At 44.8% G+C, this 72,089-nt stretch overlaps 3 protein-coding genes across 3 annotated transcripts; all 3 read left to right on the forward strand.

The window, feature by feature from the left end:
* Positions 1-1,467: 1,467 nt before the first annotated feature.
* Positions 1,468-11,476, forward strand: LOC311226782 (dynein regulatory complex protein 1-like; the record flags this gene model as incomplete). Its single annotated transcript, XM_084312188.1, is given in 5 exon segments — positions 1,468-1,575; positions 1,579-1,784; positions 1,786-2,365; positions 8,355-8,678; positions 11,252-11,476. Coding segments are annotated over 5 exon segments (1,443 nt in total).
* A 17,719-nt stretch (positions 11,477-29,195) lies between these two features.
* On the forward strand, positions 29,196-30,962 carry LOC311226783 (intraflagellar transport protein 74 homolog; the record flags this gene model as incomplete). The annotated part of the gene is made up of 1 exon (XM_084312189.1): positions 29,196-30,962. One exon carries the CDS (start codon positions 29,196-29,198, stop codon positions 30,960-30,962), a length of 1,767 nt encoding a protein of 588 aa, XP_084168315.1.
* A 1,772-nt stretch (positions 30,963-32,734) lies between these two features.
* On the forward strand, positions 32,735-35,380 carry LOC311226784 (centriole and centriolar satellite protein ofd1-like; the record flags this gene model as incomplete). The annotated part of the gene is made up of 1 exon (XM_084312190.1): positions 32,735-35,380. One exon carries the CDS (start codon positions 32,735-32,737, stop codon positions 35,378-35,380), a length of 2,646 nt encoding a protein of 881 aa, XP_084168316.1.
* Between the last annotated feature and the right edge of the window lie 36,709 nt (positions 35,381-72,089).

Below are 72,089 nucleotides of genomic sequence, written 5' to 3' on the forward strand. Positions count from 1 at the left end.
CATCTAACCTAGTTCACTACAGTCAGGAAATATACTCCAAATACAATCAAAATACAACTCCCAAACGTTCTCCTAAACATGTTGTGACCTGTGTATTTACCACACAAGCCCAAGTCTCCAAGTCACACAAGTCACACAAGTATCCAAGTCACACAAGCCCAAGTCTCCAAGTCACACGAGTCACACAAGTCTCCAAGTCACACAAGTCTCCCAGTCACACAAGTCTCCAAGTCACATGAGTCACACAAGTCTCCAAGTCACACAAGTCTCCAAGTCACACAAGTCACACAAGTCCAAGTCTCCAAGTCACACGAGTAACACAAGTCTCCAAGTCACACAAGTCACACAAGTCCATGTCACACGAGTCACACGAGTCACACAAGTCTCCAAGTCACACAAGTCTCCCAGTCACACAAGTCTCCAAGTCACATGAGTCACACAAGTCTCCAAGTCACACAAGTCTCCAAGTCACACAAGTCACACAAGTCCAAGTCTCCAAGTCACATGAGTCACACAAGTCTCCAAGTCACACAAGTCTCCCAGTCACACAAGTCTCCAAGTCACATGAGTCACACAAGTCTCCAAGTCACACAAGTCTCCAAGTCACACAAGTCACACAAGTCCAAGTCTCCAAGTCACACGAGTCACACAAGTCTCCAAGTCACACAAGTCACACAAGTCCAAGTCACACAAGTCACACAAGTCACACAAGTCTCCAAGTCACACAAGTCACACAAGTCTCCAAGTCACACAAGTCTCCAAGTCACACAAGTCACACAAGTCACACAAGTCCAAGTCACACAAGTCACACAAGTCACACAAGTCTCCAAGTCACACAAGTCACACAAGTCTCCAAGTCACACAAGTCTCCCAGTCACACGAGACTCATGTGACTGGGAGACTCGTGTGACTTGTGTGACTGGGAGACGGGGTAAACACACAGGTCACAACATGTTTACAGGAACGTTTGGGAGTTGTATTTGGAGTATATTTCCTGACTGTAGTGAACTAGGCTAGATGTCTGCCCCACTTCCAGTGATGAAGTTAAGCTAGGCTAACGGTCCAGGCGTTCCCTAAGCCCAAAGCATGCAGAGAGACGAAAAAGGTATGCATCTTCTTGTCCAACGCCAGGGAAGATGTCAAATAAGCTAATTTCACAAAATGTTCCCAGCTCTTTTAATGACAGCGGTCTAGGCACAAGGGCTTTGATGTAGCATTGCTCAATCCCCTCTAGTCCAATCTCATTTTATACATTGAAATTAGTTATTTATTTTCATATATGTTTTAATCCATTTGATTCTTACTGAATGAACAAGTGTCTTTCTGTATCTTTTTATTCTATTTTTATTTTATATTATCTACAAAATCAAAATGGATTTTTTTTGTTTTGTGGTTTTGTATGTGAAACCTGAATGTTGTATTTGGTTTAGTTTTACTTTCCAGACCATCTTTCTGTTTTCACCAAACATGAGTCAAGGTGGCGACTCTAATGAGGATCCAGAAGAAGCGGCTGAACCCTCTCTGGACTCTGAAAGTTCACAGGAGAGAATTGCTGCTTGTCGCCTCAAACATGCATGAAATGAAGCCAAGCAAAGACAAGAACGGGGAGATGACGCTGGTGAGAAGAAGGAGACCAAAGAGAAGGTGAGGAAAAGCCAGCAACAAGTGGAACAAAGTGAAAGGAGAATGATCGACTTGCATAGTGGTGGGACAGTGTTGGTAAGCAACATCCAGATAGCAGCTGATGCCAAAGCGTCCCAGAGAAGGGCAGAGATGCAGGAGGCTCGAGAAGCTAGAGAACGAGGCAGAGTCCAGCCTGGAGCAGTTTGAGGAGGTTACCAGGAAGTGGGCCGTGGCTCAGCAGAAGGTGCTTCTTCAGGAGCGGTGGGAGGCTCTGAACAGCCAGCAGCAGCTGTGTGCTCAGATTCTCGAGAACAAGAACAAACTCATCAATGACCTCCAGCAGGAGCTGAAGATTAGTGATGGCCACTATGTGAAGGACCTGAGGAAACAGTCGGACGAGGTGAACCTGATGCTTGAGAGGATGGAGGAGCAGATCAATACCCTGATGAAGACCTACAGGGAGGAGCTGGACCAGATTGAGAATGGCTATGAGCAAGAACGCAAGATGCTCCTGACTGGGAACAGGTCGAAATGGGAGCAGCACATGACCAAGCACCGGGACAAGGAGCTGTACAACCTGAAAGATAGGATGAAGAAGGTGGAGGGATATGAGGTTCTGCTTCAAGAGCTGAGAGCAACGTATACAGATAAGTACAATGAGGACAAGCTGGAACTGGACACTGAAGTTCAGGAAATTCAGCAAGACCTGCAGCAGACAAAGGCCTTCCATCAGCTGAGCTTAGTGCCCTCTCTAAACTGGTTGGCGCGGCTAAACCCTCAACCTGTCTGTTTGACCCTCTTCCAGCAACTCTCATTAAAAAACTCTTCCCAACTCTAGGCCCTGCCCTACTCATTATCTTCAACACCTCCTTGTCTACTGGCGTGGTGCCTCTGGCCTTTAAATAAGCCGTCATTAAACCACTACTTAAAAAACCGAACCTCGACCCTCTAATCTTGAAAAATTACAGACCTATCTCCAATTTTCCGTTCCTATCCAAAGTGTTAGAACGGATCGTCGCAACGCAACCTACTGACCATTTATCAAACAATAATCTTAATTAGGGATGTCCGATATTATCGGCCGACCGATATTATCGGCCGATATCGGCAGTAAAATGTGATATCGGAAAATATCGGTATCGGATTTTTTTTTTTTTTTTTTTTTTTTTTTACATTTATTTAACCTTTATTTACCCAGGCAAGCAAGTAAGAACCAATTCTTATTTTATTTATTGTCAAAAGTATGCATGTTGGTTTAATTCAACAACAAGAGATATGTAATGTTAATTTTAACTTTTTTAATTATCATATTTTGCACAGATAATGCTTACATTTAGAAAGCCTTTTGAATGCATCCAGTGAAATTATTAATTACCTGAAACTATTCAGTTTTTTTGGGGGGAAACCCTGCATATATCGGTATCGGTTGATATCGGTATCGGTATCGGTATCGAAATTAAGAGTTGGACTATATCGTAATATCGGTATCGGTAAAAAAGCCAATATCGAGCATCCCTAATCTTAATGAATCATTTCAATCTGGCTTTAGAGCCTTACACTCCACCGAAACGGCGGTTACCAAAGTCACAAATGACTTACTGCTCTCTCTTGACTCAAACCTCACTTCTGTGCTCTTATTGCTTGATCTCAGTGCAGCCTTTGACACTATCGATCACTCGATTCTTCTAGGTCGGCTTGAGAATCATGTTGGCATTCAGGGTCTCGCACTAGCTTGGTTTAAATCCTATTTAACTGATAGAACACAATGCGTGGTCTATAATGATTTAACATCTGAGACCCTCCCAGTGCAATGTGGTGTCCCACAAGGCTCTGTCCTGGGCCCTTTGCTATTTTCGATTTACATGCTACCCCTCGGCGATATCATACGCAAATTTGGCATAAACTTTCATTTTTACGCTGATGACACCCAACTATATATACCTATTAAGCCAAATGATTCCTCCCAACTACAAAACCTTGAGGCCTGCTTGCTTGCCGTCAAAAAATGGATGTCGCAAAACTTTCTACTCCTTAATGCAGATAAAACTGAGATGTTAATTGTTGGCCCACCAAACCACAGAGGCCTGTTTCAGGACATCTCCCTCAACTTTGATACCTGTCATGTATCCCAGAGCTCCACCATAAAAAACCTCTGAGTCATTTTTTATTCCTCCCTCTCATTTAATGCACATATAAAAAATGTCATCAAAATTGCATTCTTCCATCTTCGTAATATCGCAAAAATTCGCCCCATTTTAACTCTGGCTGATGTTGAAACCCTGATTCATGCTTTTGTCTCATCACGTCTGGACTACTGTAATGCACTTTTTTCAGGCCTACCTAATTCAAGCATCAAAAATCTTCAACTCGTTCAAAATGCGGCTGCACGGATACTAACTAGAACTAGAAAATTTGATCACATCACACCAGTTTTGTCCGTCCTACACTGGCTTCCTATCCAAGCCCGATCTGTCTTTAAAGTGCTACTCCTCACCTACAAAATTTTAAATGGGCTTGCACCGCTCTATCTATCCGATCTCATCTCCCGATACTCGCCCGCTCGTGCTCTGCGCTCTCAAAATGAGGGGCTTCTATCGATCCCTAGGGTTAAAAAGAAATCGGCCGGCCACAGAGCCTTTGTCTACCGCGCTCCCTACCTGTGGAACAAATTACCTGCCGTCATCAGGGGCGCCTGCTCTGTCGAAGCTTTTAAATCCCTGCTTAAGACTCATCTTTTCTCTCTCTCCTTCAACCTACCCTGATCTCATCTGGTCGGGGACTGACCTTTAGATTAATCTATCTAGTTTAGTTAGGGTACAGGGTACTACATGGCACTACAGGGTACTACATGGTACTACATGGCACTACAGGGTACTACATGGTACTACATGGCACTACATGGCACTACAGGGTACTACATGGTACTACATGGTACTACATGGCACTACAGGGTACTACATGGCACTACATGGTACTACAGGGTACTACATGGTACTACATGGCACTAAAGGGTACTACATGGCACTACAGGGTACTACATGGTACTACATGGCACTACAAGGTACTACATGGCACTACAGGGTACTACATGGTACTACATGGCACTACAGGGTACTACATGTTTACTCTTTTGCAGCACCACAAACATGGGAACTCTCTAACTCCTCCCCCCCCCTTTCCCCCCCCTCCCTCCCCCATTCCCCCCCCTCACCCCCTTCCCTCCCCCATCTCTCTGAGTGCCCGTCTCCTAGCGCTGACTAAGGTGATGGATGCCTCGGGGTCTTGGCCAAGATTGCAGTGACTGCTCTACATGCACCACCGAGGCCTTGGATCAGTTATTTACCGTCGTCTGTCCGTGGTCCTGTCAACTGATTAACAGTATTAACAGACTGTTAACAGATTAACAGTCAACGCGGTTTCATTGCTGGGTTAAGTACTTCTATTCTATTCACATAATATGCTTACTTCATATATCTACTCCATTCACATATGTGACCAGGTATGGACTTCAGGGTCATGTTGAGGGATCTTCATTTTTTTTTTTACATATTGTGAAAGTACAGATTCATACCTTAAAAATAAGCCATCACTTGAACATTTTGGTGGGATATTTTTCAAGCTACATCCTATGAATCATGGAGATATCAGTAAACGCATTCAGAGATGAATGGTCTTCGAACTTGTGGAGAGGTTCACACCTGTGATTTAATCAACTACAACCCTACCCAGAATGCATTGTATTCCATGGCCCCCCTCTCTCTGGGGACATTAACACCTTGCATCAGGCTCTTTTGTTATGGCAATGACTCTGTCTTGTGGCAAGTTGTTGTGGCAGTTGAAGTATTTGCCTTGTAAGTCTAAAAGCTAAATTACTAAATGTAAATGTATTATAAGGAAAGGTTAACCTTCTGTAGTGTGGTAGTGAAAGGGTTAACCGTCTGTAGTGTGGTAGTGAAAGGTTTGTTGGAAGCCTCACATAAGCCATGTAATGTTGGGGGTCAAGGTATTGGCTGAAGGAAAGGCTACATCAATAAGCATTTAGATGTTTAGATTTAAAGGTTAACCTTCTGTAGTGTGGCAGTGAAAGGGTTAACCTTCTGTAGCTGTGAGATAATTGTTGAATAGATACACAAATGTTCTAGAATGTTTGATTATGACATCATACTGTGACATCACAAATGTTTTCGGGCATTCATAACATTATTTTCTATGATGAATTGAAAATGGGGGATCCTGATGTAAACAAGATGAAAGTCTTTCTCTGGTCTGCATCCCCTTAACAATTGTGTGTATTGAGCTGTACTGTATTGTACCCATTCTGCAATCTGTTAATAAAGTTTTCAATCAATCAATCAAGTTAACCTTCTGTAGTGTGGCAGTGAAAGGGTTAACCTTCTGTAGTGTGGTAGTGAAAGGTTTGTTGGAAGCCTCACATAAGCCATGTAATGTTGGGGGTCAAGGTATTGGCTGAAGGAAAGGCTACATCAATAAGCATTTAGATGTTTAGATTTAAAGGTTAACCTTCTGTAGTGTGGCAGTGAACGGGTTAACCTTCTGTAGCTGTGAGAGAATTGTTGAATAGATACACAAATGTTCTAGAATGTTTGATTATGACATCATACTGTGACATCACAAATGTTTTCGGGCATTCATAACATTATTTTCTATGATGAATTGAAAATGGGGGATCCTGATGTAAACAAGATGAAAGTCTTTCTCTGGTCTGCATCCCCTTAACAATTGTGTGTATTGAGCTGTACTGTATTGTACCCATTCTGCAATCTGTTAATAAAGTTTTCAATCAATCAATCAAGTTAACCTTCTGTAGTGTGGCAGTGAAAGGGTTAACCTTCTGTAGTGTGGTAGTGAAAGGTTTCTGCCACTCTTCACAAGCAAAGAGACTTTCCATTCCGTGAAAACCCGCCCTACTCTGCTCTGATTCGCAGACTGTGGGTGGGGGGGAGAAACGCTGAATGTGATTGGATCAGAGTAGCCAGACAGACAGGCAGAGCAGCCAGCCGGACAGTGGAGCACTGAGAGAGAGGAAACGGCGGAGGATTTAACGAGGCGCGTTAATACAATTTTGTTTATCTGGCTTATTGCTGCGGATTCAAGCCAAGTTGCAATAATACAGTACAGCTCAATACACACAATTGTTAAGGGGATGCAGACCCAGAAAGACGTTTGTCTTGTCATCAAATGAATTGCCAGCGCGCGTTCGTCTACAACAACAACCAACGCGTCCTATAATAATAATAACTTGTTTGTTATTTTCTTTGAGTTTCCCTATTGAATGAATTTACTTCTTATACCATTAGGTTGCAATAAATTCACTCGAAGTAAATTCGTTCGCTCATCAAATTCGTGACATTCTAAATGTGTTTTAATGTTGTTTAATTTAATGACAATACACCCGCGGACTCGCGTTTTTTTTTAATCTTTTTTATATGGACAGGACACTGCGTTTGTTGCGTTGCTATAACTTATAACATTAAGATAAAGTGTATAAACATTGTTCTTCTCCCTGCTAAGAAAGGAGAGCGTTTGGCTGTGTGTGTTTCAACACCTCTTAAGTACCTGTTAAGCTGACAGACCCACACGTAAATCCCCTCACCTGTAGTTTTTCCACAGTATTGAGAGACAATACTGTCGAACTATATAACAATAATTACCTCATTTACAAGTTGTATTTAAGTTTGAAAATAAGAGCAAATAAGAGAACACATTATTGACATTTCAAAGATGTAAAAAAAAACAGATTTCGATTTTTTTCGATTTTCTGAAGAGCAAGACAATTGTTCCTTTTCTGGCACTTGTTTCTCACCGGATCAAATCGGGTTTGGTCACGTCGAGTCACATATATGCTTACCACTTGTATCTATTGCTATGTCTGCCCACTACAATAACATGAGCTGTCTAATGCCTGTCCCGTCTCCCTGTCCCCCTGTGAGTTGCTGTCCTGGAGTGCTGACCGGAGTGTCGGACGTCCCGTGATGAAGGCCGGGAGGTTGCGACCCCCTCTGCGTGCCCCCCTCTCTCCGGAGGTCTCGTAGTGGTGACCGGAGTGCCGGACGTCCCGCGATGATGTCGGGGAGTTCGCGACACTCTCTGCGCCGCCCCCTATCTCCCTGTCTCCGGCTGTCCCTGAGCAATGACCGGAGTGTTGAATGTCCCGTGACTAAGACGGGGAGGACGTGACCCTCTTTGCGCCGCCCCTGTGCCTCAAATAGATCCGCTATCAGCTCTATCTTCAATCTTTCAAAATGTTCAGTTGCTATCGCTATTAGCTCTATCTTTAATCTTTCAAAATGTTCAGTTGCTATTGCATGCACTCATCTGTGTTTCACTACACACTTGAGTGCATGCTTACCAACTGTTAGTCTGCAACACTACTATCACCGACATCTAAGAAGGGAGATCCCCCCTTGAATGGCCCTTCTAAGGTTTCTCTCCTCCACACTGCCTGTGGAGCATTTTTCCCTATTGTTAGGTTTTAGTGAGTTTTTCCTTACCTTCGCGTGGGGTATGTCTGGGAGTGCTTGCATTCTTTCATTTATTTGCATTTATCTTACATTTTTTGGACCTTATGGTGTTCTTGTTCTGTTCTTGACTTATTGTTATGTTTTCTTCTTGACTTGTTTAAAGAAGACCTGTACGGCCCATGGGGATATTAACGTGTGTTGTCGGGCCTTATAAATAAATTTGATTTGATTTGATTTGATCTGACCCAGGAGCAGTTGGAGTACAACAAATATGTACTGCAGAAGAGAGAGGAGGAGAACTCCATCATCAGTTCCAAACAGAAGAGGAGGATCAACAGATTGCAAGATGTGCTGGACAACCTGAAGAAGGATTCCAGCCAGAAGAAGCATTCTAAAGAGGAAGTCCATGACATGTCTGAGGACTACAAGCGTGCCAATCAGCAATACAAACACACCCAGAAGAAGACCAGACACTTTGCGGTCATCTACGCCAAGAGCTTCGAGGAGGTGTGGCTCATGAGCAAGGAAGAGGTGAAGCAGCTGCAGAGGAAGGCCCAGCTCATCTATGAGCCAGTGGCGGCTCGCCACTAGGGGCGCTCGGGTGCCGCCCCCCCTCAGGAACTACCCTGGTTATATGAGAGAACAAGAAAAATAAGTTTTTAGTTTTTAGTTTTATAGCCCTATAAATAATATAAACATGTTTAAAGGGGAACTCCACTTTTTTTGGAAATTAGCTTATTTAACATCTTCCCTGGAGTTAGACAAGAAGATGCATACCTTTTTTGTCTCTGTGCGTGCATTTTAGCTTTGGGAATAGACGCTCCGTTAGCATAGCTTAGCTTCATCACTGGAAGTGAGGCAGGACAGTAGCCTTACAGTGCCTTACAGTGTATTGCAAGGTCTGACATTGACCAAACTTGATATGCATGACCTTGGTGGGCTCTAGGTCAACTCCTGAAAAGGGGGTCAATGTCAGACTTTGCAATCAAAAGTTAGGGGGCTAATAACCCTTGCCATAATTTCAGTGCGCCCCCTAACTTTTGATTGCAAGGTCTGACATTGACCCCCTTTTCAGGAGTTGACCTAGAGCCCACCAAGGTCATGCATATCAAGTTTGGTCAATGTCAGACCTTGCAATACACTGTAAGGCACTGTAAGGCTACTGTCCTGCCTCACTTCCAGTGATGAAGCTAAGCTATGCTAACGGAGCGTCTATTCCCAAAGCTAAAATGCACGCACAGAGACAAAAAAGGTATGCATCTTCTTGTCTAACTCCAGGGAAGATGTTAAATAAGCTAATTTCCAAAAAAAGTGGAGTTCCCCTTTAAAATGAATAATATTTACTCATTTTAAGTATGTTTGTATTTCCAATGCACAATATAACGTTATTATCGCAATTAAAAAACACTCGTTTTCCAGAGCAGGAAGTGACATCACGTTTTTTTTATTTTTTCGTATTTCTCGGCCCGGGCTATACGCGATAGCGCTCTGAGTGCGCGTCACAGTTTGATCGCTGTATCCGTCACAGCCAATCAATCCATAACGCGTTGTGCGTTGAAATATGACTATTATGTTGGAATCCGGGCGCGATTTGAAGCGGTCTAGCCAGTAGCGTCAAGAATATCTGTAGCCGCATTTCGCGGAGACGCTCTCTGATTGGCCGACGCCAGTATTTTTTTCCGTAGCAGAATTTCACAGAGACGATCTCTGATTGGCCGAATCCAATTTCTAATGTTCCAATTCTAGGTTATTCCTAGGTTGGTCGGTGGAGATAGTTGTGTTGTTGTGAGAATGATGCAGGCAGCTGTTTGTCTTAGACGAGCGTGCCGTGACTGCAAGTTCTTTAGACTGTTAAGCTTAGGCACTCTTTCAAAGTTGGTTAAGGTTAGAGTTTGTCTTAGAGCATGGCGATAGAACGCCAGGTAGTTTGCAGTCTGTTCGAGCGGAAATGGACAAAGGAATGTACTTGTGTTGTGCTAACGAGCTAACACTTGGCTAACAAGCTATATGGCGGATGCAGTCTGGAGACAGACTACAGTGGACAGTGGTCTGGAATACATCATCAGTGGATTATACACGTTTACCAAGCTCTCCTGCCCTGGACGTTTCAACTAAACAGTGAGTCTCTCTCTCTCTCTCTCTCTCTCTCTCTCTCTCTCTCTCTCTCTCTCTCTCTCTCTCTCTCTCTCTCTCTCTCTCTCTGTGGTTAACGTTAACGTTTGTAAATAGTTTTTTTTAGGAGCAGCAGTACTGTTAGGCTACTGCTGGCCATTCATGAAGCAAGACATTGCTGATTGTTTATTTATTTTATAACACAAGACTATGACTACCAACTGCCTAGCCAGCCGTGTATCAATCTTGGATGCAATAATAACGTTACCACCACACTGACTATGTCGATGGCTCATTGATTTAACTACTGCAGCTCTCTCGGATTGAAAATACGTGGATTATGGCTTGTTCAATATCGTCTATGTTTGAATGAATGAATGAATGAGAACTTTATTAACAGATTGCAGAATGGGTACAATACAGTACGGCTCAATACACACAATTGTTAAGGGGATGCAGACCAGAGAAAGACGTTTGTCTTGTTTACATCAGGGTCCCAGATTTTCAATTCATATCGATAGTTTAATAGCTAGCCTTGGCTCGTTTAACAATATGCAAAATATGTGTACAGCCCTGTACTCATACTGAAGTTATTCTTGGTATATAATAGGTCTGATTGTGTAACGAATCGATTCCACGTCGCGCTGTGTGTGAGAGAGAGAAGGAGAGAGGGAGAGATCTGCCTGTGTTTGGAGACGGGCGAGTTTTGTTTCTAACTTTTCTATTTATATATTGTGTTTCAAGTTGTGAATTAGAGTCTAGACTATACTTTATTTGACTGGTTGTGTGTTGTTGTAGTAACAGCTGAGCGACTCGTTCATAAGAGCCGATTCATTGCCGTGAGCGTGAGTCGAATCGCTCACGTCTTGCCATGAGTCTGTTGCGTGGTACTGTACTGTACATGTTTGCAAAATGTTTGGTATAGCGCCCCTAGTGGCGAAGTACCCACCGGCCGCCACTGCTATGAGCAGCAGCTAGGTTTGGTCTGGGAGCGTCCTTGCATGGCCTTCATGGAGCGCTCTGGCCCCATCCAGCCTCAGAAACAGGCCCCGGTTCAGAAACTGCTGGAGTTGCTCTGTGACGAGGCGGGCTTCCTGATAGAGAGTAAACTCCTGAAGCTGCTGTCTCCCCTCGAGAAGGACAAGCAGTCCCTCATGAAGTTGGACTCCATCTTCCCTGCCATGGGAGTTAAGAGCGAGGAGGATGTGTACAAGCTGGCCAAGTTTTTGATGAAATACAAACACCAGTGGAGGCCATAGACTCAGCTTCTTCCCCTCAGCAGCTCGCCTGGTAAATGAGTCAGGTGTCCCCCTGCCCCCCCCCCCCCCCCTCTATGGCGAGCTGCTAGGGCTGGACCTCTGGACTTGAACTGTGCTGCACTGTTTCCATGTCCCCTACCACTGCACTTTACTGTCTTATTTTTGTCTCACTGTTCTGTCCTGTTTTGCACTTACTTATTTATTTATCATTATTATTATTATTATTATTATTAATATTATTATTATTATTATTATTATTATTATTATTATTATTATTATTATTATTATTATTATTATTATTATTATTATTATTATTATTATTATTATTATTATGTTGTTCCTATTTGTGAAAAAATCAATCATGCACTGTAATGTCAAATCACGTTCCATTTTGTACCTGTACAAAATGCTGAATAAAGAAATCTGAATCTGAATCTGAACAGTCTAGGCCTCTTTTCTTTTGGAAAGAATGATAAAAAAAATGTATAATAATAATAATATATATATATATATTTTTTTGCATTCGACTAAGAGGTTGGCAGTCGACTACGGCTCCTTTCGATCGATTAGTCGATTATTCGACTAATAGGGGTCAGCCCTTTTTAAATAATTGTATTTGTTCTTTTTGAATGTCTTATTTTAGTGTTATTACATTTTTTCTTATTGTTTATTATAAAATGTAGCTATTTTATTATTTTAACTATACATTTTTTTTGTTCTTTATTATTATTTTATTTGTAATTGTATTGACTTATGTTATTGTCTGACTATTTGTCTTATTTAGCTATTTTTACTATATTATCTAGTTGTTTTATTATCGTTTTTATAATTTTCAATTTTATCCTTTTGTTTCGTTTTTTGTGTGAAGCACTTTGAGCTGCAATCTGTATGAATGGTGCTATATAAATAACATTATTATTTTACTTTAATAATTTTATTATTTATTTTCATTTAAATTTAAAAATATATATTTGAAGACTTCTAAAGAATGTCATCTTTTTAGACATAATATATATATTTGTTATGACGGCAGTGGCGGCCAGCCCATAGGGGGCGCTGGGGCGCCGCTCCCCCTGGTAAAGAGAGCAGGAGAAGAAACATTTTTATTTTTATTTTAGACCCCTAAAAATAAAATAAACATGTTTAAAATGAATAATATTTACTCATTTTAAGTATGTTTGTGTTTCAAATGCACAATAATGTTAATATATCAAATATAAATCATTGTTTTGTGATTCACATGACGTCACTGTCTGATATGATATAGAGAGTACCTCTAAAGCTGGGTGAGACGTACAGTAGCGTGCAAACAGTGGGCGTGCACTGTATCATCGCAGCCAATTAAATAGGTCAAGCAAATACATTTCGCCTATCAGTGCGTTCAAATATGATGTAATATGATGTATTCGGAGCGCGTTTTTCTAGCGCTCCAATGCATTGCCGTAAACCTGGAACTAATCACGCACTCGAAAAACAGAGGCGGCTGGTTTGACCACGCAAAAGTGAAAGACAGCTCACTTGACCGCAGTGGATCACTGGAGGCTCAGGCAGAACATTATTTCCAACCTCGAATGCAGGTAAATCCCTCAAAACAATACCTTTTGAGAGATGAACACTGGAGTGAAAGAGTTTCGACCTCATCAGCCTGATATCTCTCAATTCAGAAACAATCAACAGACAGAGCAAGACGATATACTCTGTCGTTTTCTAGATGGTGGTAGGAAGTGTTTGCTACTTTGGCTAACAAGAAGCTATATGGCTAGCTGGATGCAGTCATGAATGCCGTAGCTATAGTTGTGAAACGGAACTTGAATATTAAATTGTTGGACGTATGGTCTGATACAGACGGCCGAATAACTATTGCTAAAATAGAATACAGTAACAGGAAAATCGTGTTGGTAGTGGCTTATGCCCCTAATCTTCACAACGCCAACTTCTACGCAACACTCACTAATGCAATGTTGGACATCCCCGAGTACTCATTTATAATTGGTGCAGATTTTAATGTCATCTGGGATCCTTTGATTGATAATGATCAGAAACATGCATCTAATGCACTAAAGGATTGGGCCAAGAATACAGGTGTAAATGATCTATGGCGATTACTCAACCCAACGGCCAGAGAGTATTCTTTTTTCTCAGCAAGACACAAGTCATTCTCCAGAATAGATTATGTTTTTGCATCCCCTAGACTATTTGATAGATTTGACGTGGAATTGGAACCTAGTGCATTATCAGATCACAATTATTTACTCCTGAAGGGCTCATTTGGTAGACTGACATCCCGAGCCCCAAGATGGCGCTTCAATTCGACACTGCTGAAAAACACTGAATACCTTTTACAACTCAAAGATAAACTAGATAAATTCCTGGAGACTAATGCGGGTTTGGTAAAGGACCCCAGAATGTTATGGATTTCGGTAAAGAGTTTTATCAAAGACAATGTGGTATATTCTGAATCAGAAAATCAGAAAATCAGAAAATCTCCAGCGATGAGTCCCAAAAAGCGGTGTGTAAGTTTTGTAATAGGAGATAACAGTTAAATTCAGTAATACTCTGATATATTTCAATACATTTCTGGCCAAATTCTGCTGTTATTCAATATATTATTTTAGGAGAATACCAATTTGATGTCTAAACTAACAACAACTAAAGATAGGTTGCAATCATCCTCTGTTTTCACATAGCTTTTAGAAGAAGCCAGCAGGCTATTTAGAATGATCAGGCCTTGAGGTTAGATAGCAGAACAGTTAAACAGGCCACCGTTGTAAATACCTTCCCCCCGCCACACATTCTAAAGGGAACGGTCACTAGGGTCATTTATTATCTTTAAAACAGATGGCTGTTGAAACCAAACCCTTCCCCCAATGGATCATTGGGCCTGGAGGCCAGCTAAGTTAGTATTTCAACCGTTCTTTATTTACGTATGGCAGGACCCTAAGGGTCATGCAGGAAGCCTACTAGAGGTAATAAACCAGATGCATGCAGTAAAAGATACTGGCAGGAGGAGAGCTGTCTTTAGAAGACAGGAATTTGAGAACTGGGTTAAAACCAATCTAATAGTTATAAATGAAATACAGGCAAATATAGTAAATAAATACACTAAAAAGGTAATAAGATATAGAATATTATCAGGAATATTCTGCCCATAGAAAATCAATCTTAAGACTAATCAACTCGGTATAAAGATACAGATTGATCCTTTAAAAGCTGAGTTATGCTATAATATATTATAAACCAAAGATTAGAAGTCAGATCAAACTGTTTAGTGTTCTATAAAGCTAAAACAAAGTTAAGGATTACTTTAGAGAATAGAAATACAACCAGTATGATTAAAAAACAACAAAAGGTTTAATTACATAGTTACATGGGGACAAAACTCAAGGAAAAACTTTTAGCAAACTGTCTAGTCAAAATAAAGAATACTCTCATTATTGTAAAAACAATCAAAGCATGGCAAAGTATTTGTAGCTGTTGAACTAGGAAACGACTCATGCTCTATTTCTGTTCAAGGAGAGAGGGCCGAACTGGAAAACTTCATATAAGGAGACGAAATGATTAAAATAGTCCCTAGATGTAAATAGTACCATGTCCCTTTAAGAAACCAAAATGGCCAATATCCAGCTAAGCCAATAGAAAAACGTGACGCCCCTAGCTATCATCACTAGGACGACGCGGGAAAAAGGGGCGGAGATTTGTCTTTATCTACAGAAGCTGACAGAGAAATAGGAGCGCGAAGAGAAGAAAAACGAGCACTCCCAGCTTGAGCCAGGGAATCGCTGAAGACCAGAGTTGCCGGGGGCAACCAGCAACAACAAAGGATCAGCCTTGTGTTGCCAAGGACGACCTGCAACAACAAAACGGGAGAGTGCTGGCACCAGACGATTCGAGAACAGAGACTATAGAAAACGAGACATGAACCAACAGCCAAACCGAAGACGATGATTTTAGACATAGAAAGTAACTTCAGTACTTGTTTGACTCATTTAGTTTGTGTTTATTGGAATGAATAAACACAGCTGTTTTATTCAAAACATCTCGTCCGTGCCTACTTCCTGCAACCAAACCAAATTGAATCCAACAAACGCAGAAAGAAGGGTAATTCCACTATACGATCAAAGATACGGTATACGTTATGATAGACACTTCAATTGTCTCCGCGACCCGTGCTGAATTCGAACAAAGCCGATTGAAGACGACGAGAGCGCTACTTCTCGAAGGACTGAGAGGTTCTCTCCCTGTCTTCGACGCCTCTACGACTGTTTTCTTCACCTCATCAGCCGGGACAACGGATTTGTAGGTGAGTAAGGAAGATGTGGCGTCTATATTGGTGTAGGACGAGCAGTCTCCGAAAGGGGTTTGCTGTAGGTATTGCCGTGCTACCTAGTACGATGTTTGTGTCGGCAGACACCAGGGACCAATATTCACAACCTTGGCTCTGGTCTCGACCGCGCGAATACTGTGGAGCACGGATATAGGTTAGGGAATTAAGGTGTGTTCGGTTAGAAAACCTAGGATTAGTGAAATGGGTAGACGTGAATCTGCATCGCTAGCCGTCCTGCGTGGATCAAGGCAGGTAGCGTGTGGGTAGGGTACAACCAATCAGAACTGCTACCAATCAAGGTAGAACAGAGGGATTGGTACATGACTGATTAAGATGGTATTGTTTAAGTGTGAGGGGGCTAGTATGAAAACTCGGCCCACTCCACGGGAAGCGTGCCCACGCTCTGAGTTCGTCCTGTGGGGTGGGAAGAGGGTCATACAGTGTGATGAATTGCAAACCCTCTATTAAACAATAGGATGCTAGTCAGTAAGGACGGTAAAGTTAAGACTATTCTAGGTGGGATTGTGCGCCCGCCAGGCCTAAGGTAACTCGCACGAGTCCATCAAAAGGGGAAATTGCTTTAAATCGATGCGCGTGACATTTTATTTTTGTGAGACGTTGCAAATACTTCAAAATTGTACGACACATCGACACATTTCGGCTCTGATTTGCGATTTTATTCAAATCAGAGAAGGGAGGACTGTAGATGAAGAATAACACTGGGATATCGAGGTGTGTAGAAGCATTGGGAGCACAATGTGAATACGGATTCCGATTCAAGCCAAAAAGGCGCCTGGGTTAACTGTCTTCGTGCAGGCTTTGCGGAAATGGAGCGACGTATCTGAAAGGGTGGGGCGAATGTTTCAAACGCCTGGTTAGTATAGGGATAATAAGAAGTACTTATTTAATTGATCAGCTAACTGCGCTTTATGGTTAGGACATTGGGAAGAGTTGTATAATACGGGCGATGTTTAGGTTAAGAAATGCACTAAGCAAGCACTGAGGAAGGCTGTTGCCGAATGAATGGAATGTTTATAACTAGGACAATGTGTTTTGCTAAATATATATGATTGATGAATGACTGTTAGTGGTTATGAATGAGTGCCAATGTGTGTGGGTTGTTGTTGTATCGTTATGAAACTCTAGTGACCAACAGCTGCGGAGAAACAATATAGGATTGTCCGTTGTATGGAGTGTGTTAATTTTTTGGAGGGCCGTGGGAACGCAGCAGGGTTAGCTTCTAGTTAGCCACGAGGGCGAGCGGGTGTAAATGTGGACGTTGCGTCGTGATATCGAGTATATTGAAGGAATCAGGAGTGAGATGGAGCCACTGGGATGTGTAGTGTATGTTGGGATTAGTGATTTCGGTGGGATTAAGGTCGTTGTTTAATGTAATAGAAATCAAATGAAGCGATGTTTTAGAAATGGAAGTGGTCACTGGAAGCGTCCGGTCGAGGGGACTTTGGGGCGCGTTGGATTTAATATACTGTATATTTCGGCCAGGCGGAGACAACGGACGAGCGGGGTAATGTAAAGATGATTATATATATGATCTGTAAACTAGCGCTTAATGAGATTAAAGTTCTGTTGCGGGCTAGAACTGTGTTGTGCTAATGTCGCGGTGTGTTGTGCCACTCGAAACAACGGGACAATAGGCCGTTTAGGGGATGTGGCGTGGTTGATGCTAAGCTAAGCTAACTAGCTACGCTAGGCTAACGGGCAATGATATGGTTGGGCTAAGCTAATTGAGCTAGCGATGCTAAGCTAGCAATGCTAAGCTAACGGTGCTAATAATGCTAAGCTAACGAAGCAAATAAGCTAAGCTACCTGTGCTAACGATGTAGCATTGTGGAACTCTCGGTAATCTCGCGATGTGCTACTAGAGCAACTTCCTATGTAAACAGGAAGCGCCGTGGCGACCATTTTGAACAGGAAGCGCTGTGGCGACCATTTAATTTTTTTTAGTTTTTATCGTTTTTTCCCGTTTTGCATGATGGCGGATGAAGAATGGATATATGTACATATCTGGTTGTCAATCTATGTCTATTGTTAGCCCAGTATGATGGCAGTAGTGGGGAAAACGGGATGGGTGAGTGTGTGTTTGTTTGTGGCTTTACAAAATGTTTTAAACCAATAGTGTGCAGTGTATGGGGTGGCTGTTATGGTTAGAACGTGTAGACGGTATGTGTCGGTCTGCGCATGTAGCATCTGGGAGGTTGTGTCACGTTTTGGATGGTAAGTGTTGGGGAAACGAGGTTCTCTGTACATGGGTAGGCTCTGTAGATTTTGGTCGCCATTGGCCAAATAGTTTTCATGTAGGGTGCGGACATGTGTGATTGATAATTGGCTTATGGGGGACTCTGCACCGGCTTGTTGAAGGCTGGCGGAGTGTGTGGAAGGTGTGTGTTTAAGGAGACTGTGGTTTGTTACCATGCATATAGGATCTGTTGGTGAATAGGACCCGTCAGAGCTGGCTGTCCGGCCCGAGGAAACTGTCTGGAAATAAAGTATGATTGTATAATAATGGATATTTCACTCTCAAGGGTGGAGTAGTGTTGTGTTGAACTTGAGACATTTGATCTAGTAATATAGTACAGCACAAAAATGAATGCGAGAAAAGTGATTTAATTGAATAATAATATAATTCATGGAATATATGGATAAATAAATTGGGAAAAAATGTATTGTCAATGCAGAACAGTAGAATAATGTATCTGAGGGAAAAAGTGTGATCTTCCAATCAATTGTGTGTTTTAAATAACAAATCCAAAAAGCAATAAAAGGACAGAGGGAAAATAATTTCCTTCTGTGGAGGTCGGGGCAGTACCAAGGCTGCACACGACCAAGGAGATAGCGATTAGCGCAAATCCAACGAGGAGCAATGGTCAAAACAATAGCAATAAACCTAAGGAGTTTTGAAAAGGGATAACTGACAGGGCTGGAAGCTAAGGAAAATAGACCTCAGATGGTCCTTTCGAGGGGGAACATTTTATAGATTTTCTTGTTTAAGTCTCCCTCGTTTTTTAGTGTTAATCTTTTCGGTATGATGTATTAATCTTTTTCTTTCAGAGTCAGACACACAATCTAGACACATTTGGATATTACACAATAAGTATAGTAAATAAAACAAAAAAGCTGATATGGGGAGATGTCTTCTTTGTATAGAAGGACTGCCCTAGTCTTGGTGTCGTTAAACATAACTGATAAATGTGTGTGAAAGTCAATAACGAGGGAGGGGGGATGAATGCAAGGAGGATTTGTACTATACAGAAGGAAACTGGGCTTTTGGTCTTCTTTGTATTTTTTTGATTTTTTAGGTGACTTTGCTAAAGGTAACATATTATGGTATATATAAGGTTAAAGACATGTTTGATTTAGAAAATACTGGTGACATGTGGGTTATATTTGTGGTATATTTTGAATCAGAACCATGTTTTAACTCCCAGAAAATCTCCAGCGATGAGTCCCAAAAAATGGTGTGTACGTTTTGTAATAGGAGATAACAGTTAAATTCAGTAATACTCTGATATATTTCAATACATTTCTGGACAAATTCTGCTGTTATTCAATAGATTATTTTAGGAGAATACCAATTTGATGTCTAAACTAACAACAACTAAAGATAGGTTGCAATCATCCTCTGTTTTCACATAGCTTTTAGAGGAAGCCAGCAGGCTATTTAGAATGATCAGGCCTTGAGGTTAGATAGCAGAACAGTTAAACAGGCCACCGTTGTAAATACTTTCCCCCCTCCACACATTCTAAAGGGAACGGTCACTAGGGTCATTTATTATCTTTAAAACAGATGGCTGTTGAAAACCAAACCCTTCCCCCAATGGATCATTGGGCCTGGAGGCCAGCTAAGTTAGTATTTCAACCGTTCTTTATTTACTTATGGCAGGACCCTAAGGGTCATGCAGGAAGCCTACTAGAGGTAATAAACCAGCTGCATGCAGTAAAAGATACTGGCAGGAGGAGAGCTGTCTTTAGAAGACAGGAATTTGAGAACTGGGTTAAAACCAATCTAATAGTTATAAATGAAATACAGGCAAATATAGTAAATAAATACACTAAAAAGGTAATAAGATATAGAATATTATCAGGAATATTCTGCCCATAGAAAATCAATCTTAAGACTAATCAACTCGGTATAAAGATACAGATTGATCCTTTAAAAGCTGAGTTATGCTATAATATATTATGAACCAAAGATTAGAAGTCAGATCAAGTCTAGTGTTCTATAAATCTAAAACAAAGTTAAGGATTACTTTAGAGAATAGAAATACAACCAGTATGATTAAAAAACAACAAAAGGTTTAATTACATAGTTTCATGGGGACAAAACTCAAGGAAAGACTTTTAGCAAACTGTCTAGTCAAAATAAAGAATAATCTCATTATTGTAAAAACAATCAAAGCATGGCAAAGTATTTGTAGCTGTTGAACTAGGAAACGACTCATGCTCTATTTCTGTTCAAGGAGAGAGGGCCGAACTGGAAAACTTCATATAAGGAGATGAAATGATTAAAATAGTCCCTAGATGTAAATAGTACCATGTCCCTTTAAGAAACCAAAATGGCCGATATCCAGCTAAGCCAATAGAAAAACGTGACGTCCCTAGCTATCGTCACTAGGACGACGCGGGAAAAAGGGGCGGAGATTTGTCTTTATCTACAGAGCTGACAGAGAAACAGGAGCGCGAAGAGAAGAAAAACGAGCGCTCCCAGCTCTGAGCCAGGGAATCGCTGAAGACCAGAGTTGCCGGGGGCAACCAGCAACAACAAAGGATCAGCCTCGTGTTGCCAAGGACGACCTGCAACAACAAAACGGGAGAGCGCTGACACCAGACGATTCGAGAACAGAGACTATAGAAAACGAGACATGAACCAACAGCCAAACCGAAGACGATGATTTTAGACATAGAAAGTAAATTCAGTACTTGTTTGACTCATTTAGTTTGTGTTTATTGGAATGAATAAACACAGCTGTTTTATTCAAAACATCTCGTCCGTGCCTACTTCCTGCAACCGAACCAAATTGAATGCAACAAACGCAGAGAGAAGGGTAATTCCACTATACGATCAAAGATACGATATACGTTATGATAGACACTTCAACAACACTACAGCCTTTGCATCCATCCTCCGTAAGAAACGGCATTCCAAATTGGTAGAGCTGAAACGCTTCACTCGTTGTTATTCTCTTCTTTACAACACAACTACTCGGGTCAATTGGAGTCTCAAATTAATGTGTTAAAAAAAGAGATTAACTCCATTTTAAGACAACAATCTGAATTTCAAATACGCAGTACAAGACAACATTATTACTTTCATGGCTCTAAACCAAGTCACCTACTAGCTATGAAGATACGATCCAATGCACAATTTGCTGATATCCCTACTATTAAGAACCAACAAGGACTTGTTACAGACCCCAAAAAAATCAACGAGACTTTCACTACAAGTCAGTAGTGGTTTTCGATCATAATAAAATGGATACATTTCTTGATAAAATTAACCTACCTAAACTCTCAGAGGAAGACGCTAAACAGTTAGAAACACCTATTACACTAGAGGAACTTAGGGAGGCTATATCTGAATTGCAAGGTGGTAAGGCTCCTGGATGGGATGGTATCCCACCAGAGCTGTACCTCTCATGTTGGGATGTAATCGGACCCCTATTACTTGATATGATTTTATACTCAATCAAAGAGGGGAACTTCCCCAGGGACGTCAATATGGCACTCATATCTGTCCTCCTTAAAAAAGACAAAGACCCCACCGAATGTGGTAGTTATAGACCCTTAAGCCTCCTCGGAACCGATCTCAAGCTGTATGCTAAGGTACTAGCCATCAGACTTCAAAAGCATATGACATCTTTAGTTCATCCTGATCAGACAGGCTTCATAAGAGGCCGCCTGATCACGGATAATATTAGACGGTTACTACATGTGATAGACGCCAGCAAGGATGCAGTGCCTCCTACAGCTATATTATCCTTGGATGCGATGAAGGCCATTGATAGGTTGGAATGGTCTTATTTATGGGCAGTACTCGGAAGGATGGGGTTAGGAGCAGGATTCATTATATGATTAAAGTACTATACACAGAGCCATCGGCCATGGCCATGTAAATTCACCTCCCCTCTCTTTCCTGTCTCGCGCTCGTCCAGACAGGGTTGTCCTCTTAGTCCCGGACTATTTGCTCTATCCTTAGAACCTTTAGCACAGTATATAAGACAATCCCAATCCATAGAGCCGATCTCAATTAGGGGCACACAGCATCATATTAGTTTATATGCGGACAATGTAATATTGCTCATGCAAAACCCTACCACCTCACTGCCTCATCTTCTCAAGCTGATAGATGATTTTGGCAATCTATCAGGATTTAGGATAAACTGGCCAAAATCGGCCTTCCTTCCACTTAATGTCACTGCAAAGGCTACCCTCCTTCCAGAAAATATACAAATGGTAGAACACTTTAGATGTCTTGGAGTTGAAATATTCCACACTATATGCCAAACAGTGAAGTATAATTATACAGGAATCCAAGATAGGATCACAAATGACTTTGACAGGTGGTCAAAACTTAAAAACTCAGTACAGACCGGAGTATCAATAGTTAAGATGGATATTTTACCTAGAATCAACTTCTTCAGTTCAATGCTACCGTTACCCCCCCCCCCCCCCCCCCCCCCCCCCCCTACTGGTTACTGGAAAAAATTACATTCCGCCGCATATACATTTATTTGGAACAACAAACCTCCATGAATAAAAAGAACCACCGCACAGAGAAATAAAGCCGACGGAGGTCTAGCATTTCCAGACTTCTACTACTGCTTTAAAGCGTACTCTTTAAGACTACTGATCACCTGGTTTGATTCTCAAGCATCCGTATCCTGGAGAACATTAGAAGAAAACATCGTGGCACCACATAGACTGCAGGATGTAGTATACACCAACCTATCAATTAAGCAATGCAACATGAAATATGGCCCTATTATTACACATATGATCCGGATATGGCGTGAAACACAAAAAAATTTACTAACCAACATAAATGGCATAGACACTCTCCCATATTTAATAACAATACACTCCTGATTGCACAACAACCTATCAGATTTCCCAAATGGGAAAATAATGGCATACATACATTGGGAGATATCTTCAACAAACGGGGTTTCTGTAGCTATCAAGATATACATAACAAATTTAACCTCACCAGTTCCACATACTATTTCTACAGACAGTTATTAGCATGTTTGAAGGCTCATGGAGTCCCATTAAAGGTACCACTGGAGCACCACAGATATCACAAATTATTTTATGAAAGGGAGACATCGAGAGGTTTTGTCTCTGACTTTTACCGTCACTTCCTTACATCCTCGTATGAAGTCCTTCCCCTAGACTCAGTTTGGAGGAGGGATATACCAGACTTGGAAGTAGATTTTGATTGGGCTGAAGTCTGGGCAAACGTTCGGCTATCGTCACGTAACCCGGATCATCAACAGATTAATCTTAATTTTATTCATAGGACTTACCTAACTCCTATTCGACTGAACCGTATGGGGCTTAAACAAGACTATCTATGTTCCTTATGTACAAATGGTGATAGTGGTACATTTATGCATATGTATTGGGAATGCCCGCCTGTTAACATATTTTGGGAAAAAATAACCACACTATTATGAGAATTTTTGTTTTTGACAATACCTGTAATGCCTTCTGTATTGTTGCTGAATGATGTCTCTCAATTATCACACTCTGTACTTATAAAAAGGATAATCTTGTCCGGTCTTACGACTGCCAAAAAGCTAATAGCATCACGCTGGATTCAACCTGATAAAATGTGTCGGAGGGTATGGATTCTTACCTATCTTGATGTGATTTACCTAGAGATATCTACCGCGCAAATTCTAAGTGTTAATGAAGCCAGTATAGCAATCTGGTTAGAAGTGGTGGAGAGGATAAAGCATTATATGAACTTTTAATCCTTGGTATCAAGCGGAATAATGGATGTATTCAAGGGGGGTCCGGTGGGGGAGGGAAGAACGAGCAAGAGCATTTATGTGTTGTATTGTATTGTAATTAATCTGTGTATATCTTTAATCTTTAATCTACATATATTTTAATTTAAAAAACCGGGCTGTCATGATTGTTAGTATTATGTCGGTAATAGCCCTGTGATTTATAGTGGATTTCTACTGTAAATGTTTGTATGTCATGTCAAAAATTTAAATAAAAAAGATTTGTTCACAAAAAATAAATGAATGCCGTTGCTTTCAATTCCTGCTTTTTAAAACGGGGGACAGATGCAACATGCCCATGGTATGGACTGTTACTGGAGTTTCTTTTTGAGTGGATAAAAAAAAAGTGGATTATGGTTTGTGGACAGCTGAATATCTCGCCCCCTTCAACTCTTGTGATGGTAAGTCTATGTTTAATAGCTAGCCTTGGCTCGTTTAACAATATGCAAAATATGCTGTACAGCCCTGTACTCATACTGAAGTTATTCATGGCATATACTACATACTACTAGGTCTGATCTTTTGCAGTTCCCTCTAATTTGTGTACGGATCTGAATACGGGCGTGGGAGCATGCACAAATATGGTACAGTGATAATATGCTGCCGCTCCCGAGAGAGAGAGCGAGAAAGAGAGAGAGAGAGATTTGGGCGTGCATTTTTGTGTAGGCGCTATTGGAAACGTGGCTGCATTGACTGTGATCATATATTGATTGATGGCAATGGTGATAGTTGTACTGTACCTACTTAAATATTCGTACCTTGTGGTTTCGCCGAAGCTCTGACGTGCACAGTAGGCTACTCAGTGTGTGGTGTGTGACATTGTGATACCTCGGTACATGCTTGCAAAATGTTTGGTATAGCGCCCCCCCTGGAGAAGAATTCACCAGCCGCCACTGTACGACGGAGACAGGTAGGTTCCAGTTGTGGAGTAATAAGTAGAGGCAGAGAGGGTGTTTACTCGTTAACGGTGGTTCTCTATATTTGTAGAACGGTACACCTAGAGTAATAGCAACAGATAGTAACACTTACGCAGGGCGTCTAGGAGAGAAGAATAATAATGATAACAATAATGACAGCAACGTCCAGTGTCTGTCGTACCGCTGTGTACTCTGCAGGAGAATGAGAAGATCCGACAACTGGAAGTAGAGAGACAGGGGTTTAATTAAGACCACATTCCAGACATACCAAGCGCACCAACGTGACAACCAATCAGGAGACCCAAACAATAAGTGACAAGTGACAGGGAGACAAGTGACAGGGAAGCCAAGTGACAGGTGTCAGAATGGTGGGTGGTTCTCAGGCGGGGCCAGAGAACCCAAACGTTACATATATTATTCAAATGGAAGCTAAATATATTATGTAATGGATAATGTATAGCTACGAGGTCATTGTCGCAAAATAATTGACAGACACAGAGTTTAGAACACCGAGGCGCAGCCGAGGTGTTTTAAACGTCAGTGAAGGTCAATTATTTTGCGACAATGACCGAGTATAGGCTATACATTATCCTGCTTATTACATGGCTAACTTACTAACAATATACCTAATTCATCGACAAGACGAGATCAAATGCAGACGCAGTTGTTCTGTGGCTCTGTCAGCCCAAATAAAGTGATTATTATTATCGGCAGCCGGCAGGTCTGTGGTCTGATTGCATGACTGAGTGCAGCTGTGCATATGCTGAGCAGCACTGATACAGTGTGTGTAGTGGGCTTGATTGGTCCAGATGCGCACAGCGGTCATTATTGTTCGGCAGAGGTCCGTTATCGAGTAATATCGGACCTCTGACGAGCGCTATTGACCAATCACAAGCAAGCATTTCGGCGAATGTGAAAACGCCATGTAATAAACTTTATTATTATATTACATTATATTAGGGCAGACCTTTATTAGTCGAATAGTCGACTGCCAACCTCTTAGCGGTTCCGGGTCGAGGCGTACGGTGCCGTGATATAGGGCGCTGTTTATTTCTGATCCACACTGTCCGGTCATTATTTGGCGGAGGGACACCATTTTTTGTGACCATATTAGGAAGACTGGCCACCACACGCACAGCAAGTATCAGTCCGCAGCTCTGAGCGGAAGTCCATAAAAGCCTGCGTCGACGGCAGAAATGGGGGAGTTGCCCCTAAACCTGAGGAGAGTAAAGTTAGGGCTACAGTACTGGGCAAAATTGAGTGGGACAAGTCTGTCCTTCCCAGCTAGGTGTTTACTTTCAGGAGATGGGGATAAGTATAAACCTTTTTTGGCCAGTATTGATCAGTGGGCCAGGAAGTTGAGATTGCATCAGGGGGGAGTGGCGGAGCACACTCGGTGGCTATCAGTGCCATTTTGGCTAGTGCCTGATCGAGTCATTGAACTTAGGTTCTTGAAGGAGGAGGATAAGGGCGAGATTGTGGAGGAAATAGAGAGGTTCCTTCTGGAATCAGGGGCTCTGGAGGTGTACACTGATGGCTCTGTGGATCCTGAAAGTGGGAGGGCAGGATTTGGGTGGTGGGTGCCTCGGTTAGGGATCGGTAAGGGACAAAGAATATCCGAGGGCAGCTCAGTATTTGTGACAGAGTTGCTTGCCATCCTCTGGGCATTGTGGTGGGTGGAGGAAGTGGGACCAAGCCAGGTGATTATATGCTCTGACTCGGCTGCTGCACTGATGGCTCTGAGTGCAGGTGGGTCTAAAGCTCGCCCTGATCTCATTCAGGAAATAATGTTGGTTTTATATAGGATTGCGAAGGCAGGCTGGTCAGTGGAGTTTTGTTGGGTCCCGGGGCACGCTGGGATTGCGGGGAATGAGATGGCTGACTCCCTTGCCAAACAGAGCCTGGGAAGGGAGGAAGAGATAGGCATTTCAATGGGAAGAGTAGAACTCAGAGATAAGATAAAGAAAGGAGTTGAGGCTGAGTGGCAGGATGAGTGGGAAAGGGGGACCAAGGGAAGGCACTATTTCTCTCTGCAGCCTCGGGTCAAGATCAAGGTGGAGGGATATGGGTCAAGGAGTGATAGGGTGAAGATGTGTAGACTGAGGCTGGGGCACTGTGGGTTGAACAGTAGCTTGTGCATTGTGGGCAAACATCCAGATGGGGTGTGTGAATGTGGAGAGACTGAAACTGTCGGGCATGTCTTCCTAAAATGTGAAAGGTATAGGAAAGAGAGGGAAATCTTTTATAAAAGTCTGGAAGAGCTGGGAGTCTCTTCCTTCTCTCTTAAATCATTATTTGGCATGGATAATGAGAACCACCAGTTGATCACAGAGGCAGTGCTGACATTTCTGCATGCTTCAGAGTTGTACCAGAGGATATAGCGTTAGGGTATGTATTAGTATTGGACAGGCAAGAGGAGCAGAGAAGAAGGAGAAAGTGTGAGTTGAAGAGGCCTAAAGATGGAACACCACTAGTGTAGTATAAGAAATGAGGAGGGAAGAAATACGCCAAGAAAGAAGAAGAAGAAGAAGAAGAAGAAGAAGAAGAAGAAGAAGAAGAAGAAGAAGAAGAAGAAGAAGAAGAAGAAGAAGAGATCATCAAAAAAAGTGTGGAGGGCAGTAATACGCCACGATGCGTCTACTCTGCCGGAAATTCAAAAGAAGAAGAAGAAGTAATGTGTTTTGAAGATGAGAAGAAGAAGAGGGTAAACAATCAAAAGTTGGTTTACCAGAGGCCTAACTATGGCACACCACTAGCGTAGTATAAGAACTGAGGAGGGCAGTAATACGCCTGCAGGAAATTCAAAAGAAGAAAGAAGAAGAAGAAGAAGAGCTCATCAAAAGAACTGCGGAGGGCAGTAATACGCCACGATGCGTCTACACTGCTGGAAATTCTAAAGAAGAAGAAGAAGAAGAAGGTCGAGTTTTTTGGTAGATTTTCCCAGAGCGTTCAGTCAAAGAATAAATTTTTCCGGGGAATCAGCGTGTGTTTGTGCATTTCGAAACGACAGTGTAAGTACTGTTTATACTAATTTGTTGGACTTATTATAGCATTCGTTAACGTTTATGACCGTCTATAGTGTTTGTGAGATGTTTTTCCAGAGATTCTGGTCATATTTTCCACTCAAAAAGCTTGTTTTCAAAAGTAGCGCTGTGTACTGATATGTTCACCCAGGCTGCGGTGTGTTAGCTGCTGAGCTAACGCATGGCTAACATGAACACAGTTGACGTATTTATTTCGCAAATGCAGTGTTTTCAAATAGCCACATTTAGGCATGTATTTAGTGTATTCATTAGTGGGTCATATTCGTATATGTAACATATTTCATTTGATCAACCTAGAATTGATGACAAGCCATAGCTGCTGGACGCTAGCTCCCATGCTAGCGTTGGCTAACAACATGAGCTGAGAGCCAGGAAGAGCCAGGAAGACCCATGCTACTTATCTACCCAGGAAAGATGCTTCTAGAGCGGCATAGAGTATGGAGGAAGACAATGCTCTATGAAGAGAATGGGGTAAGTTTGAAGAAACATTTTAACACACACATGAAAGTTTTATAATTACCGTCACAATATGTAAAACATTTTTTAATTTTTTTATTTAATCTAGTTTCATTAATTAATTAATAACTTTTGAACAATAGATGCTATTTCTAATCTGTCAGCTGTTCTATATTGCCAACAAGATTGTCTACATTCCATTCATTACACATAAATCTGATATAAGCAAGGAAAGTTTAATTTAATTAATTTGTATCTTCCCAGTTTAATTTCAACAAGTTCAAGTGCACCTACATATGAACCATAATAATAATGATGATAATCATACACTTATTTTATATCATTGGAAAGCCCTAGTTGTTAGCTTCAAAATGGCACCAAATATGAGGTACTTTGAAATACCCAGTAACTAATAATCACAAACCAATGCAATATCATGTTCAGGGATTTCCCAAAAAATACAGAAGACCTGGAAGCATGCAAAAATTATATATAAAAAAATATATTATAAATATATATATTCTTTTTTACATACTTTTTTTTAAATTATTATTCTTTCCAAAAGAAAAAGAGGCCTAGAAGCGTGGCTAACGCTAATGGTACGCATACCAGAGGCTAACTGCCTATTCTATTATGACATCATACTGTGACATCACAAATGTTCTAGAATGTTTATTATGACATCATACTGTGACATCACAAATGTTCTAGAATGTTCTATTATGACATCATACTGTGACATCACAAATGTTCTAGAATGGTCTATTATGACATCATACTGTGATGTCACAAATGTTCTAGAATGTCCTATTATGACATCATACTGTAACATCACAAATGTTCTAGAATGTGCTATTATGACATCATACCGGAGAATGAAGAAAAACTACTAAGACCAGCCACTGTTTGTTTTCATTTATTCTTTCAGTCCAGTTGAAAAGGGAGCTCATGGCGAGCCAGCGACCCCCCTCAGGTCTCGGGAGGCCGATGAGCCGCAGCAAACCACCAGCCACTGCTGTCCGGGTCGGAACTGGGATGGTTCCAGGGACGGGGCGTCCAGGTACGAGGGGCGGGCCTGTCGCGTCCACTGGAGTCCTGTCAGCCCAGATCAAAGTGACTGACAGGCCTGTCACCCAACAGGGGCTGAGCGGCATGAAAACTGGCATGAAGGGACCACAGAGACAGATCCTGGATAAGTCCTACTACCTAGGATTACTCAGGAGCAAGATCAACGAGCTGAACACAGAGTCCAGTAAACTGCAGAAGGAGATTGACACCTTCAACCAGGAGAATTCTGTCTACCTGTCCTATGAGAAGAGAGCTGAGGGACTGGCTGGTGAGATTACAGACATGCAGGGTCACCTGGCCGACTACAACATGCTGGTTGACATGTTGAACACAAACACGGAGATGGAGGAACTTACGAACGACGTCAAGATGCTAAAAGCCAAGAACGACAGAGAGGCACAGAGTATAGACACCATCTTCACAGAGAGACGAGAGAAGGAGGAGATGATCAGGGCGGTAGAGCAGGAGATCGAGAGGGAGAAGCAAGCCGCCGATGACATCATCAAGAAGATGTCGCCCGACAAGCAGGACAAGTACGCAGAGATGAAGCTTGTCAACGAGGAGCTGCTGCAGGAGCAGTTTGCCCTCCAGGAGGAGTTAGACGGCCTGTTGACGCGGAAGGAGACGTATGAAGCGGAGCTGAGTCACTCCCAGGTGAAGCAGGAGGCCGTGAGGCTCTACGACATGCTGTCGGAGCTGGAGCTGAAACGTGATGCCATGGAGGCTGAAGACAAGAGCGTGGGGTCTCCACAGGAGGAGAAGGAGAAGCTCTTCAAACAGGTCAAAGATAACAATCAGGAAATTGCAAGCATGGAAAGACAACTGACGGAGATAAAGGAGAGGAAGAGTCAGATCAACGAGGAGATCAGACGGCTGGACAACGACTTAGAGGAGTCGCAAGGGGAGCGTAACCAGAAGTACAAGGAGCTGAAGAAGAAGGAGGAAGACATCAACAGCTTCCTGGAGGTGTTTGAGGAGACCAGAGCGCAGGAGGAGGAGAAGGCCAAGCTAACCCAGAGCAACATCACCGCCCTGCTGGAGCACTCGAGTAGGAACATGGCCCGTATGAGTCAGATCTCCTCTGTCACGGCCAGTGAGCTTAGGACCATGCAGGAGGACCTGAGCTTCAAGGAGACTGAGATGGTCAAGTCTCAGAGCACCGCTAAAGGACTCACACATGAGTCTCAGCGGCTGCAGCTGGAGCTCCAGAAGATGGAGCAGCTGGAGAGTAAGATCGTCAGTGACCTGGTGACCCTGAAGGAGCGCGTCAGCACCATGACCACGGAGCTGAACACGTACCGGGACCTGGACGCCCTGAAGACTGCTGCGGAGGACGAGAAACAGCGGCTGGAAAAGGACAGAGTGTCTCTAACTCAGCGCAGAGACACATTAAAGAAGCAGATGCAGTGGATGAACCAGCAGTATGAAGCTCTGAAGTCTCAGCTGGAGGAGAACGAGACGCACGCTCAGCTGGCCAACCTGGAGCGGAAGTGGCAGCATCTGGAGCAGAACAACTTCGCCATGAAAGAGTTCATCGCCTCTAAAAGCCAGGAGACCGACTACCAGGCTGTGGCCCAGAGTGTCGACAAGCTGCTGGCCGTGCACAACAAGAGCCTCATAGATGCCCTGCAGAACCACAAGAACTGAGCTGTGGACCACTTCCTGTCCCTGGGAGCAGACCTCTCCCCCCTTTCCTAGTTTCTCTTCCTGTATCGTCTGATAGCATGGATACACACAGAAGTCATGTATGACTTCGTCCTGCTCACAGACACCCCGGAAAAACAATGTCAATCTGAAATGTTTTTTGATTGTTCAGTTCATGTACTTAAACTAATCTTCAAATGTGTGTTCCTGTTGGCCTGTCACTGTTTGGGGAAATTGAGTGCACTTGGCAACAAGTCAACAACAACAACATGCCGCAAAATCAATGTTCTCCTACTAGAAATTACACTGATTTGCTCTGGATCTGCCTTGTGTGTTCTGCTTTACAGTTTACAGCTGGGTGGAAACACTGTACTGTATGGTCATCAAGTATAAATGATTTGTAAATGATATATTATACAATGTGTAATAGAGTTGCGTTGTTAACAGGTTCTCTGGTTGTTATAGTACTCTGCCTCCTTGTGTATGAGCTGTAGCATCTTTGACTTTGTTGGGTATCGTGTAAATATGCCTGTATTATCTTCTCTCTTGAAGCGTACTTTGAAACTTTGAACTTTTGAATGAAAGGAAACAAAGATTCATCAACACTCCTCAGGTCATTCCAAATGAATTCATCACAAATTAATCATGCATCACTCAAAGACGAAACGAAGTTCTTCCCATGCAGTATATTTGTCAGTAGATGTGTCCAGGCAGTGGATGAGTCAAACAGACACATTCCTGTTTGACTCATGTGAGTCAGTGAGTCTGTGGTTTTAATAAATACAATTTAATAAATGTGAATTATGCTGTTATATGTATTACTACCACATATCCATTAAAGGTGCACCAGGTCGTTTTTTTTGGGAGGGGAAATTAACCTCTGAAAAGTCCAAATGCTGTATGATATATCTTTAGTAAAACAATGTTTAAAGAGAGAAACTGGATCCTTGGAGCACTGTTTGAAACTAGAAATTATGTGTTTGGCTGTGGTGCACCTATCCTCCCACTCTGTTACCATACAAAGCACCCTCTAAATTGGTTCACTTTTTCAAAGGATTCTTTTTTGGATTTGTGTCAGCCTCAGGATTCTAGACAATATTCAAGCATCCGTGACTAACTACTGTATAGGTGACATCACAAATGTTCTAGAATGTTCTATTATGACATCTTACTGTGACATCACAAATGTTCTAGAATGTCTATTATGACATCATACTGTAACATCACAAATGTTCTAGAATGTTCTATTATGATATCATACTGTGACATCACAAATTGTTTGATGTCCTAGAATGTTGTAGGATGTCATAATAGAACATTCTAGAACATTTGTGATTTATATATATATATACGCAGGAAAGAAGGAGGACTCTCTCACCAACAGCGATGGTTAGCAGTAAAACAGAAAGGATAAAGTTAATAGTTAAAGTAGCAGTACAACACATGGGTATGAAGGGGTTGACATGGGAGGAAGTAGTAAGAGAGTTAGGGAAGGGGGTTGTGATCAAGAAGGCCATAGTCAGCCCACAGGAGGCAATGAGTGACTCATAGATTAGGTTTGGATAGGGTGGTGATGTTAGGGATGGATTTTTGTTTTGTGTGTTATCCAAAGAAGAAGAAGAAGAAGATTGCAAACTAGATTGTACAGTTAGGCAGCAATACGCCGAAAGGTGTCCAGACTGCCGGAAATTCACAAGAAGAAGAAGAAGATAACTTGAAAGGACGCTTTCTCGTTGCTAGGCTGGACCTAGAGCTAGGGACATACCTAAGCTACCATGTCCACAGCCAAGGAGGAAGCATTGTCCGCAGATGAACTGCGGAAGAGGCTTTATCAAACTTTCAAGAACAGAGGGGTGCTTGACACTCTCAAAACACAGCTTCGTTACCAGCTGATCCAGGAGTTAAAGCATCCGGTTTTGAGTGGAGGAGAAACCGTTCCCAGGCTGGTCTCAGTGAAAACACACTCTCTGTTGGTCTCGGCCTCCAATAGCCTGGTGGCTGATTACCTGCAAACCTCTGGCTATGAGTATACCCTGTCAGTGTTCCACCCTGAATGTGGCCTGGCTAAGGACAAGGTTTTTACAACCGAAGACCTTCTCCAACTTATGAAAATCAGTCCACATTCAACACTTTACAGATCCCTGACTTCAAACAAACAGAAGGATAAAAAAGGTTTCCTGATAAGACTTCTAACAGAACTAACAGATCATTATATCCATGGGCAGCACTGTGATGCCGACACTCAAACCACCAACACAGCAAGTTACAGAGAATCCCTTGTTGACAAGATGAAGATGATTGACCAGGAATACGAGAGCCATAACAGAGGGGACAAGTGGGTTTCATATGAAACTAAACTTGCTGCATACAGAAAGGACATTGAAGTACAGGTTCAGGCAGAAATGAATGCAAAGATGCAGCATTTTAAAGATATGGAAATAGCCAGGGTAAAGATGGAGGAAAAAACTGAATCCCATAAAGAATTTGAGAGGCTGAGACGGGACACGGAGAGGACGTATGAGCTGAAGGCGGAGGCGCTGATTAGCAGGGAGAAACACGCCATTGAACGTTTACAAAAACAACAAGAGATTGAAGAAAAAGGTGTCTATATGCAGAGACAATCATTGTTGAAGGAAATTGAAACGGTGCGCCACAGAGACAATGAACTGAAGTTCAGGTTGGAGACTTTTGAAAAGACATGGAAAATCCATGAGGAGAAGGTGAAGTCCATAGAGGAGCTGCTGAGGAGGAGAGAGCTGGCTGTGAAGACGATGGAGGACACATATGACCAGAAGCTACAGAATGAACTCTCCAGATACAAGCTTGAGTTGAAGGAGGAGGTCATCAAGAGGACAGAAAAACTAACAGAAAACGAGAACAAAAACAAAGTGGAAACTGCTCGCATACAGAAGAAGGCGGCTGTAATCGACACTCGGATAGAGGAACACAGTAAAACCTGTTCTGATCTGCGACGGCTGCAGATTGAACTGGACACCTCCCAGCAGCAGGCGTCTTTCCTGGGCCAGCAGGGGGAGCTACTGAGGGAGAGGCTGGAGGCGATGAGTGACTACCCCAGCCTGAGGAGAGAGAAGGTGGAGCAGCAGGGACAGCTGCGCCTCCTCAAGAAACAGGTGGAGGAGGCCCAGGAGGAGAACCGGCTACTCTGTGCAGATTTGGGAAAGCCGTATAAGGAGCAGCTGGCCGTGCAGACAGAGCTGCGCAGGCTGCAGAGTTCCCGGAGGCTGGAGGAGGAGGAGTTTGACAGCCAGAGACAGGTGCTGCAGGCTCGGCTCCAGTGTGAGGTGGAGCGTGGTGCCCAGCTCCAGGCCCAGCTGGCTGAGTATGAGGAGAAGGTCCAGTGGATGAGAACCCAGACCGAAGACATCAGGATGCAGCTTCGTCACACTCAGCAAGCTCTTGAGAATGAAGTGTTGCGTAACCCCAAGCCTTCACTAGTGGACCGCTCAGTGCTGGAGCTCAGCAGCACTGATAAGCTGGTTCCCCCTGACATCTATGTGGACAAGGCTCTGCTCAGGGCCGGGGCTGGTTATGCTGATGTGTGTAAAGCAGGTGGAGGAGGAGGAGGAGGAGGAAGAGGGCGCAGGAGCACCTGGGCTCGGAGCGGCTCTCCGGACTCGGACACGGACCTGCTGGCTGGAGCGAAGGCCCGGTTCAGGGATCTGGAGAAGGAGGCGGAGACGCTGGAGGAGGCCTACAGGAACTACGAGCAGAGGGCGCTGCACGCCAGCGTCTCGCACGTGCTTCCTCCGAGACCCCTCTCTCGCCCGCAGCGATCCTATCCCTCCTCGTATCAGCAGACCTATCTCGGCTCTCGCCCCCACTCGCCTTGTGGGCTGCTCTCACCCCAGCGGCAACACGCACCTCACCACGCCAGACCCACCTCTCCAGGCCCCTATGTCGGGTATTTGAGCTCGAACAGACCCGCCTCCCCAACTCCCCAGCTTCGAGTAGCCTTTTCAGAATGCCAGGCCCAGCGGGAGGCCTCTAGCCCCGTCGGAGACGACACCGGGTGTCTGTTCACAGGAGGTGGACGTCCTCAGAATGGCAGCTCTTCCCCCTTCAGACGCCTTTCCTCCACTCCCAGTTCCCTCTCCGCGAGGCAGCTTCAAACGGAGCTTGGAGAAGAGGCTGTTGCATCTTCTTTCCCTTCCCCTGAGCTGTCAGGGAGAGCTCTCTCTCCTGCCCCGCGCAGCGAAGTGGCCTCTTCATGTGACTTCCCCTCCGACCTCAGCCCACCACGCAGCCCTCAGCTCAAGAGCACAGCACGGGGCCACTGCAGTCCACCGAAGCTACAGCGGGTCTTCTCCAGCCTGGAGTCTTCTCCTGAGCCTGAGAAGATCAACTTAGAGGACCTCACAGAGCAGAACGGGCAGGAATTTAAGTGGGGTTCATATGGGTGAAGGGCAACAAGGCTGCGGATTTGGCAGCCAAAGAGGCCCTGAGGAGGGAGGAGGTGGATGTGGGCTTAGCCTTGGGGGTATCAGAATAAAGGCAGAGATTACCAGGAGGTGGCAGAAGGAATGGGAGGGAGAAAAGAGAGGAAGGTTTTATTACAGCTTGCAGAATAGTGTTAGGGGAGGGAACGTCACCCTGGGGAACAGCAGAAGTGAGCAGGTGATAATGACAAGGCTGAGGTTTGGACACTGGGGACTAGCGGGGGGACTTGGGAAGCATGGAAATGGACTGTGTGAATGTGGGGCAGAAGAAACTGTGCAACATGTGTTTATGGAATGTGCCAAATATGCATCAAAGAGGAGGGTGCTGTTTACTGCAGTACTGGATGCAGGGCTGCCTTGCTTGTTTATCCTGTATTTTATAATTTTTTTTGGTTCTTGCTTTATCTGGCCCAGTTGCTGGGGTGTACAGGAGGCGGCGGTATGCACCTTTCTGTGGGTGCGACCCGCCATTAAGTCCGAAGAAGAAGAAGAAGAAGAAGAAGAAGAAGAAGAAGAAGAAGAAGAAGAAGAAGAAGAAGAAGAAGAAGAAGAAGAAGAAGAAGAAGATTGTACAGTTAGGCAGCAATACGCCGAGGGGCGTCTAGACTGCCGGAAATTCAAAAGAAGAAGAAGAAGAAGATAACTTGAACGATTGTCAACAGAGGAGAGATTGGAAAAAAGCTGCTCTAGAGCAGCTGGTAGGAGATTTGAAGAGTGACAGACATAATGGGAAAGTTAAGAGTGCGGAATGGATGACAAGAGGAGCAGAGAAGAAGGAGACAGAGATGATAGTAATTCAGTTTGAAGATGAGAAGAAGAAGAAGATTGGTTGTCGAGCTGGTGATTGATACATTGGATTTCTCACGGGCAAACCCACAGGCAAACCCAGGGAGAAGACGTAATGGGAAAGTTAAGAGTGCGGAAAGGATGACGACAGGAGCAGAGAAGAAGGAGACAGAGACGATAGTAATTCAGTTTGAAGATGAGAAGAAGAAGAAGAGTGTACACTAGATTGTAGTTAGGCAGCAATATGCAGAAGAGTGTCTAGACTGCCGGAAATTCACAAGAAGAAGAAGATAACTTGAGCGATCCATCGCTCTCCTGAAAAGCACCAGATGTGATCCTGCTCAAGTTGTAATATTGTTGTTATTTTCATCAAACGGGTACTTCACTCGATTTAATGATGGTGCAATTGCACATGAAGCGTGGGGATGAAAGCCAATTTCTGTTCAACACCACCGTGGACGTTACATTGGAGACCCTGGTCCAGCAAATCACAGACATCTACAGTTCTACAGTAGCTAACAGTTTGTAAAATGTTCAAAAACGATTACCAGGGTGGACCTGTAGTAGAGATCTTCACTGCACAGGGAAAAGATCCTGTGGCAAAATGGAAACGTTATGGAGGACCCTCAGCCATACATAAAGAGTTCAATAAAGAAGTGCAAGGATTTGTGTACTGTCTGAACAGTAGAAGCCAAGGTATTAAAATGCAAATGCCAGAAGATGGCAAAACGCCTCTTGGGCTCCTTCAAAGCTACTTGGTCCTTCAGGTGAATGTTCCTCAATCAAAAGACTTATCCGCGGAGCTTCTAATAACGGACATTGGCCATATGAAAAGGAGAATGTACCTATCGACAGCGTACAAAGAGTTCTCCGCTACGCCGCTGCATGTGAAAATCCCTTTCGCAGGCTTGAGACGCAATATCTGGTCTAACTTGTGCATTGACCTTGCGTCGCTCACCGAAGGGCAGTCTAAAAGAGCCGGTTTCTTGACGCTTGACGGTATCACCGTTTCTGCCAACTGCAAACTGCGAAGAATCTTCACCATGAAGGCCGATGCGTTTCAGAGTGGAATGGATTTTGACGAGGACTCGATCCCTCGTAGCTGTCAGTTTCTACCAGATGTGCGACATGTGACCCAGTTGTTGACCATGGAGAGGGTGCGCCTGGCAGGTGTGAGGAGCGGCCCGGTGAACCCTGAGTGCGATCAGCCGGTCAGCGCCGGGTCAGCCGGCTCCCGGAAAACCAGGATCCAGCTGGATTCCTCCCACATTGCCTTCGGTTGCCGGGTCTCTGGGCCTCGTCCACAAACCACAAGGAACGCCACTGGGACCTCAGAGGGCGTGGAGGGAAGGCCACTGCAGACAGGGCCCGGCTCTAGTGCTAGAACCAGCCAGACGTGTCCAGAGAGTGAGAAACCATTCCATGGCGAGCGGGCTGGGTGTCGTAAGAACAACAAGGAATTTAAGCTGATGGGGAGACCCGATGGCCTACAGCCTCATCCCCCCGGAGACGAAGCGTCTGACAGGCAGGGCTCCACCAAGCTACGGGTCCACAGCACCGACCCAGAGAGGTCAGCCCCCTCGGTGAGCCGAGCGGAGCCAGCCGTGAGACGAGGCGGATGTCTTCCCCTCCGTCCAGCGGGGGGTGCCCGACGACCTCTGAGGAGGTCAAACAGCGGGTCAGTCTCTCAGCGGGGGGTGTATATGGAGCGAGAGGCAGCAGCACAGCAGTCAAGTCAGCTTCTCACATTCTGACAGAGATGGTTAGAAAGAGAAACATATCATTTTAAACCACACCATATCTGCGGTGTACTGTGTACAAAAAATAAATAAACGGAAGAGATTTGTATTCATAATGTTCTCGTGACATGTCATACCTTTCCTTTCCCTGGCCTGTGTGATTACGTCTATGGGACACTGCACAATGTCTTTGTCTTTCCCAATGGTCACCTAGTGTCAGACTGGCATATCATAGCGTCATCAACTATTGCTGTGTCTTGGCCGGGAGACGGGGCTCCCTATGCATTAATTTTGTCATCATCACAGAGTTCGCCAGGGATCGTGGAGGAGGGACTTCTCATTTTTGTCCAATGTCGAAGAACACGTCGCACTCGCAGGAATTGTCACACTAGACTAGAAGAAAAAAGCCAACAGATTGGAACATGCTAAACCTTTCGTTGAGGTGTGGTACATCGCTATTCTCACTAGAAGGGGTGCATGATGAAGTTGGCCACCTTGGGTTTGAGCGCGCCCTTAACTTGGCCCGCACCCGATTCTACTGGCCAAAGATGGCTCAAGTGATTGATGTGAAGTGTCACACATGCGAGAGGTGCTTCAGAAGGAAAGCAAATCCTGAGAGGGCTGCTCCCATGATGAACATCAGTACAAGTTACCCCCTTCATTGAACACGGATCTGCATCAACTGAAGTGGTCTTCAGTTTCAGGCTCTCCACATTCACACCGCCCATCTGGATGTTTTCCCACAATGCTTAAGGTACTGTTCAACCCACAATGTCCCAGCCTCAATCTACACATCTTGACCCTATCGCTCCTAGACCCATATCCAGCCACGTTGATTTTGACCCGAGGCTGCAGAGAGAAATAGTGCACCCCTTGGTCCCCTTTTCCCACTCAGCCTCAACTCCTTTCTTAATCTTCTCTCTGAGTTCAACTCTTCCCATTGAAATGCTTATCTCTTCTTCCCTTCCCAGGCTCTGTTTGGCAAGGGAATCAGCTGTCTCATTTCCCTCAATCCCAGCATGCCCCGGAACCCAGCAAAACTCCACTGAACAGCCTGCCTTCTCAATCCTATATAAAACTAATATTATTTCCTGAACGAGATCAGGACGAGCTTTAGACCTACCTGCACTCACAGCCATCAGTGCAGCAGCCAAGTGCTCCTTTAAAAAGTGCTCCTTTAACTTTCTGGTTTGTGTGAATATTTGAAAACCCATCTGATTTATTCATTATCTATCACATCATTTAGTGAGAACATCATGCCAAGGGTTACACACCACAGACAAGTGTAAGGTATCAAAACGACCGGCTTGCTCCAACTCGAGTTGCTATTACTTTTTGGAAAGTTTCACTGCACCGTTTGACAAATCGACTTTAAACGGGACATTTTGGTCCATAAGATGTCATAATAGTACATTCTAGAACATTTGTGATGTCACAGTATGATGTCATAATAAAACATTCTAGAACATTTGTGATGTTACAGTATGATGTCGTAATAGTACATTCTAGACATTTCTGATGTCACAGTATGATGTCATAATAGAACATTCTAGAACATTTGTGGGAGGAGGGAAGGTTGACATATGGGATAATCCCGGGAAAACGGGAGGGTTGACAGGTCCCTGGATGTAAGTGGCTAGCCTTGATTAAATAATGGAGAAAGAGCAACGCAACACCGTTGTCTTCAATGCTTCAAAAAGAGAATTGTTTACCCCTACCAATGGATACAAGTCCCTGCAGAAGAGACTAAGGGCACAATGGAAGATCCAAAGTATTAAAGAAGAGCTGTCCTTAGAGAGAAGCTGAATGGTGTCAAATTGTGGATTACTGCTGGGCCAAGGGAAACGTTCACTGCAGCAGAGCTGGAGGTGCTGAAGCAGTACCTAGATGGAGGAGGAGATGTCCTTGTGATGCTCAGCGAAGGAGGAGAAATTAAATATGACACAAACGTCAACTTTCTCCTGGAGGAGTTTGGAATAATGGTCAACAATGATGCTGTTGTGAGGAATCTTTATTACAAGTACTTCCACCCAAAAGAGGCACTTGTGTCTAATGGTGTTTTGAACAGAGAGATCAGCCGGGCTGCTGGAAAAGTGGTCACAGGAATCATCAGACTCACCCCCGCATTTCCCCTGGGGGATCAATAAAGGATTATCTTATCTTATCTTATTATCTTATCTTATCTTAACCACATGGAACATCCTGGTATGTTGCTTTCACATCCTTGTATCATTGTATAATAATTAGGGATGTTCGATATTGGCTTTTTTACCGATACCGATATTGTCCAACTCTTAATTTACGATACCGATATCAACCGATACCGATATATGCAGGGCAATGTTCCCCCTAAGGTGCGCCCCTGTGCGCGCGCGCACATGGCAAACCGCTCCCGCGCACATCTGAAATCTGTTGCGCACAGAAACGTTTGTGTAAAATATGCATGTGGTTAAATTGACTGGCGCGTTGCACCGAATACTACGGGAACCTGTTGCGTGTGACGGTACCAAGAGAAGCCCCGCTTTCAGTGCTTTGTGGGCGGCGCTACTGCGCGCTCACACAGACACACACAACAGATGAGGAAGTGGACAGATCCGAACGCGTCTATTCTTTTACCAATGGATTTCCAGTTCCGCGTTCGCGTTCTGCAATCTGATTGGCCACTGACGTTTCTGTTGCGATCTGATTGGCCACTGACGTTTCTGGTCATGTGACATGTGCGCCCAATCGTGTGACGTGCCCATTTCCGCCTCGACGTTAGCTACTAGGCTACATACACTGAGTGTAGCGTGAGCTCACGTTAGCTACTAGGCTACATACACTGAGTGTAGCGCGAGCTCACGTTAGCTACTAGGCTACATACACTGAGTGTAGCGCAAGCTCACGTTAGCTACTAGGCTAAATACACTGACTAGCACAAGCTCACGTTAGCTACTAGGCTACATACACTGAGTGTAGCACGAGCTCACGTTAGCCACTAGGGTACATACAGTGAGTGTAGCGCAAGCTCACATTAGCTACTAGGCTACATACACTGAATGTAGCGCAAGCTCACGTTAGCTACTAGGCTACATACAGTGAGTGTAGCGCGAGCTCACGTTAGCTACTAGGCTACATACAGTGAGTGTAGCGCGAGCTCACGTTAGCTACTAGGCTACATACACTGAGTGTAGTGCGAGCTCACGTTAGCTACTAGGCTACATACACTTGAGTGTAGCGCGAGCTCACGTTAGCTACTAGGCTACATACACTGAGTAGCGCAAGCTCACGTTAGCTACTAGGCTACATACAGTGAATGTAGCGCAAGCTCACGTTAGCTACTAGGCTACATACACTGAGTGTAGCGCGAGCTCACGTTAGCTACTAGGCTACATACACTGAGTGTAGCGCAAGCTCACGTTAGCTACTAGGCTACATACACTGAGTGTAGCGTGAGCTCACGTTAGCTACTAGGCTGCCTCGCCTGTTTCTTTCACCGGTTAAGCTTAGGCACTTTTTCGAAGTTTGTCTTAGAGCAGGGCGATAGAACACCAGCCCTGATTCCATACTCTAACCTTAACCAACTTCGAAAGAGTCGCCTAAGCTTAACCAGTGATAAACTAGGCGTTAGGTAGTTTGCGGAAATGGGCGCGTCACGCGATTGGACCGCACCAGAAACGTCAGTGGCCAATCAGATCGCAGAACGCGAACGCGGAACTGGAAATCCGTTGGTAAAAGAATAGACACGATCCGACCAGCATTGCTGGCTCCTCACAATGCAAACGCGAAAATGTACGTTACAGATGAACTGCAGAGAAAATTCCCAATTCATCGTCCCGGTCGAGACTAATTGGAAGCGGAGTGCAATGCGTGCAAAGCTTGACCATATGTTTCTGTGTCTAATAAATGTGCTGCCGATCTCAAATCTCACATGGACACAGAAAAACATTACAAACAAAGCAGTGTGAGGCGAGAGTTTGATGGCAAAGTCAGGCATGTGGGAACAGGGGGTGCAGGGGGTGCGGCAGCACCCCTTAGTGGCAGCTTCAGTTACTGCACAAAAGTTAAAACGGTATTTTTATATACTGTAACATAATAATATAAGTTATAAGTTGATCCTGCTCAAAGAGAAAGACGTTTGTCTTGTTTACATCAGGGTCCCCCATTTTCAATTCATAGTGTTCATAGACGCACCAAAATCCATTGCAGGGTGAAAATTTGCCGCAAAACCGTTTGTGTTCAATTGTATCTGAATCGGAAATTGATCTTCTCTCGTCACAATTGAAATTGTATTTCTCCATCGAGCAAAAGCTGGCTGGCAGTCTCATTGAATAATATACGCACTCCGAAAGTCTATAAACTTGTGCATAACGGAGCAGAGGTCCCCAACCGCTGCAAAGTTGACCGAATTGATTGAATAATGCAGCTATACAGAGAGAGAAAGAAAATAATTGAAAACTATTTTGATGCCTCAAAATGATGTTTTGGTTTGATAAGATGCTTATGATACAATCATTCTAAGGATTATGTGTAATAAATGAGTTTAGTACACTAATTGCAACAAATCTGAAACTGCATAGTGCACTTTTAAATTAGTATCTTTGAGATGTTACTGTTATAATTTACATTGAAAAGATACAAAGATCAATTTTTTAAAGCTGGATTTTCTAATACAGAAGAGGTATTATTTAGAACATTACTTCATATTTGTCTTGTTATTTATTTTGTCCAGTAAGACTTGAAAATATATATTATTTTGTCATAGGTTGATTTAGTTATTTTCTTGAGATTTGTCTTTGGTTGTAAAATATGCATGTGGTTAAATTGGAGTGAAGGAGTGAAGACGACCGCATAAGACTGGAGACCAGACGCCTTCAGACGGAAGAGAACATTGAAAGAAGCCGCGCCGATGCACAGCACGCCGCCGCCAATGCACAGCGCGACGCCGCAAATGCACAGCTCCACGCCGTCCATGCCGGCGCCAATGCACAGCGCGACGCCGCCAATGCCCAGCGCGAAGCAGTGCGCAACGCCGCCCATGCCCAGCGCGAGGCAGAGCGCGACCGGCTGCAGGCGCAGATGATGGACAAATTGATTGCCATGGCGACACCCCCTCACTCCGCACGGAGGTCCCGGAGATCATCACGACAAGGGTCTAGGGCACATTCCCCTACCCGACCAAGCGACCCGGGACCCCGCCAACAGGAGGATCCTGTCCACGTCTCCGAACCCCCTCCCCGGCCGGTCCATACGAGACCCAGCAACCGGGAAGAACCGGCCTACGTCACCGAGAGACTGAACAGAAGACTCCAGGACCTAGCAGAGGAAGAGGAAGAGGAGGAATGTCAAGCTGACCAGCAGCAACGTACTCTGGACCAGGAGGCCCAGTACAGCCCCGACCAGCAGCAACGTACTCTGGACCAGGAGGCCCAGTACAGCCCAGAAGTCAGCCCCGAGGCACTGCGCTACAAACCCCCGACTCAACTCACGGGTGAGTTTGACGCACCGCCAGCCCCGAGGAACAGCACCTGGGTACCCGGGCTTCGGTACCCACCAAGTACCAGCCCAAGACGACACGCACGGGGAGACTCGCCCAGGAGGCCTCTCCCCCAACGCTCACCGATGTGCCAGCCATCCATGGCATCGTACCTTGGCACACCGACGTTCCCGGACTTCACACACGAGAACAGAGCACAGTACACAGAGCTACGAATGTGCTTAGAGACAATGATGTCCGATGTACCGGATGAAACGTACAAGTATGCTATCCTACTCAAGCACCTGAAGGTGCCCAGAGCGCACAATATAGCGCTGGCATATTCCAACTCTACTACCCCATACACCGCGGCTCTAGTAGCCCTCGACCAACGTTATGGACGCATATGGGACTACGTGATACAAGAGATAAGAGACATCGACCGTCTCCCCCCAGCCAGAGACAACAGAGCATTAGATGACCTCTCTATCAAGGTACAGTCCCTGGTAGGGATGCTGGGGTCCCAAAAGGAAAAAGGGATATACGAACTGTATGCTAACTCTAATGTAGAGAGGATATTAGAGAAGCTCCATCCCGCCCGACAAGAGCGTTTTCGGCGGCAGAGAGACCACCGCGACCCCAACGGCCCAGAGGCATCCCTCCTAGACCTGTCTGAGTTCCTCGCCAGGGAGGTCAGCAGCTTACGACTGGACACGTTCGTATGGAGTGGACCAAGCCCAAGACCAGGACCTCGGGGATCAAATGATAACCACCGGTCGGTGACCGTTATGCACCAAGCCGAATCAGTACCGCAGCACAAGAACCACAACGCCCCCTCGACGAAAGAGGAGTGGAAGATTGAATGCCAGTACTGTGAAGGGGAACATCGGCTGTATCAATGCGACACTTTCGGGAAGCTGACCACGGAAAAGGTGAGTCAGTGGATCAAGGACCACCGCCGCTGCTTCCGCTGCGCGCGCAGCCATATGGCAGCTGAGTGCCGCTTGAAGAAGAAGTGCGGCAGGTGCGGCGGCACCCACTTGGAGGTCCTGCATGACATCAAAAGGCGTCCGACGGGACAACAGAGTGGGCCCGTCACGGTAATGTACCAGGCCGAGGCGGTGGCACCAGTACCAAAGATCCACCAGACCGCTCCCTACTGTACCGACTGCTACAGCAGACACTGGGAGTCACGGTGCTACTCGGACGACCGCGAGTCGGCACCACTCCAGAAGATCCAAGGCAACCGACCAACAGGAGTGCTCCATATAGACCAGCATAGCGGGACCCCCCGAGTGCTCATCAAAGTGGTCAGAGTGCTCCTGAGCTACGAGGACAAGGTCCTGGACACTTACGCCGTCCTGGACGATGGGTCTGAAAAGACTCTCCTCCTCGCTTCCGCCGCAGCCCAGTTGGGCCTGCGGGGTGCCAAAGGTACCATGACAATACGTACCATCAGAAGGGACCAGAAGACCATAAAGGGTGAAAAGGTCTCCTTCAAGATAGCAGCGGTGGACCAGCCCGAGAAGCAGTATAGTATTACCAACGTCTTCACCAGCCACGACATAGGCCTATCACAGTACACCTACCCCATCCCACAGCTGATGGCGAAGTATGTGCACCTACGTCAACTACCTATACCGCTTATCGACGGCGCCACACCGACCCTACCTGGAAGAGGTCAAGGTCCTGGCGGGATGGTGCCAGGAAAACAGCCTCTCCCTGAACGTCAGCAAAACAAAGGAGATGATTGTGGACTTCAGGAGGTCGGGGGTCAAGGACTACAGCCCCCTCAGCATCGACGGGGCACCGGTTGAGAAAGTCAACAGCTTTAAGTACCTCGGAGCCTACATATCCGAGGACTTGACATGGACCACACACATTGACAGTGTTGTGAAGAAGGCACGACAACGCCTCTACTTCCTCAGGCGCCTAAGGAAGTTCCAAGTCAGTCAGAAGATCCTTAAGAACTTCTACTCATGTACAATAGAGAGCATCTTGACCGGCAACATCACCTCCTGGTTTGGGAATAGCACTGCACAAGACCGAAGCAGACTACAAAGAGTGACACGTTCAGCCGAACGCACAATTGGAGGGGGGCTCCCCACCCTCCAGAACATTTACAACAAGCGTTGCACGGGCAAGGCTAAGAGAATCATTAAAGACTCCAGTCACCCGAACAACTGCCTCTTTGAACTGCTGCGGTCAGGCAAGCGATACCGGAGTCTCAAGGCGAGCACAGAAAGACTCAGAAGAAGCTTCTATCCCCAGGCCATCAGGCTGCTAAACGAACAATGAATGAACACTACACAACAACAACCACCAAACGCACATAGCACACACATCCACACGCACACACTCACTTTAAACAAACACACTGTAGCACCCACTCCACACACTTTATAGCACACACCCACTTTAAACAAACACACTGTAGCACCCACTCCCCACACTTTATATTTATTGATGAAGGATTGCACTACAACTCGTACACCTTACTGTAAATTGTACCTAAAATTGTACCTCATCCCATTTCTGCTTTGCACTAGATAGTACTGTACATTAGTACACTGCATAGTATTGTATATTATATGGTAACTCAGAACATTGTACATATGTCTATACCGAACACTGTGACCTCATTTTTCTTCTTCTAAATTACATGCTATATTATGTTATTTGATACTATCTTGTCTAGCACAGTCTCTGGAGCGTAACAGTAAGAAGCATTTTGTATGAAAGTATTCTGTACTTCTGTATGACAACTATTAAAGAACTTGAACTTGAACTTGAACCCTGCTCATCGGCTCCGACCACACGGACCTCATTCTCCCAATTGAGGCGGCCCACATCGGACCCAAAGGATGCCCAGTCGCGGTTCAGACCCGACTGGGGTGGACACTCCAGGGCCCCCTCTACGGACTTGACAGTCAACCCACGTCTACACGCTGCCTACACACAAAGGCGAGCGACACCGGCCACTCCCTCGTACAGCCCGTTGAGAGGCTATTGACATTAAGCGAGAGGCCTGTGAGAGAACCGTGGGCACAAGAGGGAGTTCGGAACTCCACCCCCCTCAGCTGCGCTCCAGACGTAGCTGACCTCGAACCCAGCACCCCAAGCGACTCCTTGATGGGGCGGCCGGAACCGGCCCCTCCTCAGACGGGGTACAGAGCAAACAAGAGAAACAGACGGAGGAGGTGGAGGTGCAGCCAAGCACAGATCAAAGCAGTCTCAGGCCCGCTTCCTCCTAACCCCCCTACCATCCCTTCCAGCCCGTCAGAAGCGGGTCAAGGACGGGGACAACTTAAAAGTGGACACAGTCGTAGTGATCATAGACCAGTCACTACCCCGAGCTGCGTGGCCGGCCGGCCGCGTAAGCAAAGTGATCACTGGTGCCGACGGAAAGGTCAGAGCGGCAGAAGTGCTCGTCCAGGGGCGGACATACACCCGACCCGTGGCGAGGCTGATAGAGTTGCCAAGGCTCCCCGACTCGCTTAATGACGACCATGACCCACTGACTTTGTGAACTGCCCTACCCTCACAACGGACATTGAGTAGTGGACAGTGCGGTTAATCTGTCTCTGCTTATCTAATTAGGTGCGGACTAATTAGGAGGCGGCTGTTACAAAGGGTCAGATTAAACCGAATATATATATTTATTGCCTGAGATCCCATGTATAATATTTGTATATCGTTTGATATCCCTTGTATATTCTTTGTACATATACACGGAATATCCCTTTACAGGACAGACCATGATATTCGTTCTCCTATTGGAAGCGATCCACTAGGCGCCACTGCCATACCCCCAATGTCTAGTTCAAAGTCACCGCCAAAGACATGCCTGGACATGACCGGTTCTGCGCAAGAATACGAGACAGAAATAAGGTTGGTACTGGATTGTTCACCGTACATATAAATACGTTGCAGGTGGATACAGCAGCACTTAGCCTAAAGTCAAGTTAACCTAGAAACGTGTTACCCTCAAACGTTAAAGCCTTCATCACGAGTCAACGACCAAGTGAAGTGAGCAACCGTGCGTCTAAATAGAGCACTTATAACCGCGTGCGAATAGGACAGTAAAAGTGTCAGAGCTTAGCGGAATAACGTCAAGTTCGACCTAGTTAATGTGAAGTACCGCGCACCGGAGAATCTACACCGGTGAATGCAGAGCCCCTTTCGGCTGGATTATTGCTTTGGTCCTGTGGCTGTTGGAGCGGAGGAGAATCGTCTACACCCACTACTGTGTGGGATTTACCCGTGAGGAACATCACTCGAGCCCGTCTCTAGGAGAGGCTGGCTGGCTTTCACCTATGCTGCACGCATACTTGGATTATAGCTGCTGCTTTCGTCTGCCGATCAAGGGAGTAATGTACCGCCTCCCGTAGCTGGAGCTTATTGATTCCCCGTTGATCCAGAGTTTGCATTCGAACACTCCTCCCCCCTGCTGGCCTACAACCGGAGGGATCCTACTAGTATCTCCCGCTGCCCTACTAGTGTGCCATAGATATAATTCCTATGATACAGGTGGTAATAATTATCCCTTGCGTAATATGCTCACGGACTTACGCTCTTGACCTATTCATGCACATTCTTCGCCTTACAAGCGCAATTCATAATTATCATTCTGTAACCTGCCGTTGCTATAATAATAAGTATTATTCTAACCCATATTTGTTGTGGGGCCGTGTCATTGTGGAGGTGTTCATCTCATATACCTGTGTACTGTATGGCCAGTAGTAATGTACATAAGACAGTAGTGGTTTAATGATACCATACTTATTAATACAGTCAGGGAATTGTACCCCTCAGTTACAATAAGAGCACCCCTCACTTCACACGAGTGCGATTTTTTTTAATCACTCAATTACTCACTCTGTAGGTCTACAGTAACAAGCTACAGTCAGCATCCAGTTAGACTGGACAGGAAAGAGAAGCAATCGCCTAGCCTGACACCATCTAGGCAATACAATGTGTATCCATGCACTTCTAGATCTATCACAGTGTTTAGAGGGTCTATCACACCCTCTAAACACTGCTAGACCCTCTAAACACTGTGACAGACCCTCTAAACACTGTGACAGACCCTCTAAACACTGTGACAGACCCGACAAACACTGTGACACCTCTAAACACTGATAGATCTATCAGTGTTTAGAGGGTGTGATAGACCCTCTAAACACTGTAATAGACCCTCTAAACACTGTGATAGACCCTACAAACACTGTGATAGACCCTCTAAACACTGTGATAGACCCTCTAAACACTGATAGACCCTCTAAACACTGTGATAGACTCTCTAAACACTGTGATAGATCTATCAGTGTTTAGAGGGTCTATCACAGTTTTTATCGGGTCTATCACAGTGTTTGTCGGGTCTGTCACAGTGTTTAGAGGGTCTGTCACAGTGTTTAGAGGGTCTGTCACAGTGTGTATAGGGTCTATCAGTGTTTAGAGGATCTATCACAGTGTTTAGAGGGTCTATCAGTGTTTAGAGGGTCTGTCACAGTGTTTAGAGGGTCTATCAGTGTTTAGAGGGTCTATCACAGTCTTTAGAGGGTCTATCAGTGTTTAGAGGGTCTATCACAGTGTTTAGAGGGTCTGTCACAGTGTTTAGACGGTCTGATACAGTGTTTAGAGGGTCTGTCACAGTGTTTAGAGGGTCTATCAGTGTTTAGAGGGTGTGATAGACCCTCTAAACACTGTGATAGACCCTCTAAACACTGATAGACCCTCTAAACACTGATAGACCCTCTAAAGACTGTGATAGACCCTCTAAACACTGTGATCGACCCTCTAAACACTGTGATAGACCCTCTAAACACTGATAGACCCTCAAAACACTGTGATAGACCCGACAAACACTGTGATAGATCTATCACAGTGTTTAGAGGGTCTATCACAGTGTTTGTCGGGTCTATCACAGTGTTTGTCGGGTCTATCACAGTGTTTAGAGGGTCTGTCACAGTGTTTAGAGGGTCTGTCACAGTGTTTAGAGGGTCTATCAGTGTTTAGAGGGTCTATCACAGTGTTTAGAGGGTCTATCACAGTGTTTAGAGGGTCTATCATAGTGTTTAGAGGGCCCTCTAAACACTGTGATAGACCCTCTAAACACTGATAGACCCTCTAACCACTGTGATAGACCCTCTAAACACTGTGACAGACCCTCTAAACACTGATAGACCCTCTAAAGACTGTGATAGACCCGACAAACACTGTGATAGACCCTCTAAACACTGTGATAGACCCTCTAAACACTGATAGACCCTCTAAACACTGTGATAGACCCGACAAACACTGTGATAGATCTATCACAGTGTTTAGAGGGTCTATCACAGTGTTTGTCGGGTCTATCACAGTGTTTGTAGGGTCTATCACAGTGTTTAGAGGGTCTGTCACAGTGTTTAGAGCAGGGGTGGCCAACCAGTCAGAGACTAAGAGCCACAAAAAAATGACTGTGGTACCACAAAGAGCCACACCATATACCAGCGTTTCTCAACCTTTTTTTTCAGTCACGGCACCCTTCATGTGTTTATAGGTCTCACCCTCTGGCCTCTGAAGTTGCTAATGTCTTTTTTATTTGGGCCTCACAGGGTTAAAAGTACCCTGTGAGACCCACGGTTGCAAAATTACAAAATCACTTTTAGCCATTTAAAAAAATAATGTTTATTTAAAAAATGTTAAAGGGGAACTATTTTACTATTTCTTTCACTATTTGGGCACTTTTACACAATTCCTGTGAGTCTATGGAACACCTAGGTTTTTTTCAAAAAAAATGCATTGTTTTGTATTTCTAATCAAGTACTAAAAACCGCATTTTTCTACCTCAAGATCTTAAGCCGTTTTGAGGCTGGGCTCCAACCACTGTGTGGCCTGGTGCCAACTGCCACATCAACTGCCACATTATTATGCAGCTGAGAAATCTCTGACATCACAGATATGCACATTTTCAGATGACTCAGTTCAGTGAGGGTGAATATTGTGAGAGGAGAATTGGAAGAATTCGCCAATATGAGAATTAGAGACATATATCCTATTAATATAAGTCCACATAGCTAAGAAACAATGGTAAACACTGAAAAAAGCCATTTATAAGATAGTTCCCCTTTAAGCACATGTATAGTCAATTGGTCCTGTATCAGCCTCACAATGCTATTTGATAGTAAATGTGTTTATATGTCCCACCCTCTGGCCTCTGAAGTTGCTAATTTCTTTTTAATTTGGGCCTCACAGGGTTAACCTCTTAAGCCCGAGATATACAGTAAAAGTGTATATTTTCAGCATTATGTTTGTTTACCAATTATTTTAACTGTTATTAGTGAAATATAAGATTATAGAAATCTCAGGGCATTGAGTCGGAAACCGGCGCATATTGACAGGAGGAAGTGGCACAGCCAAAAGTGAGTGTAGTCTTTTGAAGGAAGAGACTCAGGGCTTTCAAATTTCGAAAAACTACCCTACCCAGCTCACACCAGCCCCTGTCAATCATCTGACTTCTGGATTTACTTTTTAATTTCTCTTATTTTTTGGGATTATCTCCCACAAACCTGAACGTTATTGCCATAAAACAGAATGCAGTTAGTTTCTCTACCTTTCTGTGAACGTCTTGCAAAAAACGGTGTTGCAATATGATGAAGAATGGTGGAGAAATTTACATTATAAAAAAGATGGCAGAATTCAGTACTGTATCTACAAAACCTTCCGTTTAATCATCTTCCCTTTATTCATTTGCTTAGATTTTTCAGGTCTGGTCAATTTTAGCATGGTGTTATTTCAGTCAAAGATAATTTTTTTTTAAATAGAATTGATATTCTCCTTTGGTTCATTACAATTTACTCAAGCCTAGTAACAGACACACTATTTCTGACACTGATCCATATATGTCCCTAGATTCAGATACCAAGAACATGCAAATGGACCATTTAAAAAAAAATTGTAAATGTTTATTCTACGTCCTTATGGAATGAGTGACATAAAAAAAAAAAAGTAAAAAAAAAAAAAAAAAAAAAAAAAAAAAATTAGATTTTTTTTTATGGATGGAAGAGCCGCACATTGACGGGCAAAGAGCCGCATGCGGCTCGCGAGCCGCGGGTTGGCCACCCCTGGTTTAGAGGGTCTGTCACAGTGTTTATAGGGTCTATCAGTGTTTAGAGGGTCTATCACAGTGTTTAGAGGGTCTGTCACAGTGTTTCGAGGGTCTGATACAGTGTTTAGAGGGTCTGTCACAGTGTTTAGAGGGTCTATCAGTGTTTAGAGGGTGTGATAGACCCTCTAAACACTGTGATAGACCCTCTAAACACTGATAGACCCTCTAAACACTGTGATAGACCCTCTAAACACTGTGACAGACCCTCTAAACACTGATAGACCCTCTAAAGACTGTGATAGACCCGACAAACACTGTGATAGACCCTCTAAACACTGTGATAGACCCTCTAAACACTGATAGACCCTCAAAACACTGTGATAGACCCGACAAACACTGTGATAGATCTATCACAGTGTTTAGAGGGTCACAGTGTTTGTCGGGTCTATCACAGTGTTTGTCGGGTCTATCACAGTGTTTAGAGGGTCTGTCACAGTGTTTAGAGGGTCTGTCACAGTGTTTAGAGGGTCTGTCACAGTGTTTAGAGGGTCTATCAGTGTTTAGATGGTCTATCACAGTGTTTAGAGGGTCTATCACAGTGTTTAGAGGGTCTATCATAGTGTTTAGAGGGTCTATCAGTGTTTAGAGGGTCTGTCACAGTGTTTAGAGGGTCTGTCCCAGTGTTTAGAGGGTCTATCAGTGTTTAGAGGGTGTGATAGACCCTCTAAACACTGTAATATATCCTACATTAGGGAGAGACAGGCCCGGCCTGTATGCCTGCACCCTGCCATGTTGTTGGTTTACCATGACTTTTTAGCAAGCAAGGTAGCAGCAATGCTAAGCTAACTGATTGTGCCAGTGTATCCTGTTAAAGAATACATCATAAGCCACATTTTGAAACGTTACTGACGTTAGCCTACATAAAATGTATAACAGTATATGCAACAGGTGGATATCACTAAACACCAAAATCAAGAAACATTCATCATAGCTAACTGCTAACGGTACTAGCTAAATTAGCTTCAGCTAGCAGGCATGAATAACGGTTAATATAATATTCTCTACCATGTAAAAACGAACACGGCACTACTCCGCTGGCTTTTGCAATCGAAAGCATACATACAACATACAACATAATCGACATTATTGCCATGCAGTACTCACCAGTCTTAACGATGCAGAGAGACATGAGGTAGCAGCCAGGAAGCTGCCGCACAGGTGCATTCTGGGAGGCGGGGCAGCACAAGTGCAGTGCAGTCTGGGTGATGAGACAATGACGACAGCATACGTTGAGCAGCATACGTTGATTCAACATTTATTAGATCTTGGCATTTCAATCATTAAAATTCAACCACAAAACAATATTGATTCAATGACATGTTTTCAACATTGGTCAAGTGGTTCATCGGTTAATGGTTGATCCACCATCAATCGTTGACCTTAACCAAAAATCAAGCATTTTGACCATAACTCAACATTGAATTAACATCTTTTGCTATCTGGGTTATTATCCCGAATAATAACAGTTATATTACCGTATAGCTTACACTCTGCTCTATTGGAACTATCCCTTTATCCAGTCTAATATTGATTAATTTCTCCACATGCACACACCCATCCGCTTGGCCACACCCACATCCGCTCCTCTACATAAGCAGGGTCATGGCCACACCATCAGCTCCTTCCCTATTTTCACCACCGAAAAAGTTACTGTATACACCACTTTAGAGTTTACTGCCAAAATAGTTAATGGAGAAGAGGAGCTGCGTTGACATTATATCTTTGTTTTCTCTCTCACAATTTTTTGAGGAAATACAGCGATAATGTGTTCGCCACTGGAGTGTCTAGAAGATGATGATCATTCTGACCTCCACCGGCGCTTCACATTAGGGCCGCGCGTCGCTGAGCAATCTCCGCCGGCATTGTCTCCGGCTCTGCAGCAGTGTAGTTTGTTATCAGCGAGCCATATGCAGATTTTGCCTAGTTCTGAGCTGAGGGTTTTTTCAACCTGCAACTTGTTCTTGTCAGAGACCAGCAGGAATGAGTCGTCCGCAAACAGGAACAAGTTGCAGTCACAAGCTGACAACATGTAATTTGCATAAATTAGGAACAGTAGTCCTAGTATGCTTCCTTGTGGAACACCACAGCTCACTGTGAGGGGGGGGATAGAGTACCGTTTACCTCCACCATCTGTTCTCTCCCCTCCAGGTAGGATTGCATCCAGCTCACTGATAAACTATCAAAACCAATTGATTTTAGCTTGTCAATCAGAATGGAGTGATTGACAGTGTCAAAGGCCTTTTGTAGGTCCAGCATGACCATGCTGCAGTATTGTTTGATGTGGTTGTTCAAATAGAGAAGGCATGTGTCAGTGGAGTGGTATGTTAGAAGCCAGATTGGAATTCGTAGATTTTATTTTTTTCCGCCAGGTACTTTTCGACCTAGGGTTTTAGTCTGATGCCCCACGATAACATTAGCTCCTCCTCAGTAAAGTCGTAGCTTTGTTTTCCTGGGACCGTGATTCCGAATCTGCGGTTCAATTCCCCGGGTCTCTGGACAAACGGATACCCTCTGCCGCCGTGCTGGCCCCGCTTTTCAAGATGAAAAACACCCGGCGCAAGGGAGGTGAGCTTGGTGTTTCGTTATGAGAATATCTCCAGCTCAGGTCGGCTGCAGCCCGCCGTGAGAATAGCGGGCCCTGGCACTTTGACTACGACGTCTTCTCTGGCAGAAGATGTCGTCGGGCCTGCGCCATGACCGGCTGCAGGAGGGGGGCGTCACGCCGGAGCGATGCTCCGGGCATTGCCTCTTCTAGCCTTGCCAGCGAGAGGCCTTCATCAACGTGGAGACCAACCTGTGTTACGGCATTTCGTCCTGCGTTCGTTGGTGCAGGTAAGATGTCCATTGGACATTACCCCACTCTTCCTTCCTCCCCCTCCCGAATGTTTTTGGTTAATAACGATGTCTTTGTTAACAAAACATATGTTACTTCACTACATTTGGAGATACGACGTGTGGTGTGAAAATGTTCTTGGTCGCTTTTGTATAGCTTAGGTTAGCGTTGGCCAAAGGCTTATGTCTTCTCTCTACCTAAAAACAGCGTTGTTTTTTACGTGAGTAAAAATGAACTGGGTTTTTTGTTGTATGATGAGAAGTTGTGTGTGTTCATGTAACGTTTAGACAACGTGGCTGAGCCCACAACTGGCTGGGTGTTACCCTACAATGCTGTACATAGTAGCATATGATCGAGGGCCTGAGTCCCTCTCTTAGCTTGTTATTCTTTACTTGAGTTTAATGATGAAAATAACAAGTGGCAAGTTTTTTTTCATACATAAGCAGAGCTGTGGGAAACCTGTTTTCAAACAAGGTTTTCGGCTGTGGCTCGCGTGCATGATGTAAAGCTTTTACTCTACACATTTGGCGTCGTATCAGGGTGAGTGAAATTATTCCCCGGTTTGTCCCTGCCCCCCCCCCACCCCCCCTCCCCTCGAATATGTTCCCTGGTTCCACTCCATGTTAGGATGGGTGGATCACAGGATTTCCCCCCAGCCATGGGATACTGGGCGCGTTTTCCTATTGGCCAGGAGACATCCGTGAGGTTACAGGCTCTGTGCTGCAGACCGCTGTCTTTGTCAAGGTTGGATGATGCGATGCATTCGAAAGCTGTTCATTTTCTGCTCTGCTCTCTATTACAGTGTGTATTGGGCCGTTGGTCACTTGGCCCAATTATTATTGCATGTATCTTTTTCAATTGTGCTCACATAGAGGTCTCTCTGGGGGAACTTCTGTCTTCCCCTCTTATGTGAGGAGCAGAATTGACAGGGTTGCCCTCACGCGTGTCTGTGTCTTATTGACCGGCTTCCTGCTGCTCGTCCCAGACAGCATGGAGGCAACGTTGTCTGGTGTTTCTTATTAGAATTCACCATTGATGTGTTTCGGGTTCTTGACGTGCATATAGCGCTGGCCCTGGGTGCTTCCAATGCGGAACCACGTTATGGGCCGGCGCGCCTTGGTTGCCCAATTCATAGAAACAGCGTTTTTTATGTGGGCGACTAGGAAGGAGATTTTTTATCTCTACCGAGCGCCAGTGCACTAGGTTAGACTCGATGACTCACATGCATCTCCGGGGGGAGATGACGGAGTAGATCATTACATTGGCGGAGGGGTCTCACGCCCATGAGGTGGGCCACCAGGAGCAGCGCATTCACGTTCTGTCCATCTTGGTGGCGCCCTCTGTGATGTTTTAGATCGACGTGCGTACCTACCCCCCTCTTAGGACTGGGTATGGCGGCGTGACTAGGATGCAGGACTGGTTCTGGTCGCGCCGGACCAGGTCAGTTAACCCGTTGTCCGCCGGGGCGCAGATCTGCTGTTCTGGTACCCCAAAGGACTTTGTGCTTTTCCGGGGGGGAAATTCCAGGTCGGTCCGGGCTTCGCAGGGATTGATGTTGTGGATGTGTGTGTCATATGTATGCCACTATGACTTGCCCATAACAGTGACGTGCTTGGTCCATACTGTGTTGTACCTTGTGCTGTGTTAGGGGACCTGGTCCTTCTCCATTTGTTTCACTCCTCCCTCCCCCTGCTGGGCAGGGATGGGAGGGGGCTGTCGAGGTGGTTGCTGTCAACCCCTCTAGGCATCCCTGTGTAGGTCCCGGTCCGCCAGGCACAGGTCCGGACTCGTTCTTGTCGACCTGTTGGCCTGGGTTAACCCTTTGAAAACTGAAACACTTGTACTGCCTGTATAGCCTGTGTATACGCGCAGTTATGTTTCTAAGTTTTCTTGGTGGGTTAAGGGAACAACCGCCTCCTGTTAAACTAAACATAGGGAGGTGGTTGGTTCTCCGGTGTGTTGGTAGCAGAGTCGACTCTCGGGTTGAGGCCGGGCTCGACCCCCTCTGCCCGAGAGTGTGCACCAAAGTGTGTGACTTATCAATTTGAATGTGTGCTTGACTTTGTGCGTATATTTACGCACAGCTCAGGGCATGCGTACCTGGCGCCCGGCGGTAAAATATGGATACTGCAGACGGACGGCATTATGCTTTTATCAGTTTCATGCATTAGTTTCAACGCGGAAATAAGCTTTTGTTCATTAGTTTGACTGACGTGTTCTGTATGACCCCCGTAATCCATTATAGTTAATTGTAAAATAGCAACAGTAGTGTAATTATGGTCAAAACCCTATAAATAGCATTTGGAATAATACTGTAGGTCTTTCCTTCTGAATGAATGCAGCATGGTTTATATATAGCGTTATCGGAATATACGGGGTGTACTGACTGCGCTCCGCGTAACTCAACTCGTTATTATTTTGCGCATAGATTGCAGAAATACCAGAACGTTTTGATTATATTTAAAAGGCTTTGCCATTGTTAAACGAAATAAGTGGAATTTCGAAGGTGTACGCAGAATACAAGTCATATGAACACGCACAATATAGTGTTCTTCCCCCTTCCTACTGTATAAGAAAGAATTAAAAACGCATTACAACGAGAACAGAGGTTATTTGTTGAGTTTATGTGTATTACAAAACCCTTGCAATAAATGTGTCTTAGATTAATGAAAAGCATACATGCTCTGGATACAGGTAGCATATTATCGTGTGGGTGATATGACTTGTATTCTGCTTACATAACTTCGAAATTCCACTTATTTCGTTTTACAATGTCAAAGCCTTTTAAATATAAATCAAAACGTTCCCGTGTTTCTGCAATCTATGCCCAAAATAATAACGAGTTGAGTTCTAACAAAGAACGTATTACATGCTGGGTAGGCTGATAGAGTAAACTGTAAATTAAATAGCCTATAACATTATAAAGGATAGGCTATAATAGCAGGGTCTTCCCAACCTTTATTCCCCAGAGCCCCACAATTCCTGGGAGACATATAGGAATATGATATGATATAAGGTATACTGGTCGTCAGCGAGGAGATTTAGCCCACAGCGGATAGCCATTAAATGCCATTTGAGAATATAGGCTATTAATGCAAAATGACGGCCTATAGCCTATACATATTATTTAATGTTTTAATAAGCGTAAAGATACAACAGCTAGATTAACGATCAAGTTAGTTCACTGTGCAGGCTTCGCAGGGCTGTGCCATGTGCTATTATATATGCGCAAGTTACTGTTGCATAATGTAAGCTATGGCTGCTATTATATGTAATTCATATAGGCTACCTAATACCGACAACAACAATAGATTGTATGCCTCTACAAATCATATTATACCCGATAGCCAATCGAACGAAACTGATAAAGGCATTCATATTCCAGCATGGTTATAATGACACACCAACGCCAAACAGTGGTTAACGGTCTTTATTAGTATTTTGAGCTGTCCAGGCAGAATTGCAGCAATGGTCTTAGGGAGTCGTTGATATCTGACATCACTGTGTACAAGTCCGACAGCCTTTTATTTATCCCATAACACTCGCTGTGTCTTCTTGGTTCGACAGCGCCTCTGTGAACAATCTCGTCTCGTAGAGTTTTCTCAGAGTTCGCTCGAGTTAGTCCATTATTTCACATCCCATGGCGGGTGTTCTATTACCATATATGGATAATCATGCACAAGCATTGACGGTAAAAACAAATGGTATTTATCAATACGGAGTGTGCGTAGGACCCGTGTACGCACGGTTGATAAATCCCAATATTTCTGTGCGTACACACATTCTAAATTCTGTGCGTTGGAACGGAAATAGAACACTTTCTACGCAATGTTGATAAATGAGGGTCCTGGAGAGTGGGAAGCCCCCCTCCAATTGTGCGTTCGGCAGAACGGGCCACTCTCTGTAGTATGCTACGGTCTTGTGCGGTGCTATTCCCAAACCAGGAGGTGATATTGCCAGTCAGGATGCTCTCTATTGTACATGAGTAGAAATTCTTAAGGATCTTCTGACTGACTTGGAACTTCCTTAGGCGCCTGAGGAAGTAGAGGCGTTGCCGTGCCTTCTTCACAACACTGTCAATGTGTGTGGTCCATGTCAAGTCCTCGGATATGTGGACTCCGATGTACTTAAAACTGTTCACTCTCTCAACCGGTGCCCCGTCGATGCTGAGGGGGCTGTAGTCCCTGACATCCGACCTCCTAAAGTCCACAATCATCTCCTTTGTTTTGCTGACGTTCAGGGAGAGGCTGTTCTCTTGACACCATCCCGCTAGAACCTTGACCTCCTCCAGGTAGGCCCTCTCGTCGTTGGCAGAGATCAGCCCCACCACTACTGTGTCGCCAGCAAATTTGATGATTGTGTTGTTGTTCCGCTGTGCCACACAGTCATGTGTGTACAGGGAGTAGAGGAGGGGACTCAGAACACAGCCCTGGGGGGCCCCTATGTTGAGAGTGATAGATGAGGAGGTGCAGTTGCCTGCTCTCACCACCTGGGGTCTGCCCGTCAGGAAGTACAAGACCCACTGGCAGAGGTCATAGTTCAAGCCCAGGTCCCTGAGCTTGGCTATGAGTTTGGAGGGGACTATGGTATTGAATGCTGAGCTGTAGTCGATGAACAGCATTCTCACATAGTTCCCCTGTGTCTTGTCCAGGTGTGATGCTGCTGTGTGCAGCACATGGGCTATGGCGTCCTCCGTGGACCTGTTGGGGCGGTATGCAAATTGCAGGGGGTCCAGGTTGATGGGGAGGGAGGAGCAGATGTAGCCCTTTACTAGCTTCTCAAAGCACTTCATGGCTATGGAGGTGAGAGCTACAGGGCGGTAGTCGTTGAGGCAAGCAGGCTTGGATTTTTTGGGGATAATAGTGGACTTCTTCACAGGTGGGGATGACAGCCTGTTCCAAGGACAGGTTAAATATGTCAGTGAATACCGGGGCCAGTTGGTCAGCACAGACTTTTAGGATGCGGCCAGGGATACCGTCCGGTCCTGCTGCCTTCCTGATATTCACTTTCTTAAAGGTCCCTCCTCACCTCATGTTCTTTTACCCAGCCTCAAACCTTGCATAGAAGGTATTGAGATAATTTGCTAAGGAGATGTCACTGTTCAGCTTGAGGGAGGTGCCTTTGTAATCTGTCATCGTTCTGAGGCCCTGCCACATAGCTCTAGAGTCAGCCTGTTCATATTGAAGTAAAATTGTATCCCTGTAGCGCCTCTTTGCTTCTGTTACTGTCCTCCTTACGTTGTATCTCGCCACCTTGTGGTCATTCATGTTGCCTGTCACAAGCCCGCCGTTGTATGCTGATGTGCGTGCTTTCAGAGCCTCACGGACAGATTTGTCTACCCAGGGCTTTTGGTTTAGGTAAACTCTAATTGTGGTAGTGGGGATTGTTTCTTCCACCAAAGTACAAACAAAGTCCAGCACTGGCTCTGTGTAGTCATTAATGTTATCTGTGTTATCGCGGGACACCCTCCACTCTGTACATTCAAGTGCAGCCTGTAGCGTTTCCTCTGATTCCACAGACCATTTCTGCACATCTCGCAAGACTACCAGCGCGCGCTTGAGACTTTGTTTATACTGTGGTGAAAGAAAGATGGCGTCATGGTCCGACTTGCCGAATCCACTGGCAGCCTGAGACTTGTATCCACACTTAAATTGCGAGTAACAATGGTCTAAAATATTACCGCCTCTGGTGTTACAAGTCACATGCTGGTAGAAGTTTGGCAATACTCTTCTCAGGTTGGCGCTATTGAAATCACCCACAACCACAATAGCAGCATCAACGTTAGCTGCTTGGATTCTATTTACCTTGTCGTGGAGCTTGGAGAGCGCGTCGCCTGTGTTTGCTTGTGGTGGAATATACACTCCGATCAGAAGGACTGACGTTAACTCTCTCGGGAGAAAGAAAGGCCGGCACTTGATGGATATATACTCCAGGTTGGGGGAGCAGTGGTTTGAAAGTTCCTTCACGTTGCCTGGATCACTCCAATTGTTGTTCAACATGAAGGCTATCCCACCTCCCCGCTGTTTACCGGATTCTGCTGTTCGATCTTTGTGGTGGATAAAAAAGTTATCGGCCGGTTGAATGGCTTCGTATGGGACGTCCGGCGTCAACCACCTCTCGGTGAAGCAGAGAACATTGCATGCTCTAACGTCTCTTTGGAATTGAATCCTTGCTCTGATGTCGTCCAGTTTATTATCTATTGATTGTACATTGGCCAGCAATATGCTGGGCAATGGCGTTCTGTGTCACCTGGATCTCAGTCTGTTTCGGACGCCGGCTCTCCTTCCTCGTCGCCTGGTTCCTTTGTTGCGTGGGTCGAGGTCTGGTCCCGATGTCCTCAAGATCTCAGCCGGCCATTGTTGTTGTTCGGTGAGCTGATCCAGAGAGCAATCCAGTTGGTAAGTTTCCCGTAATCCAATGTCTACTAGTGACTGACGGTCATACACATTAAATGCACCAACAGTTGGTACAAACAAAACTCTTAAAACTATAAATATTAACAAAAGTAAGCACAGTCTCGACGGAGCGCACAGAGAGGCAGCCGGTCGTAGCAGCGCCATCTTCATATTGTTTTATATATAGGTCATGGAATGTGATCAGTCAAAAATGTGTAGGAACCGCATGTACAGTCTATAATGGTCTATATTGTACAGTCTAACGACTGATGGTGGCCAGAAGACCACAGAACGGTATTAAAGGAGAAGGTTCTGCACAGGAGAAGATGCAAGTTTCTTTTAATTAAACAAAAAGCACCAAGCTTTCTTCATCAGGGCAAACGGTCCATGTGGTGAACTGATCAAACGCTGCCAATCTATCAAACAGTGCGTATATTCGAATAGACGTTAATAAAAACAATTTAAAGTACCGATTTAGTATTCGAAACAGTTCCCGGTGACTATCGAATAGCAATCTTGTGAGTTTTGCCCATCCCTAGCATACACGATCATAACCAGTCTCTGTGTGGTGTTCTGCAGGATGACCAGCCCAGAGTATTCCCCATTCCTTCCAGTGAGCTTGTGGGGGTTACACACCGGCCGGCCCAATTTCGCGGCAGTGATGTTGCACAAGCGGTTTTTGCTATTGAGCAGAACGCATCGATGAGCAGCTTGTCGGTTTTAAGGGCCGATGCCCCTTCAGGCAATATATGCCATCTAAACCAGCCGGCTATGGCCTAAAATTCGGAGCTATGGCTGACGTCAGGACGGCATATGCCGTCAGCATGCACCCATACTTGGGGCGCAAGGAAGAGGAGAATCGCCAAACCTGGAGGCCATCTTCTATCTATAAGAAGAAGCGGCGCTATAGAAAATGCACTAGCTCAAGCGATTGGCACTCACCCCCTCAAGAGACAATGTCAAACCTTCTAGTGTAAGAAGGCTGTGTCTCTGTTCTGTCTAGTGTAAGAACACTAACCCTAACCCAGGCTGCCTCTTCGTGTGCCGGAGGGAACACATGATGCAAGGCTTCTATCCTCCCTACAACTGACCAGTGGGGAGCATAGTCGAGCAATGTTCAAGACAGGGGAGGGGAGAATTGGATACACGAAATTGGGATGGGAGAAACATTGAAAAATAAGGAGAAAAAGTAATAAAAAAAAATATATATATATATATATATATATATATTATACTTGATTAAAAAAAAGTGCATTAGACTAAGAGGTTGGCAGTCGACTACGGCTCCTTTCGATCGATTAGTCGACTAGTCGAGGTCAGCCCTACAACAGTCAGCTGAACTCAGCCGTTTTCCACATTGTCTGTTTGTGATTCTGCCTAAAGCCAGGGGCCTCATTTATCAACCTGACGTACGCACAGATATGTGCGTAATCCGTGCGTACAATCATTTCTAAGCAAATTGTGGGATCTATCAATTTGAACTTGTGCTTGACTTTGTGCGTATATTTAAGCACAGGTCGGACCATGCGTAGTTGGCGCCCGGTGGTAGAATATTTTTACAATGCGGAAATAAGCACTGACTGCGCTCCGCGTAACTCAACTCGTTATTATTTTGCGCATATATTGCAGAAATACGGGAACGTTTTGATTATATTTAAAAGGCTTTGCCATTGTTAAACGTAATAAGTGGAACCCCGAAGCTGTAAGCAGAATACAAGTCATATGAACACCCACGATATAAACGCATTGCAACGACAACAGACAGAGGTTATTTGTTGAGTGTATGTGTATACAAAACCCTTGCAATAAATGTGTCTTACATGAATGAAAAGCATACATGCTCTGGACACAGAGCATATCGTGTGGGTGATATCATGACTTGTATTCTGTGTCAAAGCCTAAATCAAAACGTTCCCGTATTTCTGAAATCTATGCGCAAAATAATAACGAGTTGAGTTCTAACAAAGAACGTATTACATGCTGGTAGGCTGATAGAGTAAACTATGATATGAATATGAATATGATATGATCATATAAATACTGGTCCGTCCGCGAGGATATCGAGGACTCGGATAGCCATTAAGCCATTTGAGAATATAGGCGGCCTATAGCCTATACATATTATTTAATGTTTTCATAAGCGTAAAGATACAACAGCTAGATTAATGATCAAGTTAGTTTACTGTATGCAGGCTTCGCAGGGCTGTGTGTTATATATGCGCAAGTTACTGTTGCATAATAATGTAGGCTGGCTGCTATTATATGTAATTCATAGGCTACCTAATACCAACAACGAAATAGATTGTATCATATGCCTCTACACACATTATATTATACACATCATATTATATCTTGGTTCGGCAGCGCCTCTGTGAACAATATCTCAGAGTTTGCTCCATCAATAAACGCGCATTTTGGCTGATAATGTGTCTCTCAGAGTTCGCTTGGGTTAGTCCACTTTTCCACATTTCATGGGGGTGTTCCATTACCGTATATGGTTAATCGGGGCGGTTCTGGTATGCAAATACGTGAAAGTGTGCACGAGCCTCGGCGTAGGACCAAGGTGATATTTATCATGACAGGTGTGCGTAGGACCTGTGTACGCACGTGTGATGAATCCCGTTTTTTTTGTGCGTGCACACATTCTAAATTCTGTGCTTAAGTATGAAAATAGAACATTTTCTACGTCAGTTTGATGAATGAGGGCCCAGGACTCCACAGTGAGAGCGTTTCACTCGCATATAAATCAATAAAAGAATATTTCATATAGAATGTTCTGTCATCTAATATTATATTCCATTACTTTTCCTGATGTTTCAGGTTCTTACCGCAGTATAGTTTTAGAACCGGTATCGTGATACTTAGGCTGGTATCGGTATCGTAGTCAAAATTGTTGGTATTGTGACGCCGCTATTCCAGATGCGATTTGAGTTCTACGCGCGGCGATGACTGATGAGGACAAGCGGACGAGCGGATCGGTGTTTGAATCTGTCCGTCCGCTCGCTCTCTGACCTCTGACCCTCCAGAGGCAGGTGCTGGCGGCCCTGAGCCAGATCAGTAAGCACTCTGTGAACCTGGCGGAGATGGTGGTGGAGGTGGAGATCTTCCCCGCGGTGCTGCGCTGCGTAACGGACCCCGACGAGGACGCGAGGAAGAACGCCACCACGCTGACCAGAGAGGTGGCCAAGCAAGGAAACAATATGATATGATTATAGGCTATACTGGGTCCGTCAGCGAGGATATTTAGCCATTTGAGAATAGGCTATTATGGCCAAACGAGGGCCTATAGCCTATAAATATTATAAAATGTTTTCATAAGCGTAAAGATACAAGGACAACAGTTATATTAACGATCAAGTTAGTTTACTGTATGCAGGCTTTGCAGGGCTCCGTGTCTGTGCCACGCATTATATATGCACAAATTACTGTTCCATAATGTAGGCCAGGGCTATACAACTGGCTGATCCGGCCCGCGGGATGATTCTGACCGGCCCGCCAAAGATTACATGATCATTTTTTTTTTTTTTTCTTTTTTTTTTTATGTCAACGTTAACACGCACAATTGAGCCAAAGGTCACTCAATTAATGACAGATTTCATTGATAAATTGAGGGAAAACTTTGCAAGTCGATTTGATGAATTTGACATGTCCAGAGAATTGATGCATTTTGTGAGCAACCCATTTGCCAATGTAGCTGCTATTTCCACAAAAGGACAAGAGTTCCTTGCATCACTTCACATTGATGAAGGTCTCCTGCAACTTGAAATAATTGACATGCAAGCATCATCTGCTCTGAAGCAGGCACTTGAGAATGAATCCACCACAACATTTTGGATAAAGTGTATTCATGTCAAGACATTCCCCAAAATAAAAACGCTGGCAATATCTGTGCTAACAATGTTTGGCTCAACATACACCTGTGAATCCAGTTTCTCTCACATGAATGCCATTAAAACAAGCAACCATGCCTCCTTGACAAATGAGCATTTGCATCACTGTTTGCGGGTAGCCCTCACTTCCTATGAACCCTCTTTCTCTGCCATTGCCCAGTCAAAGAAGTGCAATCGCTCTCATTAGATGTGTGTATGTAGGCTAGGTCTGTCTGCCCCCCACCCCCCTGATGTTTGAGAGTTAAGAGTCGACAATAAGTGCTAATAAGATGCTGTGATTTGCTGTTGTTGCACAGACATGAAGCACTTTTTCATAAGCTCAGCTGCACTATAAATGTGTTTTTTTGTTCAAGTGTTGATGTTAGAATGTTCAGATGCACATCATGCACTTGTTTGTTTTTTTATTTTATTTTTATATTGAAATGTTGAGGAGATGTTGCAGTTGTTGCACAGTCATAAATGAAGCACTTTTTGCAGGAGATGTTGCAGATGTGGCACATAAATGAAGCACTTTTTTTGAAAAGTATACTACTTTTGCAATGTAGTTAAAGGGGAACTATCTTATAAATGGCCTTTTTCAGTGTTTAGCATTGTTTCCTAGCTATGTGGACTTATATTAATATGATCTGTCTCTAATTCTCATATTGGCGCATTCTTCCAATTCTCCTCTCACAATATTCACCCTCACTGAACTGAGTCATCTGAAAATGTGCTGATTTGTGATGTCAGAGAGACACCGCTGCATGATAATCAGCTGAGTTTCCACACAGTTCCCACTGTGGTTGGAGCCCAGGCTCAAAACGGCTTAAGATCTTGAGGTAGAAAAATGCTGTTTTTGAGTACTTGATTAGAAATACAAAACAATGAATTAAAAAAAAAATAATTACAGAGGTGTTCCATAAACCCACAGGAATTGTGTAAAAGTGCCCAAATAGTGAAAGAAATAGTAAAATAGTTCCCCTTTAAATAAAAGTTGTGAAAATGTGGTTGCGTGTTGTGTCAAGTGTACATTATATTCATAGCACGGGGAGGCGCCGTGGCAGTCCGGCCCCTGGCCCCTTGGGTTTCTGACAATGTGGCCCCCTGAACAATTTAGTTGAATAGCCCTGATGTAGGCTATGCTATTATATTATTATTATTATTATTATTATTATTATTATTATTATTATTATTATTATTATTATTATTATTATTATTATTATTATTATTACAAAACAATGCAAGAAATACCCAAACCAAAAACCCTGGATTAACTGTGATGTTCGGTCCAAACTACATGCCCGCTCCACTGCATTTTTCTCTGGCAACGCTGAGGACTACAAGAAGGCCAGATACGACCTGCGTAGATCCATCAGCAAGGCCAAGGGACAATACAGACAAAAGCTGGAGTGATTCTACACCACCCCTGATTCCTGCCGCATGTGGCAATGCCTGCAGCACATCACAGACTACAAGCAGGGGAGCAAGGGGGTCACAAACAGCCAACTGACAGATGAGCTGAATGAGTTCTATGCCCGCTTCGAGGTCCCCAACACCAACCAACAGAGAGGGGTTCTGACCACGGAGCGCACGCAGGACCCACGACTCACTGTGACAACGGCAGAGGTACGTGCAGTTCTGAGGAGAACAGACCCGCGGAAGGCAGCCGGCCCAGACAACATCCCCGGCCGTGCCCTCAGGGTCTGTTCATCAGAACTGGCTGACGTACTTGCTGACATTTACAACCTGTCACTTGCACAAACTGTTGTGCCAACCTGCTTCAAGACAAGTCAAGTCAAGTCAAGAGATTTATTTGTCACGGCATACAAGTATACAATGAAATGCGGGTGGTCTTGCCTGCAACGATGTGCAAATAACATATTGTTAGATTCTGATCAATCGGCCAGTATCACGTCTTCTTGTGTTATCCTCTCTCCATCCAATCCCTCTGCGTTGTGTACTTTTAATGGTCCTGACGTCTCATATACTGGCTGATACAATCCTTATCTCTCCCCGTTAGTGCGATCCGCAAACCATGATAATTCTCCACCTTCGTAAGAATTCGACACTTTGACACAGCGTAATACCTTACAAGGAGAAGCAGTGTTTATTTACATAAACAGAGACTTCATAATCAGATGGGAACCAATTCGTATTGTCCTTGTAAAATCTATTCTAATGATCTTTCGGTGCGTTCAGTCTATCGTCCTTCTGCTATTCAGTCCAATGGTGGTCAGGCCTGGTCGTAGCCAGAACCCTTCTCCCGTTAGCCGAAGCTAATGATGATGTGTCATTCCCCCCCCCCTCTCCGTGATGAGAGGAGAGAGTCTCTCAGTCCTAGTCAGATTGTAGTCTGCCCTTAGCCGCTCTTGGTCTGGCTTACACCCGGAAACACTGTTAGATTTATAGGACCTTCGCCATAGCAACGACAGCCCGCCCCTCTTCTGGTTGTCATGCGCTGTCATGACAACTGCTGATAACCTTTCACACATTTCAAAACATTTCATTACTGTCAAAACCTCCATCGCGCTCTGCCTCTGTGCCCTGCCACGGTATCAGCTTGTTGTGTCTTAGATCGGAATTCAAAACATTCTGCTGGCTGCTAAACATTCTGCTGGCTATGCCTCTGAACCGCTTCTTCTATCACCGTCTGCATACACTTCGACCTCTCTGACACCGTTACATGCTACCATCTCCCCCCAATCTATACATCACATACATTGAAAAACACCCCAGAACCCTGTTTTCTCTCAATATAATAGAATAAACAAGTAACATTGTGCAATAAACAAGTAACATGTTAGGGCATATCGGTATATGTACATAAGTTATTTACAGAGCATGGAGGACATACTAGGTCCCTTGGTAGTGTCTTTCTGTACATGCTAATTTATACAATCTCCGGTTATACTATACTATTTTTAAAGTGACATTTCCTTAGTGGCCATAAGTGTGGGCGTGTGCAGCATGAGTGTGTGCTTGTGCATGTTAAAGTGGCTGCTAGTGTGTGAGCGTGTACAGTGTGTGTGTTGTGTGTGTGCTCATGTTTGCTTGTGTGTGGATAGTTCAGGGCTCTGATGGCCTGGGGGAAGAAGCTGAGCTGAAGCCTAGCAGCTGGTGTTCGCAGGCATCTGCCTGACCTGAGCAGCATGAACAGGCTGTTGTTGGGGTGGTGTGGGTCTTTCATTATTCTGCAGGCTCTGTATTTGCACCTCTTGTTGTATAGAACCTACAGGGGTCGTAGTGCAATACCCGTGGTACGCTCAGCTGAGCGCACCACTCTCTGTAGGGCCTTCTTGTCCTGTGCCGTGCTGTTTCCATACAAGGCAGTGATGGTTCCAGTCAAGATGCTCTCTACAGCTCCGGAGTAGAAGGACTGGAGTATCTTCCCAGATACTCTGAACTTCCTTAACTGTCTCAGGTGGTAGAGGCGTTGCTTCGCCTTTTTTACGACTGAGTCTATGTGTGTTGTCCATGTCAGATCCTCTGCGATGTGGACCCCCAGGTACTTAAAGCTGCTCACCCTGTCCACGGTAGCCCCGTTAATCCTCAGTGGTGTGTGTGTCTCCTGCTGTCCTCTCCTATAATCCACGATCAGCTCCTTGGTTTTACCAATGTTCAGGAGCAGGCTGTTGTCCTGGCACCAGCGTTCCAGTACCTCAACCTCCTCCCGGTAGGCCTTCTCGTCGTTGTCCGAGATCAGCCCCACCACCACTGTGTCGTCCGCAAACTTCACTATGGAGTTGGAGCTGAACTTGGCCACACAGTCATGTGTGTATAGTGAGTACAGCAGGGGGCTCAGAACACAGCCCTGGGGGGACCCGATGCTCAGGGTGATGGTGTTGGAGATCTGACCCCCCACCCTGACCGCCTGGGGCCTTTCACTCAGAAAGTCCAGTATCCAGGCGCTCAGAGCGGAGCTCAGACCTAGCTCGATCAGCTTGTCCACCAATCTGTTGGGGACTATGGTGTTGAACGCTGAGCTGTAGTCAATGAACAACAGTCTCACATAGCTCCCCTTTTGACGGTCCAGGTGAGAGAGGGTGCTGTGCAGTACTTGGGAGACCGCATCGTCAGTGGACCTGTTTGGCCTGTATGCAAATTGCATAGGGTCCATATCACTGGGGAGGGAGGCACAAATGTGATCCTTGACCAGCCTCTCGAAACATTTCATGGCCACAGAGGTGAGTGCCACCGGTCTGTAGTCATTGAGACCTGCTGGGGAGGGTTTCTTTGGTACCAGGATAATGGTAGACATCTTGAAGCAGGCAGGGACCACTGACTCCTTCATGGATCGATTAAATATGGTGGTGAACACAGGGGCTAGCTGGTTAGCACAGGACTTAAGTATGCATCCTGTTATTCCATCTGGGCCAGTCGCCTTTCTGGTGTTCACCTGCATAAATGCTCTTCTCACACTGTGTACCGTCAATGAGAGAGCGTCCCCGCCCCCCGCGGATGCCCCCCCCCCCTTCACAACAGCCGGCGCGCCAGTGACGTCACTAGCCGTTGAGCTAGCAGCGCCACTGTTTGCACCAAACCGCGCGTAGAAGGTGTTGAGCTGGTCCGCGAGGGAGGCGTCGTCGCTCCCCATTGAGGGGGTGCTGACTTTGTAGTCAGTTATCATCCTCAGTCCCTGCCATAAGCCTCTTGTGTGTTCCATGTCGGGGGAGCATGACCGGGAGAGTATCTGTACCTCCTTAGGGCTAGTCCAGACGTTGTTGGTCATAAGACAGACACCCCCGCCAATGCTCTTCCCGGAGGCCTCTGTCCGGTCCGCTCTGAAGATGGTGAAGGAGTCGGAGGGAGAGATGCTGTGATCCGGAGTCGCTGGTTTCAACCAGGTCTCCGTGAAACACAGGATATTGCAGTCCTTCATCTCTCGCTGGAATCGGACCCGTGCTCGTAAATCATCCATCTTACTCTCTAGCGAACGTGCATTCGCCAGGAAGATAGATGGAATAGCCGGACGGTAAGCAGATCTTCTTAGTCTTAATCTGATCTCGCTCCTCTTCCCTCTGTGTTTCTTCTTTGTCCTGCCGCCTTTGTCTCCTGTGTTGTCTTTGTCCCGTCTGATCTCCGTTGGCCAGTCTTGGCATGATAAAGTGTCTCTAAACTCCTCTTTGAGTCCGGAGTTTAGGTCAATAAGTGACTGGCGGTCGTATGACTTCCCCGCCAGTGATGTTTCGATAAAAAAAAGTAGTAAAAACAAACATAAAAATGTGCACATTCGTTGCTGAGCAAAACCCACGGCGACTGACTCGGGTCGCGCCATGTTGTGTCCACCCTTGTGCCCCTGCCAAATAATAACAGCATAACCTGTCTGAATGACTATCGTCCCATTGCACTCACCCCAATAGTGATGAAGTGTTTCGAGAGGCTAGTCATGTCACACATCAAGAAGACCATCCCAGACACACTGGAGCCTACCGTCAAAACGGGTCCACTGAGGATGCAGTCAACACCGTCATCCACACCACCCTCACCCACTTAGAGGGCAAGGACACATATTCCAGACTATTATTCATCGACTATAGCTCTGCATTTATCACGGTCATCCCACACAAACTCTCTGCTAAACTCCTCACTGTGGGTCTGACACCGGCTCTCTGTGACTGGGTGCTGAACTTTCTTACAAATAGGCCCCAGTCAGTCAGAGTCTGCAACCGGACATCAGGCACAAAGGTTCTAAGCACAGGGACCCCCCAGGGCTGCGTGCTGAGCCCCCTACTGTACACCCTCTTCACACACGACTGTGTGGCCTCCCAGAACAACACCAGTATCATCAAATTCGCAGATGATACTACAGTCATCGGACTGATCACTGGGGGAGCTGAGGAGGCGTACAGAAGGGAGGTGGCGGAACTGGTGGCCTGGTGTCAGGACAGTAATCTCTCCTTGAACGCAGACAAGACCAAGGAGATGATTATTGACCCACGGAGGAGGAGTGTACAGTACACACCTCTGTACATAGGTGAGACGGAGGTGGATAGGGTTAAAACCTTTAAATCCCTTGATATCCACATCAGCGAGGACCTCACCTGGGCTCACAACACCCAACAGATAATAAAAAAATCCCACCAACGACTGTACTTCCTAAGAAGGCTGAGAAAATTTGGCATGCCACCCAAAATTCTCAGCAACTTGAAGTACGGTTGAGAGTGTCCTTACCAGCTCAATCACGGTCTGGTATGGAAACTGCACTGCTAAGGAGAGGAAGGCACTCCAACGAGTGATTAAAACTGCTCAGTAAATCTCTGGAGCAGCCTTCCCCTCACTACAGGACATTTACTCTACCAGGGCCACCAGCAGAGCACACAACATAATTAAGGACAGCACACACCCCCAACACAGACTCTTCAACCTCCTGCCATCAGATAGGCAATATAGGAGTCTGAAAGCCAGAACTACGAGACTGACAAACAGTTTCTACCCACAGGCCATCAGACTCTTGAATGCCTAGCCCCCCCCCCCCACACACCTTCTCGGCAGACACTGACCTGATTACTGCTGTGAACACAATGTCACACCCTCCCCCCCGAACTATGAATCACTAAAGACACTTTTAACTGCTGCTGTGACCCACTGTCACCTCCATTCACATGTAAATACTGATCGGAACGTGCAATGTAACTCACTGTGCCTTGTATATATATATATTTATCTATTTTACCTTATTTTCTAGCACTCGCTTGTATCTACCCAACCCTTCCCAGAGACAGTCGCATTTCTCTCCTCTCCCCAGGCTCCTCAAGGCCGTTCCTACCACCGCCTCTACTGCTCCATGAAGCCTGAGGCTGCTATGCTCTGTGTTTCGTGCCGGTTGCCGGACTATACTCAAATCAACTCGAAATGGATATAATCAGTGGATTGTAGGGGTGGGACGGTTCACAAAATGGACGGTTCAGTTCGTATCACGGTTTTGGGGTCACGGTTTTTGGTTCGGTTCCATATACCTAAATTTTTATAAAAAAAAAATTAACACAAATCTAAACATGATTCTCATTTATATATAAAAAAAAAAAGTTTACAGCCTTAAATAATGTTTGGCACACAAAGACCGAACTGACTTAAAAATATAGGCTACATTTGTCAAAGTATTAACTTAGTAGTGCAAACAAACAATATGCTCAGCCAGCACTAGACTTTCCTTTCTTTAATATAAACACAAAAAAACAATGTCAACCATGTTTAAATTCCCTGATTGTCAGTTCTTAATGGAAAGATTAGTTTTCTGCTTGAAATTAAAGTGCAGTATTTGAAATACAATGAAAATAATATGGCTGGATTTCTTATCAAAGGGAAAAGTGTCACTGTTATTTTAAATAAATAAATGTACATTATCTGTCTACATTTATTTAGACTAACATTATTTAAATATTGAGTGCAACTGTGGTGGATTACGTAATTCGTTGAGTTGGAACTATCTATGGGTTGGCGGGTCCCC

The sequence above is a fragment of the Notolepis coatsorum genome (genome assembly GCF_963971535.1).
Source record: "Notolepis coatsorum genome assembly, chromosome: 4".
NCBI classification, from domain to species: domain Eukaryota; kingdom Metazoa; phylum Chordata; class Actinopteri; order Aulopiformes; family Paralepididae; genus Notolepis; species Notolepis coatsorum.